Consider the following 72,089-nt stretch of genomic DNA (forward strand, 5'->3'; position numbering starts at 1 on the left):
ATCTCTGCCTACCCCACTCATCCCACCCAAGCTCATCTCTACCTACCCTCACTCATCCCACCCAAGCTCATCTCTGCCTACCCCCACTCATCCTACCCAAGCTCATCTCTGCCTACCCCCACTCGTCCGCCCAAGCTCATTTCTACCTACCCCCACTCATCCCACCCAAGCTCATCTCTGCCTACCCCACTCATCCCACCCAAGCTCATCTCTGCCTACCCCCTCTCATTCCACCCAATCTCATCTCTTCCTACCCCACTCATCCCACCCAAGCTCATCTCTACCTACCCTCACTCATCCCACCCAAGCTCATCTCTACCTACCCTCACTCATCCCACCCAAGCTCATCTCTGCCTACCCCCACTAATCCCTCCCAAGCTCATCTCTGCCTACCCCCACTCATCCCACCCAAGCTCCTCTCTGCCTACCCCCACTCACCCCACCCAAGCTCATCTCTGCCTACACTCACTCATCCCACCCAAGCTCATCTCTGCCTACCCCCACTCATCCCACCCAAGCTAATCTCTGCCTACCCCCACTCATCCCACCCAATCTCATCTCTGCCTACCCCCACTCATCCCCCAAGCTCCTCTCTGCCTACACCCACTCATCCCACCCAATCTCATCTCTGCCTACCCCCACTCATCCCACCCAAGCTCATCTCTGCCTACCCCCACTCATCCCACCCAAGCTCATTTCTACCTACCCCCACTCATCCCAGCCAAACTCATCTCTGCCTACCCCACTCATCCCACCCAAGCTCATCTCTGCCTACCCCCACTCATCCCACCCAAGCTCATCTCTGCCTACCTCCACTCATCCCACCCAAGCTCATCTCTGCCTACCCCCACTCATCCCACCCAAGCTCCTCTCGGCCTACCCCCACTCATCCCACACAAGCTCATCGCTGCCTACCCTCACTCATCCCACGCAAGCTCATCTCTGCCTACCCCCTCTCATTCCACCCAATCTCATCTCTTCCTACCCCACTCATCCCACCCAAGCTCATCTCTACCTACCCTCACTCATCCCACCCAAGCTCATCTCTACCTACCCTCACTCATCCCACCCAAGCTCATCTCTGCCTACCCCCACTAATCCCTCCCAAGCTCATCTCTGCCTACCCCCACTCATCCCACCCAAGCTCCTCTCTGCCTACCCCCACTCACCCCACCCAAGCTCATCTCTGCCTACACTCACTCATCCCACCCAAGCTCATCTCTGCCTACCCCCACTCATCCCACCCAAGCTAATCTCTGCCTACCCCCACTCATCCCACCCAATCTCATCTCTGCCTACCCCCACTCATCCCCCAAGCTCCTCTCTGCCTACCCCCACTCATCCCACCCAATCTCATCTCTGCCTACCCCCACTCATCCCACCCAAGCTCATCTCTGCCTACCCCCACTCATCCCACCCAAGCTCATTTCTACCTACCCCCACTCATCCCAGCCAAACTCATCTCTGCCTACCCCACACATCCCACCCAAGCTCGTCTCTGCCTATCCCAACTCACCCCACCCAAGCTCATCTCTGCCTACCCCACTCATTCCACCCAAGCTCATCTCGGCCTAACCCCACTCATCCCACCCAAGCTCATCTCTGCCTATGCCCACTCACCCCACCCAAGCCTATCGCTGCTTACCCCACTCATCCCAAACAAGCTCATCGCTGCCTACCATCTGTCATCCCACCCAATCTCATCTCTGCCTATCCCCACTCATCCCACCTCTGCCTACCCCCACTCATCCCACCCAATCTCATCTCTGCCTACCCCCACTCATCCCACCCAAGCTCCTCTCTGCCTACCCCACTCATCCCACCCAAGCCCATCTCTGCCTACCCTCACTCATCCCACCTAAACTCATATCTGCCTACCCCCACTCATCCCACCCAAGCTCATCTCGACCTACCCCCACTCATCCCACCCAAGCTCATCTCTGCCTACCTCCACTCATCCCACCCAAGCTCATCTCTGCCTACCCCCACTCATCCCACCCAAGCTCCTCTCGGCCTACCCCCACTCATCCCACACAAGCTCATCGCTGCCTACCCGCACTAATCCCACGCAAGCTCATCTCTACTTACCCCCACTCATCCCACCCAAGCTCCTCTCTGCCTACCCCCACTCACCCCACCCAAGTTCATCTCTGCCTACACTCACTCATCCCACCCAAGCTCATCTCTGCCTACCCCCACTCATCCCACCCAAGCTCATCTCTGCCTACCCCCACTCACCCCACCCAAGCTCCTTTCTACCTACCCCCTGTCATCCCACCCAAGCTCATCTCTGCCTACCCCCACTCATCCCACCCAAGCTCATCTCTGCCTACCCCCACTCATCCCACCCAAGCTCATCCCTTCCTACCCCCACTCATCCCACCCAAGCTCATCTCTGCCTACCCCCACTCATCCGCCCAAGCTCATTTCTACCTACCCCCACTCATCCCACACAAGCTCATCTCTGCCTACCCCACTCATCCCACCCAAGCTCATCTCTTCCTACCCTCACTCATCCCACCCAAGATCATCTCTACCTACCCCCTGTCATCCCACCCAAGCTCATCCCTGCCTACCCCCACTCATCCCACCCAAGCTCACCTCTGCCTACCCCCACTCATCCTACCCAAGCTCATCTCTGCCTACCCCCACTCATCCACCCAAGCTCATCTCTACCTACCCTCACTCATCCCACCCAAGCTCATCTCTGCCTACCCCTACTCATCCCACTCAAATTCATCTCTACCTACCCCCACTCATCCCACCCAAGCTCATCTCTGCCTACCCCCACTAATCCCTCCCAAGCTCATCTCTGCCTACCCCCACTCATCCCACCCAAGCTCACCTCTGCCTACCCCCACTCATCCCACCCAATCTCATCTCTGCCTACCCCCACTCATCCCCCAAGCTCCTCTCTGCCTACCCCCACTCATCCCACCCAATCTCATCTCTGCCTACCCCCACTAATCCCTCCCAAGCTCATCTCTGCCTACCCCCACTCATCCCACCCAAGCTCCTCTCTGCCTACCCCCACTCATCCCACCCAAGCTAATCTCTGCCTACCCCCACTCATCCCACCCAATCTCATCTCTGCCTACCCCCACTCATCCCCCAAGCTCCTCTCTGCCTACCCCCACTCATCCCACCCAATCTCATCTCTGCCTACCCCCACTCATCCCACCCAAGCTCATTTCTGCCTACCCCACTCATCCCACCCAAGCTCATTTCTACCTACCCCCACTCATACCAGCCAAACTCATCTCTGCCTACCCCACTCATCCCACCCAAGCTCATCTCTGCCTACCCCAACTCACCCCATCCAAGCTCATCTCTGCCTACCCCACTCATTCCACCCAAGCTCATCTCTGCCTACCCCCTCTCATTCCACCCAATCTCATCCCTACTTACCCCCACTCGTCCCACCCAAGCTCATCTCTGCCTACCCCCACTCATCCCACCCAAGCTCCTCTCTGCCTACCCCCACTCACCCCACCCAAGTTCATCTCTGCCTACACTCACTCATCCCACCCAAGCTCATCTCTGCCTACCCCCTCTCATTCCACCCAATCTCATCTCTGCCTACCCCCACTCATCCCACCCAAGCTCATCTCTGCCTATTCCCACTCATCCCACCCAAGCTCATCTCGACCTACCCCCACTCATCCCACCCAAGCTCATCTCTGACTACCTCCACTCATCCCACCCAAGCTCATCTCTGCCTACCCCCACTCATCCCACCCAAGCTCCTCTCGGCCTACCCCCACTCATCCCACCCAAGCTCATCTCTGCCTACCCTCACTCATCCCACGCAAGCTCATCTCTACTTACCCCCACTCATCCCACCCAAGCTCATCTCTGCCTACCCCCACTCATCCCACCCAAGCTTCTCTCTGCCTACCCCCACTCACCCCACCCAAGTTCATCTCTGCCTACACTCACTCATCCCACCCAAGCTCATCTCTGCCTACCCCCACTCATCCCACCCAAGCTCATCTCTGCCTACCCCCACTCACCCCACCCAAGCTCCTTTCTGCCTACCCCCACTCATCCCACCCAAGCTCCTCTCTGCGTACCCCCACTCACCCCAAACAAGTTCATCTCTGCCTATCCCCACTCATCCCACCCAAGTTTATCTCTGCCTACCCCAACTCATCCCACCCAAGCTCATCTCTACCTACCCCCACTCATCCCACCCAAGCTCCTTTCTGCCTACCCCTCATCCCACCCAAGCTCATCTCTGCCTACTCCAACTCACCCCACCCAAGCTCATCTCTGCCTACCCCCTCTCATTCCACCCAATCTCATCTCTGCCTACCCCCACTCATCCCACCCAAGCTCATCTCTGCCTATCCCCACTCATCCCACCCAAGCTCATCTCTGCCTACCCCCACTCATCCCACCCAAGCTCATCCCTTCCTACCCCCACTCATCCCACCCAAGCTCATCTCTGCCTACCCCCACTCATTCGCCCAAGCTCATTTCTACCTACCCCCACTCATCCCATACAAGCTCATCTCTGCCTACCCCACTCATCCCACCCAAGCTCATCTCTTCCTACCCTCACTCATCCCACCCAAGATCATCTCTACCTACCCCCTGTCATCCCACCCAAGCTCATCCCTGCCTACCCCCACTCATCCCACCCAAGCTCACCTCTGCCTACCCCCACTCATCCTACCCAAGCTCATCTCTGCATACCCCCACTCATCCACCCAAGCTCATCTCTATCTACCCTCACTCATCCCACCCAAGCTCATCTCTGCCTACCCCTACTCATCCCGCTCAAATTCATCTCTACCTACCCCCACTCATCCCACCCAAGCTCATCTCTGCCTACCCCCACTAATCCCTCCCAAGCTCATCTCTGCTTACCCCCACTCATCCCACCCAAGCTCCTCTCTGCCTACCCCCACTCACCCCACCCAAGCTCATCTCTGCCTACCCCCACTCATCCCACCCAAGCTCACCTCTGCCTACCCCCACTCATCCCACCCAAGCTAATCTCTGCCTACCCCCACTCATCCCACCCAATCTCATTCCTGCCTACCCCCACTCATCCCCCAAGCTCCTCTCTGCCTACCCCCACTCATCCCACCCAATCTCATCTCTGCCTACCCCCACTCATCCCACCCAAGCTCACCTCTGCCTACCCCCACTCATCCCACCCAAGCTAATCTCTGCCTACCCCCACTCATCCCACCCAATCTCATCTCTGCCTACCCCCACTCATCCCCCAAGCTCCTCTCTGCCTACCCCCACTCATCCCACCCAATCTCATCTCTGCCTACCCCCACTCATCCCACCCAAGCTCATTTCTGCCTACCCCCACTCATCCCACCCAAGCCTATCGCTGCCTACCCCACTCATCCCACCCAAGCTCATCTCAGCCTACCCCCACTCATCTCACCCAAGCTCATCTCTGCCTACCCCCACTCATCCCACCCAAGCTCATCTCTGCCTACCCCCACTCACCCCACCCAAGCCTATCGCTGCCTACCCCACTCATCCGACCCAAGCTCATCTCAGCCTACCCCCACTCATCTCAACCAATCTCATCTCTGCCTACCCCCACTCATCCCCCAAGCTCATCTCTGCCTACCCCACTCATTCCATGCAAGCTCAACTCTGCCTACCCCCACTCATCCCACCCAAGCTCATCTCTGCCTACCCCCACTCACCCCACCCAAGCCTATCGCTGCCTACCCCACTCATCCCACCCAAGCTCATCTCAGCCTACCCCCACTCATCTCAACCAAGCTCATCTCTGCCTACCCCCACTCATCCCACCCAAGCTCATCTCTGCCTACCCCCACTCACCCCACCCAAGCCTATCGCTGCCTACCCCACTCATCCCACCCAAGCTCATCTCAGCCTACCCCCACTCATCTCAACCAAGCTCATCTCTGCCTACCCTACTCACCCCACCCAAACTCATCTCTGCTTACCCCCACTCATCCCACCCAAGCTCATCGCTGCCTACCCCCACTCATCCCACCCAAGCTCATCTCTGCCTACCCGCACTTATCCCACCCAAGCTCATCTCTGCCTACCCTCACTCATCCCACCCAAGCTCATCTCTGCCGAACCCCCACTCACCCCACTCAAACTCATCTCTACCTACCCCCACTCACACCACTCAAACTCATCTCTACCTACCCCCACTCACCCCACTCAAACTCATCTCCGCCTACCCCCTCTCATTCCACCCAAGATCATCTCTACCTACCCCCTGTCATCCCACCCAAGCTCATTCCTGTCTACCCCCACTCATCCCACCCAAGCTCATCTCTGCCTACCCCCATTCATCCTACCCAAGCTCATCTCTACTTACCCCCACTCATCCACCCAAGCTCATCTCTGCCTACCCCTACTCATCCCACTCAAACTCCTCTCTGACTACCCCCACTCATCCCACCCAAGCTCATCTCTGCCTACCCACACTCATCCCACCCAAGCTCATCCCTTCCTACCCCCACTCATCCCACCCAAGCTCATCTCTGCCTACCCCCACTCATCCCACTCAAGCTCATCCCTTCCTACCCCCACTCATCTCACCCAAGCTCATCTCTGCCTACCCCCACTCGTCCGCCCAAGCTCATTTCTACCTACCCCCACTCATCCCACCCAAGCTCATCTCTGCCTACCCCACTCATCCCACCCAAGCTCATCTCTGCCTACCCCCTCTCATTCCACCCAATCTCATCTCTGCCTACCCCCACTCATCCCACCCAAGCTCATCTCTGCCTACCCCACTCATCCCACCCAAGCTCATCTCTACCTACCCTCACTCATCCCACCCAAGCTCATCTCTGCCTACCCCCACTCATCCTACCCAAGCTCATCTCTGCCTACCCCCACTCGTCCGCCCAAGCTCATTTCTACCTACCCCCACTCATCCCACCCAAGCTCATCTCTGCCTACCCCACTCATCCCACCCAAGCTCATCTCTGCCTACCCCCTCTCATTCCACCCAATCTCATCTCTTCCTACCCCACTCATCCCACCCAAGCTCATCTCTACCTACCCTCACTCATCCCACCCAAGCTCATCTCTACCTACCCTCACTCATCCCACCCAAGCTCATCTCTGCCTACCCCCACTAATCCCTCCCAAGCTCATCTCTGCCTACCCCCACTCATCCCACCCAAGCTCCTCTCTGCCTACCCCCACTCACCCCACCCAAGCTCATCTCTGCCTACACTCACTCATCCCACCCAAGCTCATCTCTGCCTACCCCCACTCATCCCACCCAAGCTAATCTCTGCCTACCCCCACTCATCCCACCCAATCTCATCTCTGCCTACCCCCACTCATCCCCCAAGCTCCTCTCTGCCTACCCCCACTCATCCCACCCAATCTCATCTCTGCCTACCCCCACTCATCCCACCCAAGCTCATCTCTGCCTACCCCCACTCATCCCACCCAAGCTCATTTCTACCTACCCCCACTCATCCCAGCCAAACTCATCTCTGCCTACCCCACTCATCCCACCCAAGCTCATCTCTGCCTACCCCCACTCATCCCACCCAAGCTCATCTCTGCCTACCTCCACTCATCCCACCCAAGCTCATCTCTGCCTACCCCCACTCATCCCACCCAAGCTACTCTCGGCCTACCCCCACTCATCCCACACAAGCTCATCGCTGCCTACCCTCACTCATCCCACGCAAGCTCATCTCTGCCTACCCCCTCTCATTCCACCTAATCTCATCTCTTCCTACCCCACTCATCCCACCCAAGCTCATCTCTACCTACCCTCACTCATCCCACCCAAGCTCATCTCTACCTACCCTCACTCATCCCACCCAAGCTCATCTCTGCCTACCCCCACTAATCCCTCCCAAGCTCATCTCTGCCTACCCCCACTCATCCCACCCAAGCTCCTCTCTGCCTACCCCCACTCACCCCACCCAAGCTCATCTCTGCCTACACTCACTCATCCCACCCAAGCTCATCTCTGCCTACCCCCACTCATCCCACCCAAGCTAATCTCTGCCTACCCCCACTCATCCCACCCAATCTCATCTCTGCCTACCCCCACTCATCCCCCAAGCTCCTCTCTGCCTACCCCCACTCATCCCACCCAATCTCATCTCTGCCTACCCCCACTCATCCCACCCAAGCTCATCTCTGCCTACCCCCACTAATCCCACCCAAGCTCATTTCTACCTACCCCCACTCATCCCAGCCAAACTCATCTCTGCCTACCCCACTCATCCCACCCAAGCTCATCTCTGCCTATCCCAACTCACCCCACCCAAGCTCATCTCTGCCTACCCCACTCATTCCACCCAAGCTCATCTCGGCCTAACCCCACTCATCCCACCCAAGCTCATCTCTGCCTATGCCCACTCACCCCACCCAAGCCTATCGCTGCTTACCCCACTCATCCCAAACAAGCTCATCGCTGCCTACCATCTGTCATCCCACCCAATCTCATCTCTGCCTATCCCCACTCATCCCACCTCTGCCTACCCCCACTCATCCCACCCAATCTCATCTCTGCCTACCCCCACTCATCCCACCCAAGCTCCTCTCTGCCTACCCCACTCATCCCACCCAAGCCCATCTCTGCCTACCCTCACTCATCCCACCTAAACTCATATCTGCCTACCCCCACTCATCCCACCCAAGCTCATCTCGACCTACCCCCACTCATCCCACCCAAGCTCATCTCTGCCTACCTCCACTCATCCCACCCAAGCTCATCTCTGCCTACCCCCACTCATCCCACCCAAGCTCCTCTCGTCCTACCCCCACTCATCCCACACAAGCTCATCGCTGCCTACCCTCACTAATCCCACGCAAGCTCATCTCTACTTACCCCCACTCATCCAACCCAAGGTCCTCTCTGCCTACCCCCACTCACCCCACCCAAGTTCATCTCTGCCTACACTCACTCATCCCACCCAAGCTCATCTCTGCCTACCCCCACTCATCCCACCCAAGCTCATCTCTGCCTACCCCCACTCACCCCACCCAAGCTCCTTTCTACCTACCCCCTGTCATCCCACCCAAGCTCATCTCTGCCTACCCCCACTCATCCCACCCAAGCTCATCTCTGCCTACCCCTACTCATCCCACCCAAGCTCATCCCTTCCTACCCCCACTCATCCCACCCAAGCTCATCTCTGCCTACCCCCACTCATCCGCCCAAGCTCATTTCTACCTACCCCCACTCATCCCACACAAGCTCATCTCTGCCTACCCCACTCATCCCACCCAAGCTCATCTCTTCCTACCCTCACTCATCCCACCCAAGATCATCTCTACCTACCCCCTGTCATCCCACCCAAGCTCATCCCTTCCTACCCCCACTCATCCCACCCAAGCTCACCTCTGCCTACCCCCACTCATCCTACCCAAGCTCATCTCTGCCTACCCCCACTCATCCACCCAAGCTCATCTCTACCTACCCTCACTCATCCCACCCAAGCTCATCTCTGCCTACCCCTACTCATCCCACTCAAATTCATCTCTACCTACCCCCACTCATCCCACCCAAGCTCATCTCTGCCTACCCCCACTAATCCCTCCCAAGCTCATCTCTGCCTACCCCCACTCATCCCACCCAAGCTCACCTCTGCCTACCCCCACTCATCCCACCCAATCTCATCTCTGCCTACCCCCACTCATCCCCCAAGCTCCTCTCTGCCTACCCCCACTCATCCCACCCAATCTCATCTCTGCCTACCCCCACTAATCCCTCCCAAGCTCATCTCTGCCTACCCCCACTCATCCCACCCAAGCTCCTCTCTGCCTACCCCCACTCATCCCACCCAAGCTAATCTCTGCCTACCCCCACTCATCCCACCCAATCTCATCTCTGCCTACCCCCACTCATCCCCCAAGCTCCTCTCTGCCTACCCCCACTCATCCCACCCAATCTCATCTCTGCCTACCCCCACTCATCCCACCCAAGCTCATTTCTGCCTACCCCCACTCATCCCACCCAAGCTCATTTCTACCTACCCCCACTCATCCCAGCCAAACTCATCTCTGCCTACCCCACTCATCCCACCCAAGCTCATCTCTGCCTACCCCAACTCACCCCATCCAAGCTCATCTCTGCCTACCCCCTCTCATTCCACCCAATCTCATCTCTGCCTAGCCCCACTCATCCCACCCAAGCTCATCTCTGCCTATTCCCACTCATCCCACCCAAGCTCATCTCGACCTACCCCCACTCATCCCACCCAAGCTCATCTCTGACTACCTCCACTCATCCCACCCAAGCTCATCTCTGCCTACCCCCACTCATCCCACCCAAGCTCCTCTCGGCCTACCCCCACTCATCCCACCCAAGCTCATCTCTGCCTACCCTCACTCATCCCACGCAAGCTCATCTCTACTTACCCCCACTCATCCCACCCAAGCTCATCTCTGCCTACCCCCACTCATCCCACCCAAGCTTCTCTCTGCCTACCCCCACTCACCCCACCCAAGTTCATCTCTGCCTACACTCACTCATCCCACCCAAGCTCATCTCTGCCTACCCCCACTCATCCCACCCAAGCTCATCTCTGCCTACCCCCACTCACCCCACCCAAGCTCCTTTCTGCCTACCCCCACTCATCCCACCCAAGCTCCTCTCTGCGTACCCCCACTCACCCCAAACAAGTTCATCTCTGCCTACACTCACTCATCCCACCCAAGCTCATCTCTGCCTACCCCCACTCATCCCACCCAAGCTCCTCTCTGCCTACCCCCACTCACCCCACCCAAGTTCACCTCTGCCTACACTCACTCATCCCACCCAAGCTCATCTCTGCTTACCCCCTCTCATTCCACCCAATCTCATCTCTGCCTACCCCCATTTATCCCACCCAAGCTCATCTCTGCCTATCCCCACTCATCCCACCCAAGCTCATCTCTGCCTACCCCCTCTCATTCCACCCAATCTCATCCCTACTTACCCCCACTCGTCCCACCCAAGCTCATCTCTGCCTACCCCCACTCATCCCACCCAAGCTCCTCTCTGCCTACCCCCACTCACCCCACCCAAGTTCATCTCTGCCTACACTCACTCATCCCACCCAAGCTCATCTCTGCCTACCCCCTCTCATTCCACCCAATCTCATCTCTGCCTACCCCCACTCATCCCACCCAAGCTCATCTCTGCCTATTCCCACTCATCCCACCCAAGCTCATCTCGACCTACCCCCACTCATCCCACCCAAGCTCATCTCTGATTACCTCCACTCATCCCACCCAAGCTCATCTCTGCCTACCCCCACTCATCCCACCCAAGCTCCTCTCGGCCTACCCCCACTCATCCCACCCAAGCTCATCTCTGCCTACCCTCACTCATCCCACGCAAGCTCATCTCTACTTACCCCCACTCATCCCACCCAAGCTCATCTCTGCCTACCCCCACTCATCCCACCCAAGCTTCTCTCTGCCTACCCCCACTCACCCCACCCAAGTTCATCTCTGCCTACACTCACTCATCCCACCCAAGCTCATCTCTGCCTACCCCCACTCATCCCACCCAAGCTCATCTCTGCCTACCCCCACTCACCCCACCCAAGCTCCTTTCTGCCTACCCCCACTCATCCCACCCAAGCTCCTATCTGCGTACCCCCACTCACCCCAAACAAGTTCATCTCTGCCTACACTCACTCATCCCACCCAGCCTCATCTCTGCCTACCCCCACTCATCCCACCCAAGCTCCTCTCTGCCTACCCCCACTCACCCCACCCAAGTTCACCTCTGCCTACACTCACTCATCCCACCCAAGCTCCTTTCCGCCTACCCCTCATCCCACCCAAGCTCATCTCTGCCTACCCCCTCTCATTCCACCCAATCTCATCTCTGCCTACCCCCATTTATCCCACCCTAGCTCATCTCTGCCTATCCCCACTCATCCCACCCAAGTTTATCTCTGCCTACCCCCACTCATCCCACCCAAGCTACTCATCCCACCCAAGCTCATCTCTACCTACCCCCACTCATCCCACCCAAGCTCCTTTCTGCCTACCCCTCATCCCACCCAAGCTCATCTCTGCCTACTCCAACTCACCCCACCCAAGCTCATCTCTGCCTACCCCCTCTCATTCCACCCAATCTCATCTCTGCCTACCCCCACTCATCCCACCCAAGCTCATCTCTGCCTATCCCCACTCATCCCACCCAAGCTCATCTCTGCCTACCCCCACTCATCCCACCCAAGCTCATCCCTTCCTACCCCCACTCATCCCACCCAAGCTCATCTCTGCCTACCCCCACTCATTCGCCCAAGCTCATTTCTACCTACCCCCACTCATCCCACACAAGCTCATCTCTGCCTACCCCACTCATCCCCCAAGCTCATCCCTGCCTACCCCCACTCATCCCACCCAAGCTCACCTCTGCCTACCCCCACTCATCCTACCCAAGCTCATCTCTGCCTACCCCCACTCATCCACCCAAGCTCATCTCTACCTACCCTCACTCATCCCACCCAAGCTCATCTCTGCCTACCCCCACTCATCCCACCCAAGCTCCTCTCGGCCTACCCCCACTCATCCCACACAAGCTCATCTCTGCCTACCCCCACTAATTCCTCCCAAGCTCATCTCTGCCTACCCCCACTCATCCCACCCAAGCTCCTCTCTGCCTACCCCCACTCACCCCACCCAAGCTCATCTCTGCCTACCCCCACTCATCCCACCCAAGCTCACCTCTGCCTACCCCCACTCATCCCACCCAAGCTAATCTCTGCCTACCCCCACTCATCCCACCCAATCTCATCTCTGCCTACCCCCACTCATCCCCCAAGCTCCTCTCTGCCTACCCCCACTCATCCCACCCAATCTCATCTCTACCTACCCCCACTCATCCCACCCAAGCTCACCTCTGCCTACCCCCACTCATCCCACCCAAGCTAATCTCTGCCTACCCCCACTCATCCCACCCAATCTCATCTCTGCCTACCCCCACTCATCCCCCAAGCTCCTCTCTGCCTACCCCCACTCATCCCACCCAATCTCATCTCTGCCTACCCCCACTCATCCCACCCAAGCTCATTTCTGCCTACCCCCACTCATCCCACCCAAGCCTATCGCTGCCTACCCCACTCATCCCACCCAAGCTCATCTCAGCCTACCCCCACTCATCTCAACCAAGCTCATCTCTGCCTACCCCCACTCATCCCACCCAAGCTCATCTCTGCCTACCCCCACTCACCCCACCCAAGCCTATCGCTGCCTACCCCACTCATCCCACCGAAGCTCATCTCAGCCTACCCCCACTCATCTCAACCAATCTCATCTCTGCCTACCCCCACTCATCCCCCAAGCTCATCTCTGCCTACCCCACTCATTCCATGCAAGCTCAACTCTGCCTACCCCCACTCATCCCACCCAAGCTCATCTCTGCCTACCCCCACTCACCCCACCCAAGCCTATCGCTGCCTACCCCACTCATCCCACCCAAGCTCATCTCAGCCTACCCCCACTCATCTCAACCAAGCTCATCTCTGCCTACCCCCACTCATCCCACCCAAGCTCATCTCTGCCTACCCCCACTCACCCCACCCAAGCCTATCGCTGCCTACCCCACTCATCCCACCCAAGCTCATCTCAGCCTACCCCCACTCATCTCAACCAAGCTCATCTCTGCCTACCCTACTCACCCCACCCAAACTCAGCTCTGCTTACCCCCACTCATCCCACCCAAGCTCATCGCTGCCTACCCCCACTCATCCCACCCAAGCTCATCTCTGCCTACCCGCACTTATCCCACCCAAGCTCATCTCTGCCTACCCTCACTCATCCCACCCAAGCTCATCTCTGCCGAACCCCCACTCACCCCACTCAAACTCATCTCTACCTACCCCCACTCACACCACTCAAACTCATCTCTACCTACCCCCACTCACCCCACTCAAACTCATCTCCGCCTACCCCCTCTCATTCCACCCAAGATCATCTCTACCTACCCCCTGTCATCCCACCCAAGCTCATTCCTGTCTACCCCACTCATCCCACCCAAGCTCATCTCTGCCTACCCCCACTCATCCTACCCAAGCTCATCTCTACTTACCCCCACTCATCCACCCAAGCTCATCTCTGCCTACCCCTACTCATCCCACTCAAACTCCTCTCTGACTACCCCCACTCATCCCACCCAAGCTCATCTCTGCCTACCCACACTCATCCCACCCAAGCTCATCCCTTCCTACCCCCACTCATCCCACCCAAGCTCCTCTCGGCCTACCCCCACTCATCCCACCCAAGCTCATCTCTGCCTACCCTCACTCATCCCACGCAAGCTCATCTCTACTTACCCCCACTCATCCCACCCAAGCTCATCTCTGCCTACCCACACTCATCCCACCCAAGCTCATCCCTTCCTACCCCCACTCATCCCACTCAAGCTCATCCCTTCCTACCCCCACTCATCTCACCCAAGCTCATCTCTGCCTACCCCCACTCGTCCGCCCAAGCTCATTTCTACCTACCCCCACTCATCCCACCCAAGCTCATCTCTGCCTACCCCACTCATCCCACCCAAGCTCATCTCTGCCTACCCCCTCTCATTCCACCCAATCTCATCTCTGCCTACCCCCACTCATCCCACCCAAGCTCATCTCTGCCTACCCCACTCATCCCACCCAAGCTCATCTCTACCTACCCTCACTCATCCCACCCAAGCTCATCTCTGCCTACCCCCACTCATCCTACCCAAGCTCATCTCTGCCTACCCCCACTCGTCCGCCCAAGCTCATTTCTACCTACCCCCACTCATCCCACCCAAGCTCATCTCTGCCTACCCCACTCATCCCACCCAAGCTCATCTCTGCCTACCCCCTCTCATTCCACCCAATCTCATCTCTTCCTACCCCACTCATCCCACCCAAGCTCATCTCTGCCTACCCCACTCATCCCACCCAAGCTCATCTCTACCTACCCTCACTCATCCCACCCAAGCTCATCTCTGCCTACCCCCACTCATCCTACCCAAGCTCATCTCTGCCTACCCCCACTCGTCCGCCCAAGCTCATTTCTACCTACCCCCACTCATCCCACCCAAGCTCATCTCTGCCTACCCCCACTAATCCCTCCCAAGCTCATCTCTGCCTACCCCCACTCATCCCACCCAAGCTCCTCTCTGCCTACCCCCACTCACCCCACCCAAGCTCATCTCTGCCTACACTCACTCATCCCACCCAAGCTCATCTCTGCCTACCCCCACTCATCCCACCCAAGCTAATCTCTGCCTACCCCCACTCATCCCACCCAATCTCATCTCTGCCTACCCCCACTCATCCCCCAAGCTCCTCTCTGCCTACCCCCACTCATCCCACCCAATCTCATCTCTGCCTACCCCCACTCATCCCACCCAAGCTCATCTCTGCCTACCCCCACTCATCCCACCCAAGCTCATTTCTACCTACCCCCACTCATCCCAGCCAAACTCATCTCTGCCTACCCCACTCATCCCACCCAAGCTCATCTCTGCCTACCCCCACTCATCCCACCCAAGCTCATCTCTGCCTACCTCCACTCATCCCACCCAAGCTCATCTCTGCCTACCCCCACTCATCCCACCCAAGCTCCTCTCGGCCTACCCCCACTCATCCCACACAAGCTCATCGCTGCCTACCCTCACTCATCCCACGCAAGCTCATCTCTGCCTACCCCCTCTCATTCCACCCAATCTCATCTCTTCCTACCCCACTCATCCCACCCAAGCTCATCTCTACCTACCCTCACTCATCCCACCCAAGCTCATCTCTACCTACCCTCACTCATCCCACCCAAGCTCATCTCTGCCTACCCCCACTAATCCCTCCCAAGCTCATCTCTGCCTACCCCCACTCATCCCACCCAAGCTCCTCTCTGCTAACCCCCACTCACCCCACCCAAGCTCATCTCTGCCTACACTCACTCATCCCACCCAAGCTCATCTCTGCCTACCCCCACTCATCCCACCCAAGCTAATCTCTGCCTACCCCCACTCATCCCACCCAATCTCATCTCTGCCTACCCCCACTCATCCCCCAAGCTCCTCTCTGCCTACCCCCACTCATCCCACCCAACCTCATCTCTGCCTACCCCCACTCATCCCACCCAAGCTCATCTCTGCCTACCCCCACTCATCCCACCCAAGCTCATTTCTACCTACCCCCACTCATCCCAGCCAAACTCATCTCTGCCTACCCCACTCATCCCACCCAAGCTCATCTCTGCCTATCCCAACTCACCCCACCCAAGCTCATCTCTGCCTACCCCACTCATTCCACCCAAGCTCATCTCGGCCTAACCCCACTCATCCCACCCAAGCTCATCTCTGCCTATGCCCACTCACCCCACCCAAGCCTATCGCTGCTTACCCCACTCATCCCAAACAAGCTCATCGCTGCCTACCATCTGTCATCCCACCCAATCTCATCTCTGCCTATCCCCACTCATCCCACCTCTGCCTACCCCCACTCATCCCACCCAATCTCATCTCTGCCTACCCCCACTCATCCCACCCAAGCTCCTCTCTGCCTACCCCACTCATCCCACCCAAGCCCATCTCTGCCTACCCCCACTCATCCCACCCAAGCTCATCTCGACCTACCCCCACTCATCCCACCCAAGCTCATCTCTGCCTACCTCCACTCATCCCACCCAAGCTCATCTCTGCCTACCCCCACTCATCCCACCCAAGCTCCTCTCGGCCTACCCCCACTCATCCCACACAAGCTCATCGCTGCCTACCCTCACTAATCCCACGCAAGCTCATCTCTACTTACCCCCACTCATCCCACCCAAGCTCCTCTCTGCCTACCCCCACTCACCCCACCCAAGTTCATCTCTGCCTACACTCACTCATCCCACCCAAGCTCATCTCTGCCTACCCCCACTCATCCCACCCAAGCTCATCTCTGCCTACCCCCACTCACCCCACCCAAGCTCCTTTCTACCTACCCCCTGTCATCCCACCCAAGCTCATCTCTGCCTACCCCCACTCATCCCACCCAAGCTCATCTCTGCCTACCCCCACTCATCCCACCCAAGCTCATCCCTTCCTACCCCCACTCATCCCACCCAAGCTCATCTCTGCCTACCCCCACTCATCCGCCCAAGCTCATTTCTACCTACCCCCACTCATCCCACACAAGCTCATCTCTGCCTACCCCACTCATCCCACCCAAGCTCATCTCTTCCTACCCTCACTCATCCCACCCAAGATCATCTCTACCTACCCCCTGTCATCCCACCCAAGCTCATCCCTGCCTACCCCCACTGATCCCACCCAAGCTCACCTCTGCCTACCCCCACTCATCCTACCCAAGCTCATCTCTGCCTACCCCCACTCATCCACCCAAGCTCATCTCTACCTACCCTCACTCATCCCACCCAAGCTCATCTCTGCCTACCCCTACTCATCCCACTCAAATTCATCTCTACCTACCCCCACTCATCCCACCCAAGCTCATCTCTGCCTACCCCCACTAATCCCTCCCAAGCTCATCTCTGCCTACCCCCACTCATCCCACCCAAGCTCACCTCTGCCTACCCCCACTCATCCCACCCAATCTCATCTCTGCCTACCCCCACTCATCCCCCAAGCTCCTCTCTGCCTACCCCCACTCATCCCACCCAATCTCATCTCTGCCTACCCCCACTAATCCCTCCCAAGCTCATCTCTGCCTACCCCCACTCATCCCAACCAAGCTCCTCTCTCCCTACCCCCACTCATCCCACCCAAGCTAATCTCTGCCTACCCCCACTCATCCCACCCAATCTCATCTCTGCCTACCCCCACTCATCCCCCAAGCTCCTCTCTGCCTACCCCCACTCATCCCACCCAATCTCATCTCTGCCTACCCCCACTCATCCCACCCAAGCTCATTTCTGCCTACCCCCACTCATCCCACCCAAGCTCATTTCTACCTACCCCCACTCATCCCAGCCAAACTCATCTCTGCCTACCCCACTCATCCCACCCAAGCTCATCTCTGCCTACCCCAACTCACCCCATCCAAGCTCATCTCTGCCTACCCCACTCATTCCACCCAAGCTCATCTCTGCCTACCCCCTCTCATTCCACCCAATCTCATCCCTACTTACCCCCACTCGTCCCACCCAAGCTCATCTCTGCCTACCCCCACTCATCCCACCCAAGCTCCTCTCTGCCTACCCCCACTCACCCCACCCAAGTTCATCTCTGCCTACACTCACTCATCCCACCCAAGCTCATCTCTGCCTACCCCCTCTCATTCCACCCAATCTCATCTCTGCCTACCCCCACTCATCCCACCCAAGCTCATCTCTGCCTATTCCCACTCATCCCACCCAAGCTCATCTCGACCTACCCCCACTCATCCCACCCAAGCTCATCTCTGACTACCTCCACTCATCCCACCCAAGCTCATCTCTGCCTACCCCCACTCATCCCACCCAAGCTCCTCTCGGCCTACCCCCACTCATCCCACCCAAGCTCATCTCTGCCTACCCTCACTCATCCCACGCAAGCTCATCTCTACTTACCCCCACTCATCCCACCCAAGCTCATCTCTGCCTACCCCCACTCATCCCACCCAAGCTTCTCTCTGCCTACCCCCACTCACCCCACCCAAGTTCATCTCTGCCTACACTCACTCATCCCACCCAAGCTCATCTCTGCCTACCCCCACTCATCCCACCCAAGCTCATCTCTGCCTACCCCCACTCACCCCACCCAAGCTCCTTTCTGCCTACCCCCACTCATCCCACCCAAGCTCCTCTCTGCGTACCCCCACTCACCCCAAACAAGTTCATCTCTGCCTACACTCACTCATCCCACCCAAGCTCATCTCTGCCTACCCCCACTCATCCCACCCAAGCTCCTCTCTGCCTACCCCCACTCACCCCACCCAAGTTCACCTCTGCCTACACTCACTCATCCCACCCAAGCTCATCTCTGCCTACCCCCTCTCATTCCACCCAATCTCATCTCTGCCTACCCCCATTTATCCCACCCAAGCTCATCTCTGCCTATCCCCACTCATCCCACCCAAGTTTATCTCTGCCTACCCCCACTCATCCCACCCAAGCTCATCTCTACCTACCCCCACTCATCCCACCCAAGCTCCTTTCTGCCTACCCCTCATCCCACCCAAGCTCATCTCTGCCTACTCCAACTCACCCCACCCAAGCTCATCTCTGCCTACCCCCTCTCATTCCACCCAATCTCATCTCTGCCTACCCCCACTCATCCCACCCAAGCTCATCTCTGCCTATCCCCACTCATCCCACCCAAGCTCCTCTCAGCCTAGCCCCACTCATCCCACCCAAGCTCATCTCTGCCTACCCCCACTCATCCCACCCAAGCTCTTCGCTGCCTCCCCCCACTCATCCCACCCAAGCTCATCTCTGCCTGCCCCACTCATCCCACCCAAGCTCATCTCTGCCTACCCCCACTCATCCCACCCAAGCTCTTTGCTTTCTCCCCCCACTCATCCCACCTAAGCTCATATCTGCCTACCCCCACTCATCCCACCCAAGCTCATCTCGACCTACCCCCACTCATCCCACCCAAGCTCATCTATGCCTGCCCCACTCATCCCACCCAAGCTCCTCTCTGCCTACCCCCACTCACCCCACCCAAGTTCATCTCTGCCTACACTCACTCATCCCACCCAAGCTCATTTCTTCCTACCCCCACTCATCCCACCCAAGCTCATCTCTGCCTACCCCCACTCACCCCACCCAAGCTCCTTTCTACCTACCCCCTGTCATCCCACCCAAGCTCATCTCTGCCTACCCCCACTCATCCCACCCAAGCTCATCTCTGCCTACCCCCACTCATCCCACCCAAGCTCATCCCTTCCTACCCCCACTCATCCCACCCAAGCTCATCTCTGCCTACCCCCACTCATCCGCCCAAGCTCATTTCTACCTACCCCACTCATCCCACCCAAGCTCATCTCTGCCTACCCCACTCATCAAACCCAAGCTCACCTCTGCCTACCCCAGTCATCCCACCCAAGCCCATCTCTGCCTACCCTCACTCATCCCACCTAAGCTCATATCTGCCTACCCCCACTCATCCCACCCAAGCTCATCTCGACCTACCCCCACTCATCCCACCCAAGCTCATCTCTGCCTACCCCCACTCATCCCACCCAAGCTCCTCTCTGCCTACCCTCACTCATCCCACCCAAGCTCATCTCTACTTACCCCCACTCATCCCACCCAAGCTCATCTCTGCCTACCCCCTCTCATTCCACCCAATCTCATCTCTGCCTACCCCCACTCATCCCACCCAAGCTCCTCTCTGCCTACCCCCACTCACCGTACCCAAGTTCATCTCTGCCTACACTCACTAAAACCACCAAAGCTCATCTCTGCCTACCCCCACTCATCCCACCCAAGCTCATCTGTGCCTACCCCCACTCACCCCACCCAAGCTCCTTTCTGCCTACCCCCACTCATCCCACCCAAGCTCCTCTCTGCCTACCCCCACTCACCCCACCCAAGTTCATCTCTGCCTACACTCACTCATCCCACCCAAGCTCATCTCTGCCTACCCCCACTCATCCCACCCAAGCTCCTCTCTGCCTACCCCCACTCACCCCACCCAAGTTCATCTCTGCCTACACTCACTCATCCCACCCAAGCTCATCTCTGCCTACCCCCTCTCATTCCACCCAATCTCATCTCTGCCTACCCCCACTCATCCCACCCAAGCTCATCTCTGCCAATCCCCACTCATCCCACCCAAGCTCCTCTCTGCCTACCCCCACTCATCCCACCCAAGCTCATCTCTGCCTACCCCCACTCATACCACCCAAGCTCTTCGCTGCCTCCCTCCACTCATCCCACCAAAGCTCATCTCTGCCTACCCCCACTCATCCCACCCAAGTTCATCTCTGCCTACCCCCACTCATCCCACCCAAGCTCATCTCTACCTACCCCCACTCATCCCACCCAAGCTCCTTTCTGCCTACCCCTCATCCCTCCCCAGCTCATCTCTGCCTACTCCAACTCACCCCACCCATGCTCATCTCTGCCTACCCCCTCTCATTCCACCCAATCTCATCTCTGCCTATCCCCACTCATCCCACCCAAGCTCCTCTCTGCCTAGTCCCACTCATCCCACCCAAGCTCTTCGCTGCCTCCCCCCACTCATCCCACCGAAGCTCATCTCTGCCTACCCCACTCATCCCACCCACCTCATCTCTGCCTACCCCCACTCATCCCACCCAAGCTCATCTCTGCCAATCCCCACTCATCCCACCCAAGCTCCTCTCTGCCTACCCCCACTCATCCCACCCAAGCTCATCTCTACCTACCCCCACTCATCCCACCCAAGCTCCTTTCTGCCTACCCCTCATCCCTCCCAAGCTCATCTCTGCCTACTCCAACTCACCCCACCCAAGCTCCTCTCTGCCTAGCCCCACTGATCCCACCCAAGCTCCTCTCTGCCTAGCCCCACTCATCCCACCCAAGCTCATCTCTGCCTACCCCACTCATCCCACGCAAGCTCATCTCAGCCTACCCCCACTCACCCCACGGAAGCTAATCTCTGCCTACACTCACTCATCCCACCCAAGCTCATCTCTGCCTACCCCCACTCATCCCACCCAAGCTCCTCTCTGCCTACCCCCACTCACCCCACCCAAGTTCATCTCTGCCTACACTCACTCATCCCACCCAAGCTCATCTCTGCCTACCCCCTCTCATTCCACCCAATCTCATCTCTGCCTACCCCCACTCATCCCACCCAAGCTCATCTCTGCCAATCCCCACTCATCCCACCCAAGCTCCTCTCTGCCTACCCCCACTCATCCCACCCAAGCTCATCTCTGCCTACCCCCACTCATACCACCCAAGCTCTTCGCTGCCTCCCTCCACTCATCCCACCAAAGCTCATCTCTGCCTACCCCCACTCATCCCACCCAAGGTCATCTCTGCCTACCCCCACTCATCCCACCCAAGCTCATCTCTACCTACCCCCACTCATCCCACCCAAGCTCCTTTCTGCCTACCCCTCATCCCTCCCCAGCTCATCTCTGCCTACTCCAACTCACCCCACCCATGCTCATCTCTGCCTACCCCCTCTCATTCCACCCAATCTCATCTCTGCCTATCCCCACTCATCCCACCCAAGCTCCTCTCTGCCTAGTCCCACTCATCCCACCCAAGCTCTTCGCTGCCTCCCCCCACTCATCCCACCGAAGCTCATCTCTGCCTACCCCACTCATCCCACCCACCTCATCTCTGCCTACCCCCACTCATCCCACCCAAGCTCATCTCTGCCAATCCCCACTCATCCCACCCAAGCTCCTCTCTGCCTACCCCCACTCATCCCACCCAAGCTCATCTCTGCCTACCCCCACTCATACCACCCAAGTTCTTCGCTGCCTCCCTCCACTCATCCCACCAAAGCTCATCTCTGCCTACCCCCACTCATCCCACCCAAGTTCATCTCTGCCTACCCCCACTCATCCCACCCAAGCTCATCTCTACCTACCCCCACTCATCCCACCCAAGCTCCTTTCTGCCTACCCCTCATCCCTCCCAAGCTCATCTCTGCCTACTCCAACTCACCCCACCCAAGCTCCTCTCTGCCTAGCCCCACTGATCCCACCCAAGCTCCTCTCTGCCTAGCCCCACTCATCCCACCCAAGCTCATCTCTGCCTACCCCACTCATCCCACGCAAGCTCATCTCAGCCTACCCCCACTCACCCCACGGAAGCTAATCTCTGCCTACCCCCACTCATCCTAGCTCATCCATGTCCACCATGCTCCCTTGTGGCTGCTGCCTCCCACGTTAGATCACACCTTATACCTTAGCACACCCTTCCTCATGTCACCCTACATCCCCCTTACAATCACTGAGCTTAACTTAGAAGTTCTAAACAAGTCTTCAGGTTAGTGTGTGCTGGCGTTTAACATTAGTAATGCACGTGGTAAAAAGACTTCCATACACCTCTCAGAATAGAAGCCTTCTACTATGTCTATCACTTGCGTGACTCACCAGGAAGTACTAACTTGCTTGGAATTACCTGGGTTAGCAGAGCCCAAGTATTCACTGAATTCTCACCTATACATGTAATGCAATAAACTGCAAACAAGGATAGCGTTGGCATTGCCAATGCTTGTCTTTTTACTGTGCACCCGGGATGCCAAATTAAAGTGGAGCTTGGCTAATTATTGTAGTCAGAGAGAAAAGATAATCTGTGCAACCTCTCTGGCCAGGACTGGGTCTTGCTGTCCCTCTATGCCCTTCCCGGCACCCTACACAGGCTATCCTGCTACTTCTTTCCATATTGTAGTGCCCTATCACCGTAGCCCCTTCTTGCTCAGAGCTTTGTGGCTTCCCCAGGAGGTGTAAGACATATGTGTAAGACAGCCAGAACATGTGTATCCAGTTAATGGTTGTCATGCTCCAGAGCTGATATACAGTTCCATTGTCGGGTATTGCAGCAAGGTCAATATTGAGTTAATAATGTAATCATTGTCGATTATGGGCGACCTTTATCTTTTGGCTCAGTATTTTTATTTTTTGTATTTTGTTTATTGAATTTATTATATGCATGTTTGCGCTGTCATGTAACTGATTGTGTGAATCGTTTTCTTTGATTGGTGGGATACAATGTGAATATTACATGAATAACATGATGTTTTGTAATTTGCCTGGGATGCTATGTACTGTGATGCTCTTTCACCGGGTGTGAACATTGTCATGTGTATCTTGTGTATTGACTAAAGACAGGCTGCTCTGCTGGTGGAACGGTGTGCTTGCTGGCTTTTAGATTTTTGTTATGATTCTCTGTACTGGTTTTTCATTAGCTTCTATGGTGTGCAGCCGAAATAATGATGAATTGTAACAAAATAAAAGGACATCACAGTTCAGGAGAGGATTCTGAGCTTCAGGGAGGCCATTTTGAGTCGCTGATCAGCGTCAACTCAACTGGAAAGACACCAATCAGCCTAAGACTGAATTCTGGCAAACTCCACTGATGAATGTGGAATGCTGAACAGCTGTGTTTTGCATTACTAATGTGCTTGCCTGTCTCCTTGTAGAGTGGGGAAACGGACCTTAGCCCCAGGGGAGGGAACATGGCACCATTCTCACAACGATTATCATGCAGTATTCCAGGGCTGGAGTCACTATCCTGGCTCTGAAAAGGAGCTAAGAACCAGCGGCCGGTGCTGAAAACTTGCAGGTGAAGCGATACAGGTGGGCTCTGGTGCTATAGATACATGTGCGGTTTAACACTGAGACTTGCAACCATATTCTGCTTTCCCACACATCGAGCACGTGACATATATGAAGCTTGGTTCCTCAGGGATGTCTCTGATGACGAGGGATGTGGTTTGCTACGGACGTCTGCCAAGGACTCCGCACCGGACCCTGCCGTCCCCATCTACCCCTTGGTAGGAATGTTTGACATTGAAATTGACTAAGGGATAGATAGCAGCGTGCTCATTGGACACATTCCCCAAATATCCCAAAGAGGGGTGTGTGGCTGGGATCTGCATGGTACCTGCACTGTCATTCCTGGGATCCTCATGGATCCTGCCCTGGGGCACCACTTTCCATGTCTAGACCAGGAAGTAAATTTACCAGAACCTGTCATGGGGAAGATCCTGATACCTCTAAACCAGGAGGTAGTTTACCAGAACCCGTCATGGGGCGGATCCTGGTACCTCTAAACCAGTAAGTAGTTTACCAGAACCCGTCATGGGGCGGATCCTGGTACCTCTAAACCAGGAAGTAGTTTACCAGAACCCGTCATGGGGCGGATCCTGGTACCTCTAAACCAGGAAGTAGTTTACCAGAACCTGTCATGGGGCGGATCCTGGTACCTCTAAACCAGGAAGTAGTTTACCAGAACCCGTCATGGGGCGGATCCTGGTACCTCTAAACCAGGAAGTAGTTTACCAGAACCCGTCATGGGGCGTATCCTGGTACCTCTAAACCAGGAAGTAGTTTACCAGAACCCGTCATGGGGCGGATCCTGGTACCTCTAAACCAGGAAGTAGTTTACCAGAACCTGTGATGGGGCAGATCCTGATACCTCTAAACCAGGAAGTAGTTTACCAGAACCCGTCATGGGGCGGATCCTGGTACCACCATCTAAGACTAGACACACAAATGTGTCATCCATTACATCAACGATTCAAAGAAGAGTCCCGGGGGGCCGGGGAGTGAAGGCAAGCGTCCCCACACAGCACGATCCTCCCCGCAATGAGAGACAATAACGGACTCTCCCAAAATGGGAATAAGGCCAAGACAGAGTGCGGGTGAGCGTCAATGGGAGTTTATCAATCAGAATAGGGCATGCAAAGGACTCTGCAAACTCCGAGAGCGCTCTGTCTGACAATAGCAAAGACAGGCGTATATATTTACAAAAAACGTCATAAGAACCTACACACTATAGGGGGCACAAGTTCATGGGGATTGGGTGGCGATGACTAACTATAGGTGCTGCTGTGATGTGGTTGGCTTTGGCTGGAAGACGTCACTGGGCAGCCTCGTGGGTTGGGCTGGGCCTGGCAGGGTGGCAGAGTTCATCCAGGCGGTGTTGTGGGGCCATCGCGGCCAGTGGCAGAGATGAATGTCTTCTCCTGATTTATTAGCCCTAGGCCATGCACACCGCAGTCATTCAAACATTCTAGTATTATCTTCTTTAGTAAATCTTTCAATAGGTTATACAACAGGTTAATGCAACACAGGAGGAATGTACCTTGTGAGGGGTCTGGAGGTAATACGTCAGGACATGGTTACCAGTGTCCTGTTGACCGGGGCCATAGGTCGAGGGGCTAAGCTTCGGGGCCTGGGACAGGCGGTACATGTCTTACTGCCTTGTTAGAAGTTGTAATGTATGTTCCGCTGTGTGTTGTCAAAGTGTTGGGTGTCCTGATTGCACAGGGCCATAAGTCCGAGATGGTCCGGTGGGTTGTGAGGTTTACGAGGGGGCGCGTGTGTTCAGGCAGAGGTTTACTGCTGTGCTGTAAATAATGCAGGTGGCGGGTGGCGGCCTTGGGTGCTACAGAGGGGATTACAAGTCTTTGAAGCGGCTCCATTCTGTTTGGGGGAGGTAAAGCAGCGCGGCGCGGTCTCTGCTCTCATGCCTTTGGCAGCCTTCGCAGGGTGGGAGGGGGAATGGCCTTGCACGTATTTCACAAAAGTATCTCCCTCGTGTGTTGCTGAGTTAGGTAAAAACATCAAACATTTGAACATTCTATAATACTTATTCAAATCATTTTAAAACATGCATTTCAACTTTGCTGGATGTGTCTCTATTATACCCAGTCTGAACACCGTATTCGTACACTATGTTTTAACAACTACAGTATTTGATTATATGCATATATATTTGCAGTAAGTGAGGTAGAGTTAGGGTTGGTGGAGAACATAGAAAGTAACCCGTCACTTGTTCGTGACGGTGGTGGCGCATGTGGGGCCTAGACATGCACACATGACATGCGCCTTCCCATGCATTCTTCACATGGGCCCTTTGTATGGTTACATTCGTTTTCTTGTGTCCTCTAGCAGCATTAGTTCAGTTATGGCACGAACCCATGGGGTGTAAGTTTTCCAGTCATACACGTAACAAACAGATTCCCGGTGCGTGCCGTTATTATTAGTATCCAACTGCAATGGTATATGCTCACCATCGCTTATATCATGGGGGCATGATCTCTTGTAATTATACATCTTACAGGCTTTTGTAATATAAGGGATTTTATGAGAGAAAAGCATCCTTTACAAACAGTCTCAACATTAATATACAAAGATTGTCTGGCATATAACGACCATTTTACTGTTCTTTTCATTTGCCTAGGCCTGCTGGCCGGGTCATGCTGGGAGCGATGATACACTGCGGGAGGTGAACTGTTACAATGTTAGTGTATTACACCAGCTCATGTCCGTCTTGTTCGTGGGAACGTGCTCGCAGCGGATCTGCCAGGGTGCTGCGGCAACAAGGATGACTGAAACCCTCCAAGGGTGGGGGCCACGCTACAGTGCGCTGAGCTCACACCATCTTTACCAGACAAAATGGTTTCCAGGCCTAGCTAAATTTTAATACGTGTGGGCAATTAATACGTGCGGGAAATGTCTCCAGTGGGTGAACCCTCCACCACCTGGGCCCGGGTGGCATGAGGGGACGCCCAAAGGACCCATAGTCCTCACCTGGGGAGAAAGCGTGGGCGAGGGGGGTCTTCTTGGACCAGTCCTCCCCTACATTTCCCCCCTTTCGTTACTAAAGTAACAAATTCTTTAAATCTTCTATCCTCCTACATTCTTCTTCGTCCATCACCGCCTCATCCCATGCAGGAGTTCCTTTGATGGGCATCCATGCTCTGCACACCCCCCTTAAGCTCTCACCTCTCCGGGCATATTCATCTGGGGTACACATTAGATAGATGCACCCACCATCTCCTTCCAAATCTACCCAAACTTCCTCATACCATTCTAGTATACGGGGCTCTTTGATGGTGGTGTGCCACAACTTATCTACAATATCTTTATCGTGGTATATAGGCACCAGTTGGTACCTGGGTGGGTTATCTATCCCTGTTTGTACTTGTGCTTCTTGCATCGTTTTTATTGTACCGTGTGAGTTGCCCATTGTCACCATCATCATTGCACCATTTGGTACTGCGTTAGCACAAACTCGAAGACCCACCTGGCACAGGCAAAAAAGTAGGAGGAGGAACACAACAGCTGGTATTAGAAACTTCACAGTTGTTCCAAGCCATGAGGGAACCCAGGAGAAGAGGTTGTCGAACCATGTACTCGCTTCTGCTCCGCCTTCCATTTTCATTTTTTCTCCTAGGTTGTGGACTGCTTCAATCACATGAGACAGGGAGCCATTCTCTGCGTCTTCAGAAGGTACGAAAGTGCAGCAGGCACTTCCTATTTTTCGGCAAACACCACCGTCCATCGCCGTTAACAGGTCCAAGACATTCCTGTTTTGCATGGTCATTAGTCGTAAAGCTCTTAGTTCAACTTTGATAATATTGAATCCTTCTTCAGTGTCGTTTGCCAGCTGAATCAATTCCCAGCGGGTTATCAGGAGCCATTTTGCGTTTGCCCTTGCTTGGACACTTGAGACGAGTGAGGCAAAAAATGTTTCTGCTGAGCTGAATAATCGATATTTGTCTGGGATCTGAGCCAATAGTTCTGATGATGCCTTTGATATGTAATTTGATGCTCGCCTGTTACGGGTCAGCACTTCTTCCTTGTTTCCAGAAGACAGGACATATATGTGTGTCTCTGCAGTTGGTTGAGCCACACTCTGCATGCGTTCCTGTGTCCCATCGACGTGGCTTTCTGGTATCACCATTAGGGCTGAGTGTAGAGTGGCCATTGAGCAGCTGCCACTCCATGACTGGGGGAGGTGTAGATATGCCTGTTTGCCGCACACCCAGTACGTGTCCATCAGGGCCGCTGTCCCTTTCCTTAGGTCTGGGATGGTGAGGGTCTTGTTGCAGTTCTTGTTTGTTCCCATGGGGGTTCTCCCTTCTCCTTTAAAGCACAGTTTGTAGTCCATTTCGCTTTGCAGTTTGAATGGTTTTTCAATGGCAGTTACCCAAGTTAGTTTTGAAATGTGTTCTCTCCATACTGGTGTACATGTTTCCTCTATCCACTGCAATTTATCCGGCGCCACACCTCTTAGTGCTTCCGCTTTGCACAGTACTTCTTCATCTTTCCGCTTGTTGTCGGAAAAAAGTGTCCCTTCTATTACAAAAAACGGTTCTTTCAAACATACCACTCCTGCCGTTTTTGGGTAACATGTTTTCTCGTTCTGCAGCATTTGAAAAGTCACATCGTGTGCCTGGAAGGTGTTCTTAATCCTGCACAGCGTGAGATGAAGGAGACATTGGGCATCCACAATAGGCAACTCTTTAGGTAATAACACTTTGGGTGTACCTGATGCATGGGGGATGAGGGAACAGACATAACAGCTCTCGTTTGTAGTCTGTTTAGCTGTGGCACTCATGTCTGCATACCACTTATTTGTCTGATGGGGGTGTCGTGGGTCTTCCATCTCATCTAGACCTAGCCCATAGTACTCATCATACTTTCTCCTCCCTGCTTCCCTCTTCCGTCTGTTGTTCTTGTTACTCATGTACTTCCCACCCCCCTGGGCAGTGGATAAACTAGACCTCCCTCTCTCATTCCCGCCCCCCTTGGCCCATTCATCATATAATATTTTGTGCATTGCTAGTAGCTTATCGTTTTCTTTTCTGTCGTTATCTGGCAGATTGTTTTCTGGGGTGGGGGCAAGCTGGCTGGTGGGGGTGTTATATAACCATGATATGGCAGACGGGTTTCGGTCATTGAGACTGTGGGCATTGTAAGTGGATACCCCTGGTGGAGACACTGTGTTGCTCTGTATTTTACCTTGTGGCTTTTCTCTTTGTGAGGTCACAACACTGGATGGTGTGGTATGATACCCCCACACAAGTTTAGTTCCGTCCCATATCAAAAAATCACCTTCCCTGGTATTGACACCTGCAGTTGTATTGGGCCCGGTGGTACTGTTGATTGGTCCAGTAGTGTTATTACTCCCTCCCCCCTCGTACATCTCGATAGAGATGAACGCTATAAACCAATATGTAACCAAGCCAAACATTATCATAAAAAACAATGTGATGCATCCTGATAATCCACACTCATACCAATATCTACATCTTTCATATACCAATTCTCTCATTCTACTAATTCTATCCATTGCAGGCTGCCCGTTAGATGCCATGGAAGCTCCTGTTTGAGATATAAAAGTGCATTAAGTGCATGCATGTAAACGTTTTGCTGGCACCATCTGTGCCAATACATTTGACGGGGAATGGAAGCGGGTGGGGATGTGGGGGAGGGGTATTCACAGACAAGGGTATATACACGTTATAATATTATTATTTCATTAATTACATATCACTCAACAAGATAAAAAAAAGAAAGCACACGCACACACAATTTTTTTTTTTTCTTTTTTGTAATATCCTTGTCAGTCATTATTCCATTGAAGTCCAGTGCTGACACACACACACACAAGTCGGTATTTAGACATCTTACTCATTTGCATCGTTTGCTGTTGTCTGTGCCTCCTCATCTATCTCCTCTTGTACATTGCTGTATGCTTTTCGTACGTCGGTCAAGTGCACCCAGTACCGCAAGCCCTTTACCTTCACTGCTGTGGGCGTGCAAAATACTACCTCGTATGGACCATGGAATCGTGGTGCATTCCACCGACGTACAAAGCTTCTGACATAAATTGAGTCCCCTGGCATCAGCTGTAGCTGTTGCTCTGGTTCCGTGACAGGTCCTGTTATGTTTCCCTCTTCTCTAGTGAAGGGTGGGGAGAGTTGCTTTGATATTGCGCGCGCTGCCCTTGTTAATTTTCTTAGATAGTCTGTGAACTCATCTCCCAATATTGCGGCGCTTCTGTGAGCATCTGAGTGTTCGCGCAGTGGAGAGTGTGCTGTGTTCATTCGTCTCCCAGTCACGATCTCGTGCGGGGACAAATGGTGGTCTTTGCTTGGCTGATTTCTTAGTTCAAATAGCGCCAGGGGTAGACAGTAAATCCAATTTTTCTTCAATGAGAAGCATAGTTTTGATAACCTGCCCTTTAACAGGCCGTTCATCTTTTCCGCTACGCCATTACTTTGGGGATGATAAATCGAACATAATTTATGTTTTATACCCAGTAATGTGGTCACTTCCTTGAAGAGTTCATTCACAAAGTGTGAGCCGTTGTCTGAGCGAATCACGTCACAAATTCCCCAGCGCGGGAACACTTCCCTTACTAGGAACTTGGCGGCGCTTTTGGCATCAGGTCGCGCACAGGGTCCTGCTTCCACCCACCTTGAAAATGGGCACACAACCACGATCATGTACCGCGCGCCATTACACCTTTCCCCCATGTCTGCATAATCTATATGTAGTTCTCTGAAGGGGCCGATGGGTTTTGCAATTGTTCCCCGGAGTGTGCGTAATGTCATTCCTGAGTTGTATATTTGGCATGTTGTACATTCCAGTGCTAATCTAGACACATGCTCCTGGAGACAGGGCACGAACCATTCTTCCTGTATTTCTGCTGCGATGTGTTGTTTGGTATTATGTGCAGGGAAGTGTAGCTGTTGAAATGCTACTTCTAGTAACTGTAGTGGCATTACCACTTTCCCGGAGTTACTTTGCCGCCATAATAGGTCTGTTCCTGATTGGCTGCATCCTCGTTTTGTCCACGTTTGCTTTTCTTCTGCACTAGCTCCTTCCTGCAATTCTAGTATTTGTGATAAGGACATCATGTTGTACCCTTCTGACAGTTCTTCGGTTGTTGTGTTCTTGATCATGAACTCACCTGTGTCGTATTTCTGGAAATAGGAAGCCTCTTTGGCGGCAGCGTCCGCTGCCGCGTTCCCTAAAGACACAACGTCTGTGCTGGATGTATGGGCCTGGCACTTCACTATTGCTACAGCAGTAGGGTTTTGTAGGGCCTCTATTAATTCTTTCAACAATTCTGCATGCTGCACTGGTGTTCCATCTGCCCTTCTGAATCCCCTACGGCCCCATCGTGCTAGAACTCCATGTACTGTTGTCGTCATGTAAGCTGAGTCTGTGTATATTGTTACTGCACATCCTTTTGCTGCATGTAGTGCTTCTATGAGCGCAATCAGTTCTGCTGCCTGTGCAGAGTAATGCGACGGGAGGCGGTACTGTACTAATGTTTCAAACTCACCTTCCTCTAATCTCACTACCGCCATGCCAACGTGTTTTTCTCCCGTGTCCATATCAATTGATGCGGACCCATCCACAAAGTACACTTCCCCCTCGCTGAGAGCGTTTTCACACACCACTGTGTCTTCCCCTCCTTCTCCTGTGTGGGTTGCGCAGTCGTGATCTTGCATATCCTCTAATGTGCACACTTCTGTAATGAATGTGGCGGGGTTCACTGTTTTACATCTCACTATGTGGATGTTGGCGCTGGACAATATGATCTCGTATGCTGTTGCCCGCTGTGTGGTCAGTGTGCTTTTTGATCTTTCAAGTATGGCAAATAATGAGTGTTCCACAAACAATGTCACAGGGCATCCCATTACTATTGTGGCACTTTTCTCAATCGCGAATGCGGCTGCTGCGAGTGATTGTTCGCACGCGAAATGACCCTGCATCACTGCATCCAAAGTACCACTATAGTACGCCAGGGGCTTGTGTCCTAAGGATGTTTTTTGTGTCAGTACTGCGGTCATAAGTGTGCCTTTGCAATGGGAAAATAGGTAAAATTTGTGTCCATAATCAGGGTTTGCTAGTACTGGAGCGCTTGAAATTAGCTCTTTCAGTGATTGAAACGATATGCTCATTTCTTCTGACCATTTTATTTTTCCATTCTCCTGTTGTGCTTCTTTTAGTGCTTGTAGGAGGGGCCTGGTGTATGCTGCATAGTCTAGTATCCATGCTCGGCAATAATTGCACATCCCCAAAAATGTCTGCATGTCCTTCACTGTCGTGGGCTCTCCTACTGACCTTATTGCCTCCACCCTGTCGGGAATTATTCTCTTTCCATCTTTTGATATGAGCTGTCCCAGGTATAGGACCTCAGTCAGGCAATACTGTAGCTTCTCCTTGTCTACCTTGTATCCTTTGTCGGCCAGTAAAGTCAGGAGCGTTGTTGAATCTTTTCTACATGTTGCTTCGTCTTGTGCACACACCAATAAATCATCTACGTACTGAATAATCGTACTCTCTACTGATAGGTTTCCCAAGTCTTCATGCAATATGCGGTTGAATATACTCGGGCTCTCACAGTATCCCTGTGGCAGTCTGTAGTGTTCATATCTTTTTCCCCCCAGTGTGAACGCTGTAAGGTATCTACTCTCTTTAGCCAGGGGTATTGAGAAAAATGCGTTTTTCAAGTCCACTACTGTAAAATGTGATGCTGCTTTTGGGATACTGCATAGTATTGATGCAGGGTTCGGGACTAGAGGGAACTCTTTCTGTATTACATCATTGAGGGGGCGTAAATCCTGTATCATCCTCCAAGACCCCCCTTTCGCTTTTTTGATTGGATAAATACATGTATTACATGGTGAGTTTGAAGGCACTATTATCCCTTGTACTAGTAGTGCATTTATCGTTTCTTTTATCCCTTCTTCAGCCTCACGGGACAATGGATACTGTTTGACTCGAGGTAAGATAGCTCTTTGTTTTAGTTTTATTATCACAGGTTGTACTCCATGCAACAGCCCTACATCATGGGGGCCTGTTGTCCATAATTTGTTTGGTACTAACCTCATGTCGTCATTCATCAAAAAATGACGGTGGTGTTCCTACCACTGCCATCAGTTGGACGGGGATCTCTCTGGCATGGATCAAAATGTCACAAGGCATCGCTATTTCCATTACTATCTCACCATCTGATTCTGTGTCTAGAAAGAGATCCTCATCTGTTACCTCGCGTAGGGCGAGGTTGGCGTCTGTACGCAGCACGGTGCGCCACTCACATCCTTCTCTGTCCATTCCAATCACAGCGATCCGTTTCGTTGATACCTGCACAGCGTGCAAATCCAACGACACCACTGATCCTGGTGCTGCATTTGGACACACTATGGGGCGGAAGAGGAATTCTGCTGGGATCCTCCAATCCATGCTTTTTAGCTCTGGAACTATAAGGGCCAAAGTCTTTAGCCCTTCAATAAACATCTCTTCGTTTTTTGGCAGCCCTCGTATTTCCTGTGTGGTTGTGTAGGCTTGCACTACCAACATTGCACGCAAGGGGCATATCCCGGGTGTAGAACACACTATTCCTCCTTCGGTAAATGATATGGTCATGTTAAGTTTACTCATAAGGTCCCTCCCCAGCAAATTTATCGGGGACTGTTCATAATACAGTAAGGGTGCCTTTACAGTCTTGCCCCCTACTGTTACATCCAAAACTTCTGTGTAAGGAACTTCAATTACAGCCCCAGAGAACCCCTGCGTCTCTAACTTCCTGTTAGATAACGGGAACCGGCCCTCCCTGACACATGATTTCTCCGCTCCCGAATCAACCATGAATACAAATTGCCTGTCTCCTATCTGCGCCCCTACCAATGGTTCCTCTGCTGCACTGTGGGTGGTAGATAGAACTGGACACGCAAGTGTTCTCTGTGGGCTGTCCTATGCGGGGTGTCTCATCGCCCCTCCTTCATTGAATACGTTACCTGATACTACTGACATGCCGTTGTAAGGTGCTGGTGCGGGGGCCCCGTTTGCTGCTGTCGCGAAAGGGTTGCCTGGTGTATATTGTATGCTGTCGTTGTTAGGCATGTTTTGTGGGCGGTTCTGTGTTCTATACTGGGGTCCCTGTTGCTGGCCGGCATTACCTTGGCTTGGGTTTCTTAATTGTTGTTGCCCCATTGGGAGGCCATATGGGCTTCCCGGGTGGGGATGGCCATATTGTTCTACCTCTTCGAACCCGTTATTGGGTCTGCTTCTGCATTCTCTAGAATAGTGCCCCCATCGCCCGCAGTTCCAGCAACTTCCTTGTGCACCTCTAGGGCCCTGCCATCCATTTCCTCCCATTCCCCCATATCCCGTTCCACCTCCTCTTCGGCCCCTGTACCCACCTCTTCCCCCTCGAGGGGTCCACTCTTGCCACTGCGGACCTCCACCTTGCTCTTGCTCATTCCACTGCCGCTGTCCTGTTCCCGCCCAATTAGTTGCCATCCTTCCTTGTATTGCTATCAGCCCCTCCTCCTCGTCCTCTCCCTCCCTGCTGTGTGGGAGTGCAGCTACTGCTGCTGCGACCTTCACCAATTTTGTCTGTACTAACTTTGCCTCGTCTGCCAACCTTTTCTGTGCCACCTCCTTCTCTCTCTCCTTTATTCTTTTACAATGGTGTATTATTATGCTTTGGATTTCTGGCCATCCTTTCGCTTCAATGCCTGCAATCTTGTCGAGCGCTTTCTGCACTTCCTTGGGGAGCCCTCTTTTTATAATGAAGTAAAATAAAGATGTCGATTGATACCAGGGCGTGCCCGTCTCCGCTCTCCACATCTCTTGAACCCGAAAAATATAATCCATAGCCTCCTCCCCTTCATCATGGTACATTGCATCACCGACTGCAAGTCCGGCGTATCTGGGAATGTTTCGCGCAAGGCGTCCCACACCCTAGCCCGCACTGTGTTAAAGGAGGCCCCATCATGGCGGTCACAATCTAACGTAACTCCTGGGAAACCGGCTTTAACCCATACTCTCTCAGCCTGATCGCCCACCGCTGATACGAGCAGACTTTTCACATCTCCTACAGCTAGGGGTACCCCAGCAGTATGTTTTTCAAAGGCGTATATCCACTTACTTGCCCCTCCTGATAACGGGGGCAATAGCTTTAATAAGTTAGCTTTGTCCATTTGTGCCCATGGGATATAGTTAGGTCTCCCTCCTCCTCTGTGTATCAATGGAAGCTGTAGCTTTCCTTTCTGTGTAGCACCCGGACCCGATTTGGATGCTGATGTTTCTAGTGATGCCATTTTTCCCACTCTGTTCCTTAGTCGTCCCGACCACTCGTCGTCCAGTGTTCTCACTGAACATGTGCCATCCCCTCCTTCGCTTCCCCCTCCCACAGCCATGCTCAACCTGTCACTTTCTTCTAACTCGTCCCTTATGTCGCATAGTAATTCCTCTCTATACCCCATTGGCCCTTCATCATTGTCAGTATCTCCCTCACGTGTCTCTATTTCAATTATTCGTGTGGGTTCTTCCTCAATTCTGAACAGTATCTCACCTTTCTTCCACCCCTCTTCTGGTCTTCTTGTCTCGCCTGGCGCTCTAGACGTGCGCCCTGATCTAGTCGCATTAAGTGCTGTTTGTCCGCACATGTCTTTTATCCTTGAGAGCTCATCTTTTGCTATTGAGAGTCTTGACTGTAAATCATCTGTGAGTTTCTCTATGTCCACCCTTTGTGTACTCGCCTGGCCTCGCTCCCTTGTGCTTTCATATGGTGGGGGTGCAGTGGGCCGGTGGGGCGTAGTAGTTGTCGGGGGAGGTACATACGTTGGATCACTGTATCCTTCTGCGGGTACAGGTTTCTTTAATATCGGATATAAACTTATTACTTCTACTGGTGGCGCTACACCTGGCACTTCTTTGATATCTTTATGTATCATCAGTGGATTGTCTGTAGTGGATGGGAGATCAGGATTTGGTGCTGGCGCTTTAGGCGGTGGTACTTCTTCAAATAACCGCCAAAGATCTAATATTTCCTTCCTATTCTGCAGCTGCTTCCCTCGGTACTTCAAGAAAATGCATGTCATTACCATATCTAGAACGCTTTTGTCAAATGACCCTCCCTCTGGCCATATCTGGGGCAGCCCCTCTCCCTTCAACTCAGTTACCCATTGGTCGTGATATTTCTTAATCCGCTCCGTGTACCCTGGAAGACTTTTACAAATATGCGATAAGGGTGTTTCAGCCCCCATTTCTGTGTGCCCTCCTAGTGCTTATCTGTCTCTATGTGTCTGCAACTCCAATGTCAATGTAGTACCAATATTATTTTTCGTGTTCTATTTCACATTCAATGTTACGCTCGGGTGGGCTTTCCCTCCCTTGGCTGCACAATACAAAACTGACTGTACACAATTTCTACTTTGTTTTCTTTGGGGGACACATACAAGAGCAACCCATCATTTATTTTAACAATAGCAACTCGGAAATCAACAAGGTACCCACTCACGTCACTGTATCACCGTTGCCTTCAAAAAAGTTTCATCCGGTCACACTTACCATGACCATTTGACAATTATACATTTATAGCCGTTTTACACATTCGCAACCTCAAATTGTCCCCGGACACATACAAGATGCACACACCTCTTGGTAACACTCAGTACACCATTCACGCTGCCCTCCCTTTCCTCCCTAGCCGGCTGTCCCTGTCTGTCTTACTTAGATAGATGAATGCGCATATGCATATATTTATATGTTTTAACCTGCTCTCCCCCTTCTAGTAGGCCCCCTTTTCTCTTATTTTCTTCCCAGTTTCGTGCCAATCTTGGTTTTTATTCTCCCCCTGCCCTTAAAGAAAAAGAAAAGAAAGAAGTAATAGCGATCACTAATATATTCTCAGTGCCCCCTTTTGCTGAACACTTTTATCTTATATTTCACTTCGTCATATATTCCCAGCACTAGTCAATATAGCACTATGCGGCGCCGCCTTCCACCCCCTTTCGGAGCTAGGTTCCCGTCACTTCTATCTCTTATTCACCTCGTAACCCTAATGACCATATGCAAAGAAAAAGAAAGGAAATTTTAGAATGATATTTAGTATATCTTTGTACCCCCCTTTTCGTTCCCAGTCCTACACTTCTTTCCCCGCTCCCTTTACGATCGCTCACACTCAGTACTCACGTGCCCGTCTTGAACCGATAGTCTCCGAAACTGGGTCCGTCCAGGCAGTGTCGCCGTCAGCTCTACAGTCAGCCCCGACTCCGGCGAGCGGTACTCAAAGGGGATTTTTCAACCGGGATCCCGTACCCTTTCTATTGAGTGCGCACTTCTTAGTGTACCGGTCGCCGTTGGCGGGCAGCCTCCCGGAGCCGGCTCACCGTGCGTATCCCTTTTCGACCGGAGATTCTCGTGCCAAAAGGGGACGGTTATAACGAGTTTGGGAAGAAATAATATCACGCTATCAGGGTCACCACTGAAGGCAAGCGTCCCCACACAGCACGATCCTCCCCGCAATGAGAGACAATAACGGACTCTCCCAAAATGGGAATAAGGCCAAGACAGAGTGCGGGTGAGCGTCAATGGGAGTTTATCAATCAGAATAGGGCATGCAAAGGACTCTGCAAACTCCGAGAGCGCTCTGTCTGACAATAGCAAAGACAGGCGTATATATTTACAAAAAACGTCATAAGAACCTACACACTATAGGGGGCACAAGTTCATGGGGATTGGGTGGCGATGACTAACTATAGGTGCTGCTGTGATGTGGTTGGCTTTGGCTGGAAGACGTCACTGGGCAGCCTCGTGGGTTGGGCTGGGCCTGGCAGGGTGGCAGAGTTCATCCAGGCGGTGTTGTGGGGCCATCGCGGCCAGTGGCAGAGATGAATGTCTTCTCCTGACTTATTAGCCCTAGGCCATGCACACCGCAGTCATTCAAACATTCTAGTATTATCTTCTTTAGTAAATCTTTCAATAGGTTATACAACAGGTTAATGCAACACAGGAGGAATGTACCTTGTGAGGGGTCTGGAGGTAATACGTCAGGACATGGTTACCAGTGTCCTGTTGACCGGGGCCATAGGTCGAGGGGCTAAGCTTCGGGGCCTGGGACAGGCGGTACATGTCTTACTGCCTTGTTAGAAGTTGTAATGTATGTTCCGCTGTGTGTTGTCAAAGTGTTGGGTGTCCTGATTGCACAGGGCCATAAGTCCGAGATGGTCCGGTGGGTTGTGAGGTTTATGAGGGGGCGCGTGTGTTCAGGCAGAGGTTTACTGCTGTGCTGTAAATAATGCAGGTGGCGGGTGGCGGCCTTGGGTGCTACAGAGGGGATTACAAGTCTTTGAAGCGGCTCCATTCTGGTTGGGGGAGGTCTCTGCTCTCATGCCTTTGGCAGCCTTCGCAGGGTGGGAGGGGGAATGGCCTTGCACGTATTTCACAAAAGTATCTCCCTCGTGTGTTGCTGAGTTAGGTAAAAACATCAAACATTTGAACATTCTATAATACTTATTCAAATCATTTTAAAACATGCATTTCAACTTTGCTGGATGTGTCTCTATTATACCCAGTCTGAACACCGTATTCGTACACTATGTTTTAACAACTACAGTATTTGATTATATGCATATATATTTGCAGTAAGTGAGGTAGAGTTAGGGTTGGTGGAGAACATAGAAAGTAACCCGTCACTTGTTCGTGACGGTGGTGGCGCATGTGGGGCCTAGACATGCACACATGAAATGCGCCTTCCCATGCATTCTTCACATGAGCCCTTTGTATGGTTACATTCGTTTTCTTGTGTCCTCTAGCAGCATTAGTTCAGTTATGGCACGAACCCATGGGGTGTAAGTTTTCCAGTCATACACGTAACAAACAGATTCCCGGTGCGTGCCGTTATTATTAGTACCCAACTGCAATGGTATATGCTCACCATCGCTTATATCATGGGGGCATGATCTCTTGTAATTATACATCTTACAGGCTTTTGTAATATAAGGGATTTTATAGAAGAAAAGCATCCTTTACAAACAGTCTCAACATTAATATACAAAGATTGTCTGGCATATAACGACCATTTTACTGTTCTTTTCATTTGCCTAGGCCTGCTGGCCCGGTCATGCTGGGAGCGATGATACACTGTGGGAGGTGAACTGTTACAATGTTAGTGTATTACACCAGCTCATGTCCGTCTTGTTCGTGGGAACGTGCTCGCAGCGGATCTGCCAGGGTGCTGCGGCAACAAGGATGACTGAAACCCTCCAAGGGTGGGGGCCACGCTACAGTGCGCTGAGCTCACACCATCTTTACCAGACAAAATGGTTTCTAGGCCTAGCTAAATTTTAATACGTGTGGGCAATTAATACGTGCGGGCAATGTCTCCAGTGGGTGAACCCTCCACCACCTGGGCCCGGGTGGCATGAGGGGACGCCCAAAGGACCCATAGTCCTCACCTGGGGAGAAAGCGTAGGCGAGGGGGGTCTTCTTGGACCAGTCCTCCCCTACAGGAGGCTGGGGGGGGCCGGGTGAGGGGGGTGAGTGCAGTGCCTGTACATTGTCCAAAATCAGAACCATCTTGGTAAGTGTGTTGACTACAAAGATCCCAATATCCCAAAGAGGGCAGCTGGCTGTGATCTGCTAGGAGGCTCCAGTGGGATGATTGGGATTCTGATGGCTTCTCTGAGGTGCCAACAACGGCAGGCAGGGTAAAGTTGTTGCAAACTGACATAAACATAGCTTTGACTGGAGCTCACCCATGGTAGCTCCACGGCCCTCACCCAATCCGTCTTTCAATCCCTGGCCAGTTTCCAGTTATTCTCTGTGCCCCTTCCTCCATTTACATCTACTTCTACCCATACTCTTGTAGCCTATTACTGCAGCACTTTGTTCTGCAGCACTCTGTTGCATCCCAGCTAGGTGGGCGCTCTATAAACCCCAACAGAGGTAGACCTCAGGATGTGACTCAGCTCGATGGTATGGTTCAACCACTTGTCTAGTTCTCAAGTTCGTATGAGTGTGATGCTTGACATGCTTTTGGAGGGACAGGGCCTCCTCCGCCACTCCCATAGTCTGTGTTTTCTGATTGTTTTCTGCACAGGAGTCTAGTTTGGACCCATGGCAGTGCAGCTCATAATTATTTATTTCTTGGTGAAAAATTCCCATGTGGTACCCCTGTGGCACCCATGGGTAGGGGTAGACCATGCCTCCCCTAATGTGGGTTTTTGTGGGCACCTGTGTGTTGCCCCCAAAGCAGGGTATGGGCTGATGGCACTTACATGCTGGTGTTGTAGGGACTCTGGGTTTCCCCCATTTTGAGACACCCAGGCCCTGCCATAGGAATCAATGGATTCCTGAACAAAGGTAAGATGGCTATTGCCTTTTATTTCTTTTTCTCAAACTCCCGACAAGCCCAGGCTCTGTTCCCTTCCCCTGATTGGATGTTGGATGGAAGGACCATATATGGCTCTGTAGCTGCCCTTCCCAGAGGCTGCTTGCTTTCGGTGCACCCTTGGGGTGGGGCCCGAATGAATGGAAAGTGGACCCAAGTCACATTCTGTGTTGTGGGTGTCTGGTTTTGACTACTTATCACAATGCCTGTGGTCTGCTTGAGCCAGCCATGTCTGAAACTGGAGTGATTACAGTGTGTGCTCTGAAGTCTGGGAGTTTCCCCAAATACACATTCACTGTTGTGGGTGTCTGGTTTTGGGTGAATGGCCTGACTGCCTGTGAGCCTGATTCTGTCCTGCATGCTGAATGCACTAGTGTGTGATTGGGTGTCTGAGCCTTGCTCAGCCTGAGTGAAACGGAGGATCTGTGTTTAACAGAAACCCCCTCACTTATCTCTGTGTCCGAAGTTTGGAGTTTTCCTGGAGGCGAATCCTAAATCCAGCTGGAGAAAGAGGTCTGCTGCTGCAACACTTCAATGAATCCAAAGGATGCTGTGATGATTCATGGACTGATCGAGAGAGGACCTGTACAGGCAGCCTCTTCCTGTAGCTATGAGGGGACAATGTGCATTTGAAGACAAATATGCTGCATACTATGGATAACGGCCAAACTATGCTGCTGATGCTATCGGATCTGTCAGCCTCTTTCGATTTGGTGGAACATTCTCTCCTATTACATAGAATGAAGGAAATCGCCAGACTTCAGTCAAGATGCAGTGGCTTGGATACGTTCCTTCCTGGAGGGCAGATCGATTAGGGTCTGCAGTCAGGAAGAAGAAGCCTGTCCAGTCCCACTACCTTATGGTGTACCGCAGAGTGCCTGCTTATCTCCATCGCTGTACAATATTTTCACGGACCCCTTATGTCTCCAACCCAGGCCTCCCTATCGCTGACACCTATACCAGCGCCTCCTCCAGGCAAACCCTCACCAACATCCTTTTTGTTGTTCACTTGCCAAACCTATGGACTCTTGATATGGTCTCTGTGTATTCTCCTTTCCCTTCTTCTCCCATTAATGGTGGCACCCGGTGGGAGGCCCTCCTGGCCCCCTTCCACTCCTCTAAGGTCATCATTAATGTTTATCTGAATTGTACTGTCTTGGTCCAAGACCCTCAGGCCAACCTTCTCCTCTTTGATAGACACTTCCCGCACCTCATCAATTTCCTTTCCTCGCCTGCTGTCCCCTCTCTTACCCCCCAGAGCTTCCTTGCCGCCCCTGCTGTCTCCTCCTTGGCTACCTTGCTCTCGCCTCCTTCTTCTTCTGCCCCCCCCTCGGGCTTCTTCTACACCTCCACAGTGTGTACCTCTGATTTGTACCCCTTCCCGGAAGTCTTTCAAGGGCAGCAACCTTCTCCATATTGCCACTCTCTACTCTCTCTCTGCTGTCAAACACTCCTCTAACATCTGCCACCTTCTGGAGGAACTTGGCCTTGACATCCTCGGTCTCACCGAGACATGGTTCACAGCCAGCTCAGTCACGAGCTTTGTCACTCTCGTCCCTGATGGCTACAAGATCCTCTCTGCACCCAGATCAAACTGATCCTGAGCCGTGATCTTCCTGGAGTGGATCCCTGCCTCTGTCATTCCTACGCAGGCCTACTCCTCTTTCGAATGCCTCGTCTGCAGGCTCTCTCTCCTAGCCATTCCCTTACTGTGGCTACTATCTATCGGCCACCTGGTCAGATCTCCTCCTTCCTCTCTGATTGGGTTGACCTCTCCTCTTCCCTCCTGGTCTCGACCACTCAACTACTCCTTCTTGGAGACTTTAACATCCACCTGGATGCTTCCTATGCTTCCTCTGGCCTCTTTTGCGACCTCTGTGACTCTCTCTCACTCTATATTCTCCCCTCTGGCCAAACTCACTCTGCAGGGCACACTCTGGATTTTCTGATCTCTTCAGACCTTCCCCTTTCAATCCCCCTCACCACTCCTCTCTCCTGGAGTGATCACTTTCTCCTTTCCTCCCAGCTCACCCTCTCTACCCCTCAGGCCAAGCCAACTCCAGCACTGCCACCCAACTTCTGGGTTATCTGACCCATGAAGCGTGTGTCAGTTGAGGCTTTCGCCGCCACTTTCTTACCCCTCTCCCCCTTTAGCTGACTCACACCATGACACTGCCCTGTCCATGCTCCACTCTGATATACCTGTTACTCTCAATGTTCTTGTCCGTCATGAGGTTCTGCTTGAAGCCCAAAGCCAAGTGCAACTCCTGGTACGACTCAGACCTTGTCACCCTCAAACGCAACTGCAGGGTGGCTGAGAGGAAATGGCGTGCTTCTGGTACATCCTCTGACAAACTGGCCTGACGCCTGCTCCAAAGGCAATACCGGCTCTCTGTCCACATCAAGAAGAGAGCTCACATCCAAGCCCGCGTCTCTGCGGCATCTAACAACTCGGCAGAACTCTTTAAAATCTGCAAGGAACTGGCCAATCCTGCTGCAGTCTCTTCCTCTCCTGTCCCCTCCCAGGCCCTTTGCATGGCTCTGGCTTCTCATATCATCTCTAAAACTCTCGACATCATGTCCTCTCTCTCTTCCTCTCCCTCTCCTCCCTCTACTACCTGCTCGTCCTCTGGCCCTTCTTCTGCCACCTCTCCTCCCTCCTTCTCTGCCTTCGCCCTGTTCTCCCCAGATGAGGTTTCTAGATAAGTCTGATCTATGAAAGTCTCGTCAAAACATGTTCATCCCTGTTCCTCCAAAACCATCAAGGACCACATTGACTCCCTGGCTCCTGCCTGCTCTGGCTGACTTGCCAACCACTCCTTCGACCACTGGAGTCTTCCATTCCCCGCCCCCCCGAAAGCACTCCCTTGTGCACCCTTTTCTTAAGAAACCCTCTGTTAACCTGTCCTGTCTGGCTAACTATAGCCCAATCTCCATCACTCCTTTCATGGGCAAACTCCTGGAAAAGCTGGCCATCTCCCTGGTTAATCTTCACACTGAATCTGTTGGTTGTCTTCATGACCATTGTTATGCAGAATCATATGCAATGTCCTTTGGGAACACTACACACAATTAAGACTACAAGTGTAAGTACAATTTCACCTTTGGTACAAGCCTGTACTACACAGTAATGTGGTAGCAGTGGATGAGCAGCCAGACGTATCTCAAGAGTAAAGTGAGCAGTACAATAGGTTACACAAAGGACTAGCAATCACAGTGATTCAAACAAACACTTACTCAAGGTTTCTTGGTAAAAAACATATCAATGTATTTACACAATCAGTTGGAAAACATTCCACTAGCAAGTTCAGCTCAATATCATATACTAATATACTACAACTACACAACCAATAAGTTATTGATCAAGTTCATCTCCCCTGAAGTGGGACCAAAATGGCACTTCAATTACTTTTAAAAGGGGTAAAAAGACAAGGTTAAGAGAAATCAAGGCACAAATACTTTCATAGGCAGGGCAAAGGGTTTCTGTTCACTACAACCAGCAATTCAATTCAATAGGCCTGGGCCAAAGTCAATGGTTCAGAGTCTTGTATAGGATAGCACAGTTCTGGTAGTAAACGGTTAAGTCTTTGCCATGGTTCTTAGAAGAATTTGGTCAGACGCAAAGTTAGATGTTGGTTTAGGGAAGGACAAGCCTTCAAAGTCGTGAAAGTTTCACAAACTTTCATCGCAGCCAAACAGAGTTCTGCACCGCACTTGCACAGTGCCTTGTAAGTGAAGAAAAGCTGTAGCTGAGGCAGTTGTTCCTTGCAGTTCCTGCAGATCTCGCTGTTCCTGAGCTTCAGTCATGGGGACAAGAAGGAGGACGTCGGGAGGTTCCTGCACTGCCCATGGAAGAGGCCACAAGCTTGGCAAAACGTTGGTTTAAGGTTTGAGTGTCTTAAAGACCACAAACTGGGATCTTTCCCACTAGCTATCTGGTTTTCAACAGCATTCTGGAGAAAATTCGACCAGTATGGGGACGGTGTATGGAGGGCTTAAGAGTTGGTTGTTCCCACCAAACTCAAGAGAAGAAGTTAACCTTGAAGGGCTTTTCTGTCGATGGCATTTCAGGCAATTCAGACCTGCAGCAGGGCTTCACCGGTGGACCAGGAGTTGCAGCAGACGTCTTCCTTCAGCTCGTCTTCGGTTCTTTCGTTCCAGTGGTCGACTCTGCTTTCCAAGTCCCAGAGACCTGCTTTTAAACAGTTTTCCCCCATTAATACCAGCCTGGCTGTCACTCACACAGGAGGGTGGTTGTCCTTTCCGGACAGCCAGCCGGCCAATCACGCCAGAGTGCATTCAGGTATCCTAGGAGACTAAGCACATTGAGTTCCGGTCACCTCCCTCACATCCTGTCCACCCAAGACACTCAGGTGCCAGAGGAGGGCTTCAGCACTGATGCCTGCCAAAGGCCAACAAACAAAAGGACCAAACCTGGTTTGGCATGCAGAGAAAAACACAAGAAGGACCTTTCCAAAAAGAAATGGTGAAAAAAGTCGACTAGAGTATGTTTTTACAGATAGGTCTTGGGCGCCATATTGGAAAACATGGCTGACGATATTTTCAGCTACCGGTGTTCGCGGTCGGGAAAAATCATGGTAGTTTATTTAAAACCACTGCCACCAGCGATCTCAAGTGGGAAAGGGTAACATTTGAATGTTACATGAGTGTTTAGACTCAGGAGATGCTAGGCACATGCTCTGGGAGAGAGTAGTCAGTCCCAGAGAAAGTATTTAAACCTTGGGGAGTCTGAAAGACACCCCCGTGCCACTGCACTGAAGGTGCTGTGTGACACACAAGAAAAAGATGATGCCTATGTTTTAAAACTCCATATCCAAAGAACACAAAAGTAAAACACATTGAAAATGAAAAGTTCAAAGTCCCAAAATATAGCACAAGAGCTGGAGGGCTCTAAGGTAGAGGGAATTTAGCACTTGGGTGAGAATTCTCCCTAACAACCATCAGTTTGGCTTCAGAGCTGCCAAAAGCACAGAATCTGTTCTCCTGAACATCTGTGAAGACCTGCTCTCTAACCTTGATTCCAACACCCCCTGTGTTTTTATTTTACTTGATCTCTCTTCTGCCTTTGACACGGTCAACCATGCCATCCTGTTTAACTGTCTTCGTGATAACCTGGGTATCACCGGTCAGGCCCTGGCTTGGCTGACTTCTTTCATCTCTGATCGATCCTCCCAGGTCAAACTTGGGTACTTCCTCTCCTCTATCTCTATCTCTACCTGTGGTGTTCCCCAGGTGTCTAACCTCTCTCCCTGGCTGTTCAACCAATACCTGGCACTTCTTGCCCACTGCATTGCCGCTCTATGACCCAACTTTCAGTGCTATGCGGATGACACTCAGCTCATTTTCAGGCTACCTTTGGCCACCTCTTCTCCTTCTCTCATCTCTGACTGTCTGTCTGCTATCCAGGAGAGGTGTGCCACCAATGATCTCTGCCTTAATACCAGTAAGACTGAGATTCTCCTCATTGGCACACTGGCTCCCCCCTTTCCTTTCACTCTCTGGCCGGCCTCTTTTGGCCCTCTTCCCGCTCCCACCTGTGAGGCTACAAACCTCGGGGTCATCTTCAATTCCACACTCTCCTTCTCTCCTCACTTCTCTGACATCTCTAAGAAGTCAAACTATCAACTGCATCTCCTCAGGGGTATTCTTCCTTTCCTCTCCTTCCCCCAGAAGCTCGCTGTCTCCAGAGCTCTAGTTCTCTCTAGGCTGGACTACTGCAACAACCTCTTTCTAAATCTGCGTGCTTCTACTCTCCGCCCTCTGCAACTCATCCAGAACAGGACTGCAAGACTTGTCCTTGGCCTCAAGTCCAGGGATAGTATCTCTCCAGGACTGAAATCTCTGCACTGGATCCCAGTGGCTGCGAGGATTATGTACCTTCAACTCTCTCTTCCTAAATATATTCCTTCTCGAGCTCTTCGCTCATCCGTCTCCAACTCCCTCAGCGTCAGTCGCTTCTCCAAGCAATGAGTTGGTGGTAGATCTCTTTCTTCGGCTGGGGCCTCCCTCTGGAACAGCCTCCCTGCTTCCCTGAAACTTGAGGAGAACCATCACCGGTTCCGGAGGCACGTCAAAACCATCCTCCTTGCTTCTGCTTTCTCTCCTCCTCCTCTTCCCTGCTGAACTCCGGCTGAACTAAAACTGCTCTGGTTACCTGGCCACCCTCTGATCTTGGGCCCAGGTCCCCTCCCCCGCCAGTTGCACACCTGCACTGCCTCCCTGGCAACCCCTGTACTTGGGGACTGTTTTCTGTATCCCTGCAGTACCCTACCAACACTTGACACCTGATGTCTGCACTTACTCTTTATTTATTCTATTTTTTTTACTGTCGATCCCATGTACTGTACTGTCCCCTCCCCCTTACCCCTGCATCTTTTCCCCTTCCCCTTTCCCCTGCACCTGCGCGATCTTAATGACACCTGGCCTAGTAAGAACGCTGTCTCTGTCTTCCCTCTGTTTCCCCTCCCTTGCCTCGTCGCACCATGAATCACTTGTTTATAGGTGCATTAGAAATGCCATATCATATCATATCATATCAGTTATTACAGAATAAGGGTATTTACTTTTCTAACTATGCTGATGATACGCAGTGCATCATCTGCCTATCAGGCAACTATGATGAGGACACGCGTGTCATTAAGGAGATATTTGATCTCATCCAACGGTGGATGGTGGAGAATGGATTTGCACTTAATAACGATAAAACAGACCTTATGGTTATTGGGAGAAGTACCAGAATTGCCAGATTAGGTAGTGAATACTCAGAGTTTTGCGTAGCAGATTGTAAAATTCCCACTAAAAAGAAGATACAGACGCTGGGAGTTCACCTGGATCAAAACCTTAACGTGAATAACCTTGTCTCATTATATCCTTTTATATAAGACTCTTGTCTCACGTACCCCCATGCCTCAGCATCAAGAGCACGGAGACTATCGCTGGAGCGATAATAGGCTCTAAGGTTGATTACTGCAGTAGCCTGTTGATGGGAGGAAATAAAGGTGACATTGCTGGACTACAGGTGATGCAGAATGGTGCTGTTAGGGCAATTGTTGGACTGAAAAAGCATGATCATATCTCTGAAGCTAGGAGGGGTCTACACTGGCTCCCAGTGGAAGCCAGGATTCACTTTTGCATGCTTGCTGTAGTCCACAAATGTCTAGAGGGTTTGAACCCACAATATCTAGTGGAAAGGATTAATAAGAAGCCTATGGTCAAAAATCTGAGATCAGACAATTCTAACTTGTTGGTGCTACCAAGAGCTTAATTGGCTCAAACCAATAAGAGTGCGTTCTACACTGCAGCTCCCAAATTATGGAACTTGATTCCACCAGAGCTCAGAATGGAAAAGTCCCTGGATAAGTTTAAGAAGAAACTGAAGACTTACCTTTTTAAGTAATCTGAGAAATCTTTCTCTGGTATGGCAGCTTAGCTTTATGTGTTGCTCATTGTGTGTGCGTCCTCTGCACCAGTATGCCTCTGGGCCGGTCTGGATTGCACGGTAGAAATTAACTAAAGTAGAGTACATTACAACTGCTGTTCTTCACCCAAAGTGTCCTGGAAGCCAGTCCTGAGTGCCTGCCGTCCTGCAGAGGTATCTTTGTGGATCCAGAAGAAGAGTGACTGGGCATCTTGAGCCCAAGACCTCCACCAGCATTGTCCAAGATCGGGGGCTGTCTGTGACCATTGGAAAGCAAGACTGCAGTTATTAGGGAGAATTCTCATTCTATGGCTAATTTCCCTTACCTATAGAGTCCCCCAGCAGCTTTGCTGGATTTGAAGGGTTTGTTTCTTTTTACCTGCTAAGAGTGAGACTCTTTTCCCACTCTTAGGCATTTTTGCTATGTGTGTTCTAGGCTATTTTTGTGTTTAATGTCTATGGGTTTTTTTTCTCACCCCCATAGGAACCATCTTTATCCACATGTGTTACACAGCACCCTCCGTGCAGTGACACAGGGGTGTCGTAGCGACCCCCAAACATATACTCCATACCCTGGGACTGACTACGGTCTCCCGGGGCATGTATAGTCCCCATTGACTTTACTAGTCAATTTTTATGAACTTAACCAGTACAACCCATCTTACTATGGAGGTACTGGGAAGGGTTAATAGTTTTTCCCTGGTGTTCATTTTCGAGAGGGTACCGTACAGTCCCTCTCTCAAAAGTTTCTGGCTGGTGGCAGTGGGAACTACTGTAAATATTCGACGGTGAATATTTCCCTATGGGATTTTCCCATTGTTCGAAGTTACCACATTTTCTGACAGCCTCTAACAAACCGCCGGTTTATTTTAATATGAACTTTACTCCGGTAGGTTTTATTTGCCAGAACTTTAATATAAATTCTTTCTCGTGTCTTTCTCTAAACTCCTAACCCAGGTCGGGGATCCTTTGTTCGTCCTTTTGGCGGGCTACTGCCCAGAAGACCTCCTTTCAGCGCCACTGAGTCTGGGGTGGGTCCATTGTGTGGGAGGGGGAGTAGGACCCCTGGACAGGGTTGCCTCTGCAACCCATGTCACACTCTGTCCTGATAGGATGGAGGGTCTCCCGCCAAGATGACCACTCCACTGTGTGAGTGGCAGCTAGGCTGTATGAATGGGGATCTTTTTGCATAAAAGCAGGGTCATGAGGACTGGAAGAACAAGACGTCGCCACTGGAACCAAGAAGCCGAAGAGGAGAGAAGCCAAAGACATCTGCAACAACTGAACCACCGGTGAAGCCCTGCTGCAGCGTCTCACCACTTTTCTCCACACGACGAGAGAAGATCTTCATCTGCAAGAGCCTTCTTCCCTTGAGCTGGTGGAGCCAACCAGTTTGCCAATCACCTTCCTTGGACCTGCCCTGGTCGAATCGTCAGTACCCTGTACTCGGAGACCGGATAGCCAGGCACTCGTCCAACCGGACCGCGATTTAAAGGAGCGTACCTTTTATTCGTTGGGCAGCACCGCGGCTGGTTTCATCCCTGGGTAGTGCAGGTACTCGAACCTTCCTCCACGACGAGAGCCTCTCTTCCTCTGCTGGATCCCCCGAACTGCAGAAATTACCAGGAACAACCGCCACCGCAGGAGCCACTTCTTCATTTTAGGGTACATTGTTCCGCCAGGCCGCCCTTTTCGCATGGTAGTGCTAAAGGTGTTTTAAATCCTTTACCTACCTGTTGGGTTGGCCACCCCATCTTCTAACATTGCCTTTCACCCTCTGCATCCACCTTTTTGAATCGTTAACCAAAGACTTGACTGCAGCTACAAGAACATTTTGCTCCTGGGCCCTTTGCACTGTACCACTGACTCTGGCACAGGCCTATTGATTCTGGCTAAATTTGTTAGAGCTGCCTTCTATAGATTGCTTCTCAACTAGAACTGTGTTGGTGCACCTACTTCTTATAACCACCTTTTTCTTCCCACTTTTAAAAATTGTGAAGTGCCATTTTGCTCGGTTTTCATTTAAGTATTCTCTATACTAAAGTAGTGCCTTGCCTAAACTTGTTCACAAACTTATGGGAAGTGTTGCTAGGGTGTGTAAGAAGATATTTCTGTATAACTTGTGCTTTCCTTCCCTTGTGAGAAATTGCTAGAGTGCCATTTGTGTTTATTTTTCGCTGTGCCGTTTTGCTCAGTTTTCACTCTGGTTCACTGGGTCTACAATTTAACTAGGGAGTTGGGTATACTATCCTTGACTGATTTTAACTTGCTTAATAACTGTGATAAATGTGTTTAACTAGAAGTGCATAAAAAAAAAATATATATATATATATATACATTCTTTTTAATACAAAGCTTTGGTCAGTGTTTCCTTGTGCCATAGTACTGTAGGCATATTGTGTAAACCCTGAATACTGCTCATCTCCCTCTTGAGATAAGTCTGACTGCTCAGCCACAGCTACCAACTAAATCTTTGTGGTACAGACTGATACCAAAGGGGATTTATTGCTCACACCTGTAGTCCTAATCTTCTGTAGTGCTCCCTAGGGGAACTGCACAGGATTCTGCCTAACACTGGTGTACAGCGGTGAGGATAAAAGTATTGGGTTTACATTTTAGAGTGCTGCTAGTACCTTGGTTGAATTAACCACAAGGCTAAGTATCACAAAAGGTTTATTTTAAACAAAGTCAAGAAATATGGAAAGTTACAGCCAGGAGACCCTCCTTACTAATACTGCTGATTATTAAAGGGATCTGTGTAGACAGAAAGGTCTTCCTGTCAAAGGCAAGAAATTAGAAATGATTGATAGACTGTTAGAAAAACAAAGTCTGGATAGTGGGGCTATAGTGCCCACTACCCCAGCAAATGTAGCAAACCTTGAGGAAAATGATATTGATGATATTATTGTTGAAACAGAAGAGGAAGAGGAGGATAACAGTGTCACCCCCTCTGGGCCACTCCCTGCTCAAAGGCCTCAACCTATGGCTACTGGACCTTTATCAGGTCCCACATTAAGTCCTGAATTTATCACTCTAGAAAAAATGAGACTTGAGCTAGAATTCAAAATAATTAGTGCCCAAACTGAACAGAGACATCAAGAACTAAGGCTCGAAGAAATAGAGCTCAATCATGAGCTAGAGATGGAGAAATTTTCTTTGGAAAATGCTTCTCTCCCCGAATCCTCTAGATCTTCCAGTCCAAAAAGACCCTGGATGCCTATACAGATTGTGGGTATTTATGAACCTAAATTGGATGTATTAGATTGGTTAGCTATGTTTGAATACAATCATGGGCTCCAGGATATCACAGGGAATCAATTGATCCCTTGGTTATTCTCTAGGCTCCCCCTGTTGCATCTGATGTGGTAATGGAGTTGGGGGAGGTGGATAGGATGGATTATGAATGTGTAAAGCTAGCTTTGATAGCTAGATTTGGGAAGGCGCCTGTCATGATCTCTGCTTCCAAAAGGTCAGGGTTTTCCCAACTCCCTTGGAAGCAGATCCATAACCCAGGTTCCGAGTGCCAACCAGTCCCAATTGGGACCTTTTGGACCCAGTCCTGGCGCCAGTGGCACCAGGCTCATAAATATGCCCAGTCCCAGCGCTGGAAGCGCCGGGCTCATAATGCTTGGGTGGACTTACCTGCAGCAGACCATGCTGCTTACTTGCCTGCCAGTTGAGCCTCTGATCCTCTTCTGTTTGGAACTACTTTTCCTGTTGGGTGGGGCAGGAGCCACTCCCTAGATTCAGAACACTGGAACTCTTCTGGAAAGCAGGAACTCTTTTCTTACCTAGGCGTGGCTGTGGAAGGAGACACCTAAGCACTACAGGAGGCTATTTAAACCACACCCGATGGATGAATCTTGCTTTGCGTTATTCCGCATCCTCTGCAGCAGAACGCTCATCGTGGCTTCTGAATCTGATCCTGGGCCTAAGGAAAAAGGCTTACCATCCTGAATCCAGTCTTCAGCAACACCTGTAAAGACAAGAAAGAACAGGTTAGCATTACGGTCTTCAGTGACAGCTCTTCACTTACCTGGTCCATCGGCTGTCACCAACGCCTCGCGCTGCATTCCGGCATCTGAAAGACAAAGGCTTACCTACTCTTTGTGCGCTCCGGAGGTCTTCACACTGCATTCCGGCATCTGAAAGACAAAAGCTTACCAACTCTTCGCACGCTCCGGAGGCCTTCGGCGCTGCATCCCGCATCTGAAAGACAAAACAAGGTGCGTTTAAAGACATTGGGGAACTTTAATACTCACCTGCCATTACTCATTTCCACATCTAACCCAGTGGGTATTCCGGCACCCTGCAGCCGCTCCGAACTTGTACCTGCAAAATAAAAAGACAGTTAGAGCGCATCGTGAAGCAGGCAACAAGCGCTTACTTACGTGCTTCCAGGCGCTTCTATTCATCACACAGGCTCCATCTTCAACTCACTTCAGCCCGTCATCCGCCATCGCCGGAACCCTGCAAAACAAGAAACATCATTACTAAAGACTTTAAAGACATTAGAATTACTCGAAACTTACCGTTCGTGCAGTAAACGACGGACAGCAGTCCTCTGAAGTCAAGAGGCCTGCTCCCCTTATCCAGTGAAGAAACTGGTTACAGCACCCTGCCCCGAGGCAGATGGAGAGCACGGCGTTCACTTACCTAAGGTGAGAGCGTTAACCTTTGGGGTTCTACAGGAGAAGAGAAAGGGAAGAAGAGAGAGACATTCAATAACCCAGTTCCTTAATCCCATATTTTCTATCTGCAGACATCTTACCCTTCGAGTCAGACATACAGTGCACAGAGGTCCAGCCCAAAGAGCCAGCCGTGTGTTACACATCACCTTTGAAGATACGGTATACGCCCAGTCAAGACCGGCGCCTCTACGGGAATCAGGTGAGCGTTACAGAACGCAAAGCCTACCACAAAACTCCCGTCCAGGCGCTATGGAAACCTCGGATACCGACCAGCTAGCCCAGTTACTTGGGGAACTAAGGGCAGAAGTGCATGCAGCCCGTCAGGAAACGAACGCTCTAAGAAGGGAACTGATTATTTCCAAGGAGCGAACAGATGATCTCGCTAGACAATTGCTACAGTCACAAGCCGGACAGACCCCGTTACCCGCATCTGGGGGAAATCTTCCTTCTACATCCTCTATGAATCCAGTGCAGATCAACCTACCTGGGAATGTACCTCTGGCTCCGCCCGAACGATTTTCTGGTGACCCAAAGAGGTTTGCAGTATTTATCAATCAGTGCCGGTTGCATTTCTTATGCCGGCCAGCAGCCTTTCCAACTGATCAAGCTAAAGTAGCTTTCGTGCTTTCGTACCTTAGTGGCAATGCGGCAGACTGGTCGATCCCTCTAGTAAATCAAGATGATCCGGTCCTCCATGATTTTCAAGCTTTTCAGCTCAGTATGGAAAAACTGTTCGCAAGACATTCACAGGGGCAGGCCTTGGACAATGAGCTTCTTTCGTTGCGACAAGGTAATCAAGACCTTTTGGCTTATATTGCGTCTTTCAACAGACTGATAGTGGAAACTCAATGGCCTGAGGACAAAAGGATTATGCTGTTTTATAGAGGTCTACGTGGAGAGCTCAAAGATGTGTTAGCCCAAGTAGTGAATCCCTCACAAGATTGTTCGGACTATATAGACTTAGTCGTTCAAATAGATCACAGACTGCAGAACAGGAAGGCCGATCGTTCCAAGTTTGATGCTCGAGTATTTTCCAAACCGCCAACTCCTTCCAAAGGAGTAGACTCCGGGGAACCCATGCAAATAGGGGGTCTGAAAGGTCCTCTAACACAAAGGGAGCGGGAAAGGAGAAAACAGTTGCAATTATGCCTCTATTGCGGAAACTCAGGGCACTTTCTTCGAGACTGTCCGGTGAAACCTGCCAAGAAGGCAGTAGGAGCTGCAGTTACCAAAGTTACAAACTCTGAGCAGGGAAACGACCTCGCCCGACAAGAATAGAGGTCCTCTTGCCGAGCGTGAAAACCAGTTCCGTGACCTCGCATTTCGTGATACCTATGGTCCTCATTAGCCCTGATAATCCGGATCGATTACATGCAATTGAAGCTTACGTCGACAGCGGTGCCATCGGCAATTATGTGGATCATGAAATGGTTTTGAGGATGAATCTAACTCTTTGTCCCAAGGCTGTAAAGGACGTCATTACTACGGTGGATGGTACGGAGATAGCCTCCGGGCCAGTAACGCATACCACTCAAGAGGTGACGCTAGTAAGTCAAGATGGACACCATGAGAAGATTGTGTTCGATGTGATCAAGGCCCCTCAGTTTCAGATTATTCTAGGAATACCTTGGTTAGAGAAACACAATCCTCTGATCGATTGGCGAGCAAGAACGGTCCAGTTTCCAGAATGTGTCTCTACTTGTCACCCTCCACCTGCTGTTGCACTGGCAGCAATTTCTTCAGAGACTCCCCAGTTACCTCCCGAATACCTAGAATACCAAGATGTTTTCCGGAAGGATCAGGCTAACTCTCTACCTCCTCATAGGTCTTATGACTGCCAGATAGACCTGATACCTGGATCTACTCCTCCTTGTAGTAGAATTTATGCCCTGACCGAGCCTGAGAACCTTCACCTTCGACAATACCTGGATCAATACCTGGCAAATGGGTTTATTCGTCCTTCCAAGTCCCCTGCTTCTTCATCTTTGTTCTTCGTTCCAAAAAAGGAAGGAGACCTTAGAACTTGTATAGATTATCGCTCCCTGAACCAGATCACCGTTAAGAATAGATATCCGTTACCTTTGATCCCTGAACTCCTGGACCAAGTCAGAAAAGCATGCATATATACAAAGCTGGATCTTAGAGGAGCTTACCACTTGGTACGAGTAAAAGAGGGCGATGAATGGAAGACGGCCTTCCGCACCAAGTATGGGCTATTTGAATATCAGGTCATGCCCTTCGGACTTTGCAATGCCCCGGCCGCCTTTCAATATTTTATGAACGATGTCCTCAGACAGCTCATAGATGTGTGTGTTGTTGTTTACATTGACGACATCCTCGTTTATTCTTCATCGGAATCTGAACATCGGAAACACGTGAAAATGGTCCTCGAAAGATTGCGTCAACACAAACTTTTCGCTAAGTTGGAAAAATGTGTTTTCAACGTGACTGAAGTTGAATTCTTGGGATTCATATTATCACCTGGCGGAGTGCGTATGGATTCAAAGAAGGTCGATGCAGTTCTCAAATGGCCATCACCATCCTCCGTAAAAGGTGTGCAAAGCATGTTAGGCTTCGCTAACTTTTACCGCAGGTTTATCCCCGAATTCTCTCGAATAGTCCAGCCCATCACTGCCTTGTTAAAGAAAAACAAACGTTTTGAATGGTCTACCGAGGTGGAACAAGCTTTCCAGGATTTGAAGACTAAATTTATCTCTGCACCAATCTTAAAACACCCTCGCCCCGAACTCCCCTACATCGTGGAAACTGATGCTTCAAGCCTTGCCACGGGGGCAGTTCTATCACAAAAGGACCCGGTAACCAATCAGTTGCATCCCGTGGCATTTTGGTCCCGCAAATTCTCGCCTCCTGAAATCAATTACACGATTACTGACAAGGAACTTCTGGCTATCAAGTCTGCCTTTAAGGCTTGGCGGCATTATCTGCTGGGGGCCCGACACACCGTTACTGTGATTACGGATCACCGAAACCTGCAATATTTGAAAACCGCAAAAGCCCAATCCTCTAGACAACTCCGTTGGGCATTATTCTTTGCCGAGTTTGACTTCATAATTACCTATCGACCTGGTACAAAGAACGGTAAAGCTGATGCCCTTTCTCGGATGGGAGTGGAAGAACACTTGATCAACCCTAAACCTGTACCAATCATTCCCGAACAAAGAATTCTGGGTGTAATCGCCACAGAATCCATAGAGGAAGTTAAGGATAAAGCCAGGCAACTTGTAACTCCAGCAGACATACAGAATTGGCATCTGCAGGGAAAGGACTTTGCAGTAAAGGACAACTTATTGTATTTCCAAGAACGATTATACCTACCCAGCACAGATTTACAGAAAAAAGTAATCTCTTGTTATCGCGATTCTTTAATGGAAGGACATCCCGGTATAGCCAAGACCTCAGAAAAGATCAAGCGCTACTTCTGGTGGCCGTCTTGGAAAAAAGATATCAGAGACTTTATAATGTCCTGTGGAGTATGCGCCCAGAACAAGAGTCAAAAGGAAAGACCAGCAGGCCTCTTACGCCCTATTGACATCCCACCTCGCCCTTGGCATACGCTTTCTATGGACTTCATCACCGATCTACCTCCATGCTCCGGATACAATACGATTCTAGTAATCGTGGACTTATTCTCCAAGATGGCGCATTTCATTCCGCTCAAAGGCTTGCCAACAGCAGCAACTCTGGCCCGAGAATTTCTCGAAAACATCGTCCGACTGCACGGTTTTCCTTCGGTTCTAATTTCGGATTGAGGTAGTCAATTTATTTCTCATTTTTGGCGAAGTTGCTGTCGGTCGGCTCAAATTGATGTGAGACTATCGACCAGTCACCACCCTCAGACCGACGGACAAACCGAGAGGACCAATCAAACTCTGGAACAGTATTTACGCTGCATGCTGCAACAAACTGAAAAAACTTGGAAAGACATCCTTTGTATAGCCGAATATGCCTACAATAACTCTGTCCATTCGGGAACTGGGAAAACCCCGTTTTTTCTTTTGTACGGCAGTCACCCTCGAACCTCGGAGTTGGATCCCCTCCAAGATCTTGAAACACCAGCAGTAGACTACCTGCATTCTACAATCACCCAAGCCTTTAAGGAAGCTGTTTCTCACCTTCAAAGGGCTAAAGAACAATACAAGAAAGGAGCAGATCAACATCGGAAGGAAGCCCCTCAATATCAAGTAGGGGATCAAGTCTGGTTATCCACCAAATATCTACCTCTAAAAGGGCCACGCACATTCAACCCAAGATACCTTGGTCCCTATTCCATCACTACCATAGTAAACCCAGTAGCGGTCAAGTTGGACTTGCCCCCGCACCTGAAGATACATCCGGTCTTCCACGTCTCTTTATTAAAACCCGTGCAACCTCAAACCCGACTAACTAAATCTCCAAAACCTATCCTAGTTGATGGAGAACTCGAGTTTGAAGTCAAAAGCATTCTGGACTCCAAGATCTCCAAATCTAAACTATTTTACCTAATTGACTGGAAAGGCTACGGCCCCCAAGAGAGATCCTGGGAACCTGCTGAATATGTCCACGCTCCTCGCCTAATCAAAAGATTTCACCGAACATTTCCTGACAAGCCAAAACCCCCGGAGAAGCCCGGTTTGGGAGGGGCCTTGAGGGGGGGTACTGTCATGATCTCTGCTTCCAAAAGGTCAGGGTTTTCCCAACTCCCTTGGAAGCAGATCCATAACCCAGGTTCCGAGTGCCAACCAGTCCCAATTGGGACCTTTTGGACCCAGTCCTGGCGCCAGTGGCACCAGGCTCATAAATATGCCCAGTCCCAGCGCTGGAAGCGCCGGGCTCATAATGCTTGGGTGGACTTACCTGCAGCAGACCATGCTGCTTACTTGCCTGCCAGTTGAGCCTCTGATCCTCTTCTGTTTGGAACTACTTTTCCTGTTGGGTGGGGCAGGAGCCACTCCCTAGATTCAGAACACTGGAACTCTTCTGGAAAGCAGGAACTCTTTTCTTACCTAGGCGTGGCTGTGGAAGGAGACACCTAAGCACTACAGGAGGCTATTTAAACCATACCCGATGGATGAATCTTGCTTTGCGTTATTCTGCATCCTCTGCAGCAGAACGCTCATCGTGGCTTCTGAATCTGATCCTGGGCCTAAGGAAAAAGGCTTACCATCCTGAATCCAGTCTTCAGCAACACCTGTAAAGACAAGAAAGAACAGGTTAGCATTACGGTCTTCAGTGACAGCTCTTCACTTACCTGGTCCATCGGCTGTCACCAACGCCTCGCGCTGCATTCCGGCATCTGAAAGACAAAGGCTTACCTACTCTTCGTGCGCTCCGGAGGTCTTCACACTGCATTCCGGCATCTGAAAGACAAAAGCTTACCAACTCTTCGCACGCTCCGGAGGCCTTCGGCGCTGCATCCCGCATCTGAAAGACAAAACAAGGTGCGTTTAAAGACATTGGGGAACTTTAATACTCACGTGCCATTACTCCTTTCCACATCTAACCCAGTGGGTATTCCGGCACCCTGCAGCCGCTCCGAACTTGTACCTGCAAAATAAAAAGACAGTTAGAGCGCATCGTGAAGCAGGCAACAAGCGCTTACTTACGTGCTTCCAGGCGCTTCTATTCATCACACAGGCTCCATCTTCAACTCACTTCAGCCCGTCATCCGCCATCGCCGGAACCCTGCAAAACAAGAAACATCATTACTAAAGACTTTAAAGACATTAGAATTACTCGAAACTTACCGTTCGTGCAGTAAACGACGGACAGCAGTCCTCTGAAGTCAAGAGGCCTGCTCCCCTTATCCAGTGAAAAAACTGGTTACAGCACCCTGCCCCGAGGCAGATGGAGAGCACGGCGTTCACTTACCTAAGGTGAGAGCGTTAACCTTTGGGGTTCTACAGGAGAAGAGAAAGGGAAGAAGAGAGAGACATTCAATAACCCAGTTCCTTAATCCCATATTTTCTATCTGCAGACATCTTACCCTTCGAGTCAGACATACAGTGCACAGAGGTCCAGCCCAAAGAGCCAGCCGTGTGTTACACATCACCTTTGAAGATACGGTATACAACCAGTCAAGACCGGCGCCTCTACGGGAATCAGGTGAGCGTTACAGCGCCTTTCCAGTACCTTAAGAGGTTTAGGACCCTCAAAAAGCATGATGCTACTCCTTGGGCTCCCTGGGTGAGTGAATGTTTGAAGAACTTAGATGGTTGGGTTAAGGGTTACAGAGTGAACACTTATGGGGAAATGAGAAATCTTGTTATGTTGGAGTCTATTTATGATATCTGCTCTCCTGAGCTCAGACAGCACTTGGCTGATTCTAAGAAAATAGATTCCAAGAAACTATCTAAGGCTGCTGATTTATGGGTTGCCAACAGGGCTACTCACAAGGATTCTGGGGTCACTCAGAAAAAGGATGAGGGAAAGCAGCCTAAGAAAGACCACAAAGAGAATTCCAATACCTCCCATCCAGAAGAGGCCCCCAAACATAACCAGGGTAAGCCACAAGGGAAACCAAACAGGCCTAGTGAGTCCTCTGGTGCTCAACCAGAGGGAGGTCAGCAGAAGCCCCCTTTCCAGAGAGCATTTGGTAAATGCTTTGTCTGTGGGTCAACTGACCATATCAAAGGAGATCCCAGGTGCAAGGGCAAACCTGCAGGGATCAGCACTGCCTTCTTAGCCTTCCCCCTAGAGGAAGAAGTGCAAATGGCTAGTGCCCACTTTGAACTATTTGCTGAAGCACCCTTGGATCTTCAGGCAACTGTATCCTTAGAGTCCATGGGTCTGGGTGAAAAACAGAAGTTAGATGTCTATAACTCCCTTCCAGCAAACGCTAGAGAATATTATATGGACAGTGTTCTTGTCAATGGCCGGGATACTCCTGCCAGGAGAGACACTGGGGCCAGCAGAACAGTAGTGGATGAAAGCTTTTTCAGGCCTGAGGATGTTGCTAAGGCACCCAAAGATCCCACCTAATTTTCTGGAGGTCCTGTCCAGTTGGTTCCTATTCTACCAGCCCTCATTCAGTTTAATAACATGACAGTGAGGATTCCTGTCAGTGTTCAGACTGAGGTGCCTGGGAGAGTCCTGTTGGGGAATGATCTAAAAACTCTAGGAGTAGTATCCAGTACCCCCAGGCCTCCCAGTAAGGAGACACAGGACCAAACCAAATTGGCTAGAGAGGCAACCTTAAGGGACCACTCTGAGCCTGTGGGAACCTCTACCGAGAACCCCACTACAAGCCCTGGTGTTAGTAAGTTGACCTCTAACCCAGGCACATTTCAGGCTAGAATGTTAGGGAAATGGGAGCCCGAACCAAGCTCCATCATTGTTCCCCCAGTTTTAAAGTCTCTGACTCCCCCTGCTTCTGTAGAAAAGATGGCTAGACCAACTGGATCCCTCACTAGGCCTAAGGGAACTGGTACTTCTCAGTGCTGGTGGAAAACCAGAAAAGAAAAGTCTAAGGCCAAAAACCTTCAGACTGTTGGACCTTCCACAGATGACTCCAACCCAAATCCTAATATTAGGGGGGAAACTCCTAAAGTAGGTAAGGTTAGATCTAGGAGGAAGGGAAAGCATGTACCTTGCTTATCCCCAGGTCCTCCAACCAAGATGCCTGTGACCCAACCTGCTCCCAAAAGAGAGGTGGTGAGGTACCCTGGAGGCCCCTCTAGATCTAAGGGAATCCTTTATAAGGACCCCTTGAAAAATACTATCACAGGTTCAGGAGTTGTACCAACTTCTGAGGGACTGGTCAACCAGCTCCCCTATAAAATTAAAAAGAAGGATGTCTGTCAAAGGGTGTGTAGGTCATATAGCTTACAAAGGAAAACCTTTGATGGTACCATTGAGCACAGGTCAGGAAGTCACCACCAAAATGCTGATGGTCTCTCTAGGATGTTTTTAACCGACTAGAGGTAAGAGACTCATCCAGGAGTGGATTAGATCTTCCTGTCCCTTAGTCTGGGGGGGGGGGGGGGTGCGAGTGTTAGGGAGAATTATCATTCTATGGCTAATTTCCCTTACCTATAGAGTCCCCCAGAAGCTTTGCTGGATTTGAAAGGTTTGTTTCTTTTTACCTGCTAAGAGTGAGACTCTTTTCCCACTCTTAGGCATTTTTGCTATGTGTGTTCTAGGCTATTTTTGTGTTTAATGTCTATGGGTTTTTTTTCTCACCCCCATAGGAACCATCTTTATTCACATGTGTTACACAGCACCCTCCGTGCAGTGACACAGGGGTGTCGTAGCGACCCCCAAACATAGACTTCATACCCTGGGACTGACTACTGTCTGCCAGGGCATGTAAAGTCCCCATTGACTTTACTAGTCAATTTTTATGAACTAAACCAGTACAACCCATCTTACTATGGAGGTACTGGGAAGGGTTAATAGTTTTTCCCTGGTGTTCATTTTTGAGAGGGTACCATACAGTTCCTCTCTCAAAGGTTTCTGGCTGGTGGCAGTGGTTACTACCGCAAATATTCAACCGCGAATATTTCCCTATGGGATTTTCCCATTGTTCGAGGCTACCACATTTTCTGACAGCCTCTAACATACCGCCGGTTTATTTTAATATTAACTTCACTCCGGTAGGTTTTATTTGCCAGAACTTTAATATAAATTCTTTCTCGTGTCTTTCTCTAAACTCCTAACCCAGGTCGGAGATCCTTTGTTTGTCTTTTTGGCGGGCTTCTGCCAAGAAGCCCTCCTTTCGGCGCCACTGAGACTGGGGTGGATCCATTGTGTGGGAGGGGGAGTAGGACCCCTGGACAGGGTTGCCTCTGCAACCCATGTCGCACTCTGTCCTGATAGGCTGGAGGATCTCCTGACCAAGATGACCACTCCACTGTGTGAGTGACAGCTAGGCTGTATGAATGGGGATCTTTTTGCATAAAAGCAGGGTCCTAAGGACTGGAAGTGCAAGACGTTGCTACTGGAACTAAGAAGCCGAAGAGGAGAGAGGCCAAAGACATCTGCAATGACTGAACCACCGGTGAATCCCTGCTGCAGCGTTTCACCACTTTTCTCCACACGACGAGAGAAGATCTTCATCTGCAAGAGCCTTCTTCCCTTGAGCTGGTGGGGCCAACCAGTTTGCCAATAGCCTTCCTGGACCTGCCCTGGTCGAATCACCAGTACCCTGTACTCGGAGACTGGATAGCCAGGCACTCGTCTACCCGGACCGCGATTTAAAGGAGTGTACCTTTTATTCGTTGGGCAGCACAGCGGCTGGTTTCATCCCTGGGTAGTGCAGTAACTCGAACCTTCCTCCATGATGAGAGCCTCTGTTCCTCTGCTGGATCCCCCGAACTGCAGGAACTACCAGGAACAACCGCCACCGCAGGAACCACTTCTTCATTTTAAGGTACATTGTTCCGCCAGGACGCCCTTTTTTGGCATGGTAGTGCTAAAGGTGTTTTAAATCCTTTACCTCCCTGTTGGGTTGGCCGCCCCTATCTTCTAACATTGCCTTTCACCTTCTGCAACCACCTTTTTCGAATCGTTAACAAAAGACTTGACTGCAGCTACAAGAATATTTTGCTCCTGGGCCCTTTGCCCTGTACCACTGACTCTGGCACAGGCCTATTGACTCTGGCTAAATTTGTTAGAACTGCCTTCTCTAGATTGCCTCTCAACTAGAACTGTGTTGGTGCACCTACTTCTCATAACCACCTTTTTCTTCCCACTTTTAAAACTTGTGAAGTGCCATTTCGCTCGGTTTTCATTTAAGTATTCTCTATACTAAAGTACTTCCTTGCCTAAACTTGTTCACAAACCTATGGGAAGTGTTGCTAGGGTGTGTAAGAATATATTTCTGTATAACTTGTGCTTTCCCTCCCTTGTGAGAAATTGCTAGAGTGCCATTTGTGTTTGGTTTTCACTGTGCCATGTTTCTCAGTTTTCACTCTGGTTCACTGGGTCTACAATTTAACTAGGGAGTTGTGTATACTTTTCTTGACTGATTTTAACTTGCTTAATAACTGTGATAAATGTATTTAACTATAAGTGTATAAAATAAATATATATATATATTCTTTTTAATACAAAGCTTTGGTCAGTGTTTCCTTGTTCCATAGTACTGTAGGCCTATTGTGTAACCCTGAATACTGCTCATCTCCCTCTTGAGATAAGTCTGACTGCTCAGCCACAGCTACCAACTAAATCTTTGTGGTACAGACTGATACCAAAGGGGATTTATTGCTCACACCTGTAGTCCTAATCATCTATAGTGCGCCCTAAGGGAACTGCACAGGATTCTGCCTAACAGCAGTGCATTACCCAGAAGAGGGGGTACCTTGACATAGTGCTGCTCGACACCCAGAGCTTGCAAAGTTCCAACCATGTAAAGGAATCTTCAAGTGGCTATGCAGACCAAACATCTGTCAACCTTTCCATTGTTGAAGAAGTCCAGGGTCGCCGGCCTACAGAGAAGTGCCCATTGGTTGGTTTCTCACCATTCTGAACCGTAGATAGAGTCCTGAGGGTCCAGACTTGGTGGATGCCCACAGAGAATTCCAGTGCCTGAGTTCAAGTTACCAGAGGCCATCCTGTCATCTGTATTAATGTATTCTGCCAGTGTTCTAAAGTAATTTTCCTGCGTTTCTACACTTGTGGTTTAATGTTAAAACAGTGTGTGGTAATTATAGTGCATTTCATGACATATACCAATTGGTACATTATTACTGAAGCTATCAATAACTGTGGTACCACACAGTACTGCATATATTGTGTTAACTGTTGAAGTAGAGTTTCCTGAGTACAAAGTGAGTCTCATTGATTTGTTGATATTCATCCTAACCTTATTTTGTTTAATAAAAGAACGTGGGTCGTGTGTGGACATTCCTCTGTGGGGGCTTGTGGATTCACTGTACCTAAGAACCAGCCTGCATCACCTCCCGAGAGTCTCAATCTTGGATGCCCATCTATTGCTACCATTTGAGAGCCTTGGCTGGGTGCCTCTCTGCCTCTATCCTAACCATATAGCGGTTGGTATGACCGACACCCACCTCCAGCCTCTACATGGAGAAAGTCAGACACCCACTGGCTCTGATTTAAAAGTAGGAGCTGGGAATTCGCCATCTTGCTACCCCAGTAACTGATTCTACTGTCCTTAGTGATGCAACTGCGGTCCCTTGCAAGCAGTCACTGCAATTCCTATCTATCCTCAGGTCATGTGGGTGAACTAGGACAGGGCCTGGGCACTCCTTTTTCCGGAATTCGAAATTGATGGAGTTTATGATTTCTTGCCAAGGACAGTTTTGCCGGATTGAGGAAGCCTTTCCGACAATGATAGTCAACTAGGAACTGTGCAGTGTCACAGTTGCGTAGCGTCAAGACCGGGAAAGATCTGTTAATATAAGTGCAGTGAAAGGTACTTTCATTGTAAGTCTGTAACCCTGGTCACCTGGAAGCCTCACTGAGAAGAGGCCCTAAGCTCGCCAGTGGCTGTTCCAGTGAGGTTCTCTCCACCAGTCAAAGGTTCTCCAGGCTAGCCGTAAAGCACACAGACCGAGAATCAGGACAGGCTGTGCTTCTATGCCTCTGGAGCTTATCCCCCTTTAATAGGCAGCAGAGGTTCCAGGACATTCACAAGGAACACCTACAGTCCTTGGACATTAGTCGTCTTCGCTTCACTCAAAGCCTCTGGACCCCTCAGCAACCTGACAACACCAGCTCCCCTCAACTTTCACTTCAAAGACCACTCAGAAAGCTCCCTCACATCTATACTCCCCTAGGACATCTCGGGCATAACATCTTTGAAGACCCTCCTCTTGAAGGAATGACTCCTCCCTAACACCTGGGTCCACACCACCTAGACCACCCATCTAATCTCAGACTTGGGTATCTGCTCCCCATTTCCTCGCATGGTAGCTTGTAGATCCCTTGCTACGAAATTCCTCACCCCCCAACTCACCACACCCTTGTACCCCTGCTTCCCTCACCCTGTAGTAGTTCCCCCATGACTTGTAAAGCACTCCGTCGCTTCCTGAACCTAGGTCTGCGCTAAAAAAATAACCTAGCACTAATAATAATATTGGTGGGAGGTGAAACAATGCTACATGTCACACGATGCTCTTGTTTTTAACATGCATTTACAGCATGTAATACATTTACAATCTGAAAAACAGGAAGAGAAACATATGTGTCCAGAATCACACAAGCTGTTGCAGTCAGGATTAGAACCAAGGTATCCTTGGTCTGAGGAATGCAATATAGCCAAGGGTTGCCCATTATGTAGTATTTTGGACTTCGGGTCCCGTCAACCCTAGTCAGCAGAGTCAGTGTTAAAGGATCATGGGGGTTGTAGTTCAAATATCTGAAGGTCCACATGAGTGATCTCCATCCTGACCTGTGATTTACATTGGTCCGCCTCTTTATGTAGCGCATCAGCAGATAGTGTTAGCAGCTATTCTTGGGGTTCGGTAGCATAGCCTGTGTTTGTAAAGAACTCATCCAGGGATTGCTTGCTCCTGAATAACAGATGCTCATTCTTGTCTCAATAGTGTGCACTTATTTTGATTTCCGAAGGATGAGGCGTTGAGCGGAGCAGCCAAGACTCCAACCAGTGATCATGAGGTCAAATGCAGGTGCGTCTAGGGCAGAGGTCTTCAAACTGTGTATCCCTGGGGGGGCGCGAGCGCGAGATCCCAGCAGGAAATGTTTAAAAAAAAAAATTATTTTTTTTGCCAGGAAATGGGCAGGGGCGGCTCACATGGTTGGACTGGAGCATAAAACTTTCTCAGGAGCCAATGAAAAAGTTTCCCGTAGTTGCAAATGGAGATTCTTTCCAATAGTCGCAGACTCTTTCAATAGTACCCAAGGGTTCCTTTTGTGTTAAAATGTAAGCAAATTGCGATGTTTAAAGAATATTTATTCAGCAACAACGGTCAAAACTACAAGCTGCATGTAGAAACAACTCATCAAACTGGCACACATTGCCCAAAAAAGTGACCCATTTTGACTGGCCCACACTAGTATTTTGCATTTTCCGTACAGGCATTGCCCTATTGGCCAGTCCGAGCCTGGTGGCTCATCCATAATAGGCGAGGGGGCATCCACCCAGTGGCCCCCTCACTCATTATGGAGGAGCCGAGGAGTCAGCCCAGTGAAACACTGAGCACTCCCTGAGCTGCTTTTTCCAGCTGAGTGAGTGTTCCTGGGCTGGCTGAACTGTCAAAGGGAAACAATGTTTCCCTTTGACAGTTCAGTTCTGTTCCCCAGTCGCACATGCTCACTGAGCCATGCATGGCTGGGGGTGCTTTGCTTTGCCAGCCTTGCATAGCTCATTGGAAATGCTGGCTGGGGCACTGCATGTCTGTATGTGCGAGGGGGAGCTCCTGTGCCTCCTCGCACATACGGCCAGAGCAACCTGGAGTGGGACGTTTCAGCACCCACACTCACGGCCCCTTGTAGAAGGTACGTTTATATTCATTTATTTTATTATTTAAATATGTGTATGGATGCATGTATGCTTGTGTTATGAGTGAGTGTATGGTGATGGGTGCTTGTGCGAATTATAGTGATTCCTGTGTGAATGTGTGTGTGTTTGTTTTGGTCCGTTGAGCTGATATTGGTGAGTGGGGGGTATAGGGGAAGGAGGGTTGTACAACAAAGGCATTTTAAAATGATCTCTCCTCTGAGGCGCTGTGGAGGCCAGGCGACAGGGATGGTATTTTTTTTACTGGATATCTATCATAGATGTCCACTCAAAAATACCATGCTTTCCCCCTTGGCCCCCCAGTGCCTTGCATACACACATAATCATGTTGATTGTGTTAGGCACAGTGGGGCCAAGGGGACAGGGATGGCATCTTTTTACTGTACATCTATCATAGATGTCCAATAAAAAATATCATGCCTGCCCTCTGGATCCCCCAGCGACAACTGCAAACTGTTTGGCTTTTTGCCCATTCTTTTTCAAGTATGCTCTAAAATGCAACATATTAACCTATTATTGTAAAAGAAATTCACGGTGGGCGGGGGGACCCCTGAATACTCCTTCATTGGTTCGGGCTCCCTCACTGCGCTCATTCGCTATGGCATATGTGGGTGAAATATTTATGCCCCCCCACTTAAAAAATTCACCAGCCACCACTGGTCCTGAGACTTTGTTGGGAGCAGGGTGGGGCAGGCCAGGGACTGTGGTGGGAGCAGGATGGGTGGGAGTCATGGGATAGTGGTGGGAACAGGGTTTGAAGGCCCCAGGGTCTGTGGTGGGGTGGGGAGAGCACAGAGACTGGGCTAGGAGTGGGATGAGGGAGTCCAGAGACTGGGATTGGAGCAGGTGGGGGAGCCCAGGGACTATACTGGGTGTAGGGTGCGGTAACCGCGCGCAATATTTCCTAGCCATTTGAATTTACTGTCCATCTGGCATTTTTGGGGGTGCCCGGCTTGCCTATATTTTGCTCGGGGGTGGGCCATGACTAATAAGTTTGAAGACCACTGGTCTAGGGCCATAGGTGTGTCCAGGGAGTGGCTTGGGGTGGCGCATGCTACCTTTGGAATCTGATTGGCCACCCCCACAGGAAACCCCTGCATAGGTCAGTGTCCCACTTGGGCCACCCTACTCGAAAGAGTCTGGCCAGGCCACTGTCTAGGGCAGGGATCTGCAACCTGTGGCTCTCCATACGTTTTGGGCTACAACTCCCATGATCCCTCACCATTGACTATGCTGGCTAAGGCTGATGGGAGTTGTAGTCCAAGACATCTGGAGAGCCACGGGTTGCAGCCCTTTGGTGTAGGGCAGGGGTGCCCAACTGCAGGCCTTGAGGTCCGCAAGCCTTATGGGTTTTCAGGGTATACCTCTTTAATATTCATGAGAACAAAAATGTGCATACATTTAGAACCAGTGTATGCAAATGTATCTCATTATTATTAATGAGGGGTATCCTGAAAACCCGGCATGGATCCGGCCCTCGAGGCATGGAGTTGGACAACCCTGGTCTAGGGGATGGTTACTCCACTGAACAGGAGACCCGGCTAAGGTTGCCGCTCCTGCAAAAGAATCACTGATATTCACTGCCCTGTGGGGGAAGTTACTGAAGGTCTGCTGCCTGACAGTTGGGAGCGCACTTCATCCTGGTTAATAAATTCTTGAACAATAGCAGAAAACCAGGTTTACACAGAGGAAGTGAACAAAATAAATGCGCTGATAAAGTGAAATACCAAAGGGTGACAGAATGAGATTTTACTGGCAGTATTCCATTCAGAGCATTATCAGCAGATAATGGCCTGCTTACAGATAATGTGGCTCTAATCAGGTTACCCATTGTGCAAGCGTCAGTTCCCGATGGCTCCTGCTTTTGTAGCAACAAGCAAAGGGAAATAGAGTGTGATGCATTGTGGGGGCTGTAAAATAACCAAATGCCGAACGTCAATATGGATCAAATTCCAAGCCCCAGACACCTCGCTTTGATCTTCACCCTCATGAACCCAGAGCCAACGCATTTTCTAGTGGATGCATGCAGGCCATGCCCGGGTGCCATTCTGGTGCCAGTGAAGGAGGATGGCATCTGATGGACCACTGCATATCTCAGCACGGCCCTAGCATAGGACAGTGCTACTCGCAAACGGAGCATGGCGTGCTGGCGGTCCTGTGGGGCTGCCATCACTTTCACCATCACAGTGCTTACTTACCAACCACAAGCCGCCGATACCGAATAGACCTGGGTGAAACCAAGGCCTCAGATATACCTGCCATGCTTGTTCCTACACTTGCAAGACTACATAGCCAACGGAGACATGCACAGATTTATGAAGACCCTAAAGAAGGCCTTCAGGGCTGATCATGAGAAGGGAGACACCCTCAACAGGGCACTAACAGCCTCTCTCGAACAACGCTGCACTCCTCCACAGGTGTTGCAAAAAGCTGAAATCACTCAGCACAGAACACAGCGCCAGAACAAAGCCAGCCATCAATGCCAAGAGAGTATGCCATGAACTGGTGAGGCACCGCGTCAAGGAGACATCAAGATAGTCCCAGTGCTGTGGCTGATCTCGTACTGATCCGAATTGGGCATCCAAGTCAGAAACTGTGTCTCCCATTTGAAACTTTGCCCTGTGCCCTGTTTAGATAAAGAGGGGCCCATGATTGGATCAGGCAGGGGTGCCAGCAGAGCGGCAAGGAACCGCAGTTAGTGCCTCAGCATTCTGCGTGGACAATCTCCTCCAGACATGGGCCACATGGAGGTCAAAGAAGAGGGAGAAGAGAAACAGGACCTGGAGGCTCTTCACCCGAAGTATGAAAGCCCTGAAGAAGATACGATGTATGAAACCTGCTCATCAACCAATAGAGAAGCAGAACCAGTGCAGCCCAGCTAAATACATAAGACAGGCCATGTGAGCCTCCAGGAGGACCTCTCCCGCCCTGCATTACCAGTTTAGTGTGCCCCAGAGACCACTGTTGCTGCAGCAGATGTTACAGATCAGAGAACGGGAAGCAAAGGACCCAGTAAAGAGGCTTGCTGGTAGAAACCAGAGTCAGGCCAGTGATGAGGCGGCCATCTTACTCGGCTGCTCCACAGCGCCACCATCCTGTCTCTTTCTTTCCATCGCTCTCCTTTGTTTCTCTGTCTCTTTCATTCTGTCTTCAGTGGGGGCTTTAAATGAAGGAAGAAGAAGAAGGAGAAGAAGAAGAAGGAAAAGAAGAAGAAGAAGAAGAAGAAGAAGAAGAAGAAGAAGAAGAAGAAGAAGAAGGAGAAGAAGAAGAAGAAGAAGAAGAAGAAGGAATAGAAGAAGAAGAAGAAGAAGAAGAAGAAGAAGAAGAAGAAGAAGAAGAAGGAAAAGAAGGAGAAGGAGGAATAGAAGGAGAAGGAGGAATAGAAGAAGAAGAAGAAGAGGAAGAAGAAGAAGAAGAAGAGGAAGAAGAAGAAGAAGAAGAAGAAGAAGAAGAAGAAGAAGAAGAGGAAGAAGAAGAAGAAGAAGAAGAAGAAGAAGAAGAAGAAGAAGAAGAAGAAGAAGAAGAAGAAGAAGAAGGAATAGAAGAAGAAGAAGAAGAAGAATAAGAAGGAGAAGGAGAAGAAGAAGAAGAAGGAATAGAAGAAGAAGAAGAAGAAGAAGAAGAAGAAGAACAGGAAGAAGAAGAAGGAGAAAGAGAAGGAGAAGGAGAAGAAGAAGGAGAAGAAGAAGAAGAAGAAGAAGAAGAAGAAGAAGAAGAAGAAGAAGGAAAAGAAGAAGAAGAAGAAGAAGAAGAAGAAGAAGAAGAAGAAGAAGAAGAAGAAGAAGAAGAAGAAGAAGAAGAAGAAGAAGAAGAAGAAGAGGAAGAAGAAGAAGAAGAAGAAGGAAAAGAAGAAGAAGAAGGAAAAGAAGAAGAAGAAGAAGAAGAAGAAGAAGAAGAAGAAGAAGAAGAAGGAAAAGAAGAAGAAGAAGAAGAAGAAGAAGAAGGAGAAGAAGGAGAAGAAGAAGAAGAAGGAGAAGAAGGAGAAGGAGAAGAAGTAGAAGAAGAACACGCGCAGGTGAACTTGTATTTTTAGCAGAGAACTTGGACAACTAAACCCAATGGAAAGAGCAGACTTCCATCCACTATGACCTGAAAAGAAAATGATAGCAATATTTAGGACAGGAAATGATTTCTTACATCTCCCGTGAGGGCAAGGCTCTGCTGCCTTCCATAACAAGGCCAATGCATGATTACTCTTAATGGTAATAATTAAGTACAAGAAGTAAGGTTGGCCTTCCATAACAAGGCCAATGCATGATTACTCTTAATGGTAATATTTAAGTACAAGAAGTAAGGTTGGCCTCTCCTTTTTAGAAATAGGATTTGCAAAGATTTCCAGTTCCAGTTTGATCATATAATTCAAAAGAGCAAGAATGAAAGACAGAGGGAGAGAAAGAGAAAGAAAGAGAGAAAGAAACAAAGAAAGACATTGAAATGAAGAAGATTATAGTAGATACATGATTCAAGAAATAAGGATATTAAGAAATTAAAACATGAAAGAAAGATGAGAGGAAAAGAGGAAATAATGAAAGAAAGAATGCGCACATATGATAAGACCAAAAAGGAAAAATGAAAAAAGTAAAATAAACATGATAGAAAGAAAACAGCAGTGAACGAAGGTGAGAAACACAAGAGAAAGAAAAAAGAAAGAAAGAGAAAAAGGGGAAACGGATATGGAGGGAATAGCAAAAGGAAAATATAGACGGAAGGCCAGGATGAAGGAAAGGCAGCTGGAAAGAGGATGGTAACATCTTGCCTTGCCCTGCAGCACAGAAAGTGAACACTTTTGAAGCAAATCTGTCTTCGGTTTGAACCTGCAACGCCTCTAAAATACAGCCTAGAAAGAAAAAATGCTTCTTGGTAACAGGTGTTAGGCAGAATGACATGCAGTACCCTTGGGGAACACTACATGCAACTAAGACTACAAGTGTCAGTACAATTTCACCTTTGGTACAAGCATGTACTACACAGTAAAGTAGTACCAATGGCTGAGCAGCCAGACTTATCTCAAGAGTTGAGTGAGCAGTAGAACAAGTTACACAAAGGACCAACAAATACAGTGATTCAAACAAACATTTACTCAAGGTTTCTTGGTAAAAGAATATAGATTTATTTACACAGTCAGTTTGAATACATTACACTAGCCAGAGCAGCTCAATATCATCTACTAATATACTACAAATACACAACCAATAAGTTACTGAACAAGTTCAGCTCTCCTGAAGTGGGAGCAAAATGGCACTTCAGATACTTTAAAAAGGGGTAAAAAACAAGGTTATAAGAATCAACAGCACAAATGCATTCATAGGCAAGGCAAAGGGTTTCATTAAACTACAACCAGCAATTCAGTTCATAGGCCTGGTCCAAAATCTATGGTTCGGGGTCTTTGTATAGGATATTACAGTTCTGGTAGTAAACGGTTTCGTTTTTTGCCACGGATCTTATAAGAATTTGGTTAGGCGAAAAGTTAGACGAACGTTTAGAGAAGGACAAGACTTCTAAGTTCGGAAACTTTCACAAACTTTCACGGTGGCCGAAAAGATTCCGGACCGCATTTGCACAGTACCATTAAAGAGAAGAAGAGCTATAGCTGAGGCGGTTGTTCATGGCAGTTCGTTCAGATCTCGCTGTTCCTGAGCCTCAGTCGTGGGGACAAGAAGGAGGACGTCGGGAGGTTCCTGCACTGCTCAGGGCTGAGGCCACAAGCTTGGCAAAACATTGGTTTATGGTGTGAGTGCCTTAAAGTCCACAAGCTGGTTTCCTTCCCCATGGCTATCTGGTTTTCAACAGCACTCTGAGGAAAATTCAACCAGGATGGGGACGGTGTCCAGGTGGCTTGCAAGTTGGTTGTTCCCACCAAAATCAAGGGAAGAAGTTAACCTTGAAGGGCTTCTCTGTCGATGAAGTTTCAGGCAATTCGGACCTGCATCAGGGCTTCACCGGTCGTCCAGGAGTTGCAGCAGTCCTCTTCCTTCAGCTCGTCTTTGGTTCTTTCGTTCCAGTGGTCGATGGT

The sequence above is a fragment of the Ambystoma mexicanum genome, chromosome 8 (assembly GCF_040938575.1).
Source record: "Ambystoma mexicanum isolate Mex_15411 chromosome 8, UKY_AmexF1_1, whole genome shotgun sequence".
NCBI classification, from domain to species: domain Eukaryota; kingdom Metazoa; phylum Chordata; class Amphibia; order Caudata; family Ambystomatidae; genus Ambystoma; species Ambystoma mexicanum.